General features: G+C 45.2%; 1 protein-coding gene across 1 annotated transcript; it reads left to right on the top strand.

Annotated features, from left to right (window-relative positions):
- The first annotated feature begins 14,140 nt into the window (after positions 1-14,140).
- Positions 14,141-59,884, top strand: LOC140120981 (calpain-8-like). The gene is made up of 21 exons (XM_072140068.1): positions 14,141-14,456; positions 24,954-25,023; positions 28,398-28,516; positions 35,528-35,661; positions 36,088-36,256; positions 36,998-37,081; positions 37,352-37,437; positions 38,779-38,853; positions 39,364-39,524; positions 51,063-51,238; positions 52,027-52,038; positions 52,573-52,784; positions 53,600-53,636; positions 53,866-53,931; positions 54,097-54,154; positions 54,275-54,339; positions 55,174-55,242; positions 55,441-55,519; positions 56,367-56,483; positions 58,843-58,901; positions 59,277-59,884. Exons 1-21 carry the CDS (start codon positions 14,220-14,222, stop codon positions 59,298-59,300), a joined length of 2,109 nt encoding a protein of 702 aa, XP_071996169.1. The 5' UTR covers positions 14,141-14,219; the 3' UTR covers positions 59,301-59,884.
- Positions 59,885-62,006: the final 2,122 nt, after the last annotated feature.

The raw sequence follows: 62,006 nt of genomic DNA, 5'->3' as shown, positions 1-62,006 counted from the left end.
TGGTGAGTTATAGGCTGCGGGTGATATATATGTGATGACCTCACCCTCCCGCTATATACTCTGAGCTTAGGATGTAAAGAAAACCAGAAGTGAGGCTTGTGTTACCGATGATCCTCTGTGTGGATGGGGGATTATAGATTTATAATATTATATATTCTGTATAAGGATGAAGCATTAGGGGTGTAAGTTATGGGGGGCTGGGTCTTACGTGTGGGAGTCCGAGGTCAGATATTCCATCTCCTCCTACCTCCTGCTCCAGATCTCCTATCATGGATCTGCCAACTATTGCCAATATATCATAGACTCACAGGGGGTTACTTATCACACGTCGGCGCTTTCCCGTGTGACAGCCCCGCCCAGTATCTGGCACAGCCGGCCCAATCCCCACTGGCCGCACCCCCACCACGCCCCTCCATGGCCCCCTGGTGGAAAGGGGAAAATAATAATAAGCTACAATTTGTGATTATTTCATAGATACCCCCCATATAGTGGAAGATCCATAATAGAAAAAGTGAGAAAAGATCAAAAAACGGTGCTCAATCTTCTACGTCCCTTGAGCATGATGCGCCAGAGTATGAATTATCTCCCTCCAAAATATTATTATGACAAGGAACAGCAATCTGGCACCACCCATTTAACACTGGGGGGCACATGTATGCGCCCCCACACCCTGGCACCCACTGGATCTATCAGGGGGCTCTGGTGTCTGACCTGGCATAGAATGGCACCATAGCCTGCGTCTCGCTACAGGAAGTGTATAGCTTAGGAACTTCCTGTGCTGGATCTCTGCACAAACCTGGCACCACCCCCTCCCCCACCCAACCAGAGTCGAGGACGCAGCTTATTCGCCCCCCCCCAAAAAAGCAAATATATCGGCAATTATTGCTTGGGAATGGTGAGGACTAGAGAGAAAATTCCAACTGATCTAGAACTGGTGGAGCAACCCCGACTCAAAGATGGAAAGAGATGGGGCAACACTTATACAGTATCCACTGGTGCCCATCTATAACTACTGCAACATTCACATTGGGACCCCTATTCTTGTGATTGCTGGTGGTCCCAACCACACTGATGCCCCATCCATCCTGTGGGTAGGGGATAAGGGATGTTCATGAGACGATCCCCTTGAAGTCCATCTCCATGTTTTGGTGTACTCACATATAATAACTCTTTAATTATCCAAATGTATAAAAAAATTTACCAAAATTTTGGTAAAACGTTTGTCCCGTACAAGACGAATTTCAATATTGAATGTAGTATTATCCATCAATATAGACCACCGAAGGTGGATCTATCAGGGGGCTCTGGTGTCTGACCTTTCGTAGAATGGCACCATAGCCTGTCCCGAGCTACAGGAAGTGTATAAGTTAGGAACTTCCTGTGCCGGATCTCTGCTCAAACCTGGCACCACCCCCTCCACCACCCAACCAGAGCCGAGGACGCAGCTTATTCGCCCCCCAAAATCCGTGGCAATGGTGTGGACTGCAAAGACAGAACAAAAGCGAAATCTAGTGCAAATATATCGGCAATCATTGCTTGGGAATGGTGAGGACTAGAGAGAAAATTCCAACTGATCCAGAAGTGGTGGAGCAACCCCGACTCAAAGATGGAAAGAGATGGGGCAACACCTATACAGTATCCAGTGGTGCCCATCCATAACTACTGCAACGTTCACACAGACGCCTCCGGGACCCCTATTCTTGTGATTGCTGGTGGTCGCAACCACACGGATGCCCCATTCATCCTCTGGGTAGGGGATAAGGGTTGTTCATGAGAAGATCCCCTTGAAGTCCATCTCCATGTTTTGGTGTTCCCACATGTAATAACTCTTTAATTATCCAAATGCATAAAAAATGTCAACTTCCACCATAAAAAGATTCAAAATTTTGGTAAAATGTTTGTCCCATGCAACATTTAATGTAGGATTATCCATCAATGTGGACCACCGGAGCCATCGAGAGGCCATAGAAGGCTGGAGATGAGGTTCCATCAGCCGCAACCATTAAAAGAAGTACAAAAATATCCAAAAAATGCAAATTGTCAAAACCGTCACCACCCATCAAAGTGATCCCCAGCTGTCATATGTGGCGTGTTTTAGGTGGACCTCTACCTCAGCTGCTGCTCTCTGCTTTCATCTGACGAGGAGGACTCTATCCAGAGACTGTTAATCCGTAGTTTTCTACAGATATGAAACCTGAGGCTCGGAGGGATTAACCTACGGCATCTGATCCATAACCTATGAGGGGCTGCGTCCCGAGAGACTGTCACTACCCACAACCGTTCTGGGAAGGGGAAAATAATTGGCGTCTTGTCATTCCTGACATATTCTGGGAGAGATGTATTTAGGGTCCACTCATTCACATCGCTGCTTGGGGAGTTCGCAATCGAAATTCCATAATATGACCCATTGGTCAATGGCGATAAATTATTTACATTTAAGGTCGACAAAATTTAAAGGGGGTTTCCAGGCTTATCTATATCTCTAGGGTAGGTAGATATAGATACAGATTGATGTGGACCCCAGTGATTAGCTGATACCAACACAGATTATGGCTCCATACGTAGTGGCCAAGATGGCTCCAGGGGGCGTCGATAGCAGAGACAGGGCCCCATAGCTGAATTCTGAATGGGGCCCCCTACACTTTTACACATTTACACAAATCTGTCCCAGTAGATGATGACCACTTTGGGGAAGTAGATGGCAGGAAATAGAGATGAGAGATCCCTAGTCTTGTCGTTCTGCTGTCGCCTCCCTCTCCTGACATTTCTTATCTGAGCTGCCGATTCCTGCTTTTGACTGTGAAAGATGCGCCATCTTATATACATATTATACCATACAATGTGCAGCATAATATGTATCTAACAGTGCACCTCCTGCATTCTTTAGAGTGTTAAGTCGGATTCTGGGGCCCCCTGACACTGCGGGCCCCATAGCAGCCGCCAGTAGTTACGCCCCTGCTTGACTCCCAGTCAGGTACAATGTGAAATGTACTGTGTTAGCCTAGTAATGTGTTTTTGAAGGAAGTGTGAATGTGGACATTGAAAGGGCGGCCTGACCCTCTCGAATTTGATATAAATGACCTAACACGTGGTTAGATCTTCAAATCAGGGTGCTGGAAATCCACCTTAAAGGAAATCTATCAGCAGAATCCATCATGATGGGCACTTACTCATAGACCCAGGCGCCGTGACTGTGGTAATCATCTTATATTTGTTATCCCTGGCCTACTCCCTTCTAAAATTATCTGTTAAAATTATGCTAACGAGCCAGTAGTACATCTTTACAAGCTGTTACACTGTACAGGACTTCCTCCTAACACTGTGAGGTTATAGCAGGCAGACAGAGGAGGAGAATGTTACATCCAGGGAAGTTACAGCACGTAGGGGCTCTGGGGGAGCATTACCTGGCTTATTACCATAATTGTAAAAGTTGATTTTAGAAGGAAGGAGACCATGGATAACACATATAAGAAGATACCACAGTCCTGGTGCCTGGATCTAGGAGTAATGTCCCTGGATGGATCCTGATGCAACAAGAGAGACACCTTCCTGTAGATATGGTCTGAAATCCAAGTCTCCAGCATAAAAATTAAGGTAAAACTATCTTAATTTTTAGAAACCACTAGTCTGATACGTCCATGAAGTAAAGCATCACTTCTGTCCACCATGTGACGTGTATTCTGCAGTGTTTAGCAGTTTTCCCGTCTGCAGGCTCTAACTGTAAGTCTCCGAGCTGGTGGCTGGAGAGCGGCTTACATCATGTCTCCCATACACTGCATCACTTTCTCCAATACTCCTGAGACCTGGACCTTGCAGTCTCGTTATGGTAGTCACATGAGTCTGGAAGGTGTGGCCATGCTTGTTTCTCTCCATTGGGTAGAGGGTCATCAATGGACCCCTCTATGGAATTCCCGATAAAATGTGTATTATAACCTTTGGTTATGTGGACAGTTACGATGTAGGGTCCTAGTGCTCATTGGTATTGTGGATGGAGCTGATCACAGTTATGATATAGGGTCCTAGTGCTCATTGGTATTGTGGATGGAGCTGATCACAGTTATGATGTAGGGTCCTAGTACTCATTGGTATTGTGGATGGAGCTGATCACAGTTATGATGTAGGGTCCTAGTGCTCATTGGTATTGTGGACGGAGCTGATCACAGTTATGATGTAGGGTCCTAGTGCTCATTGGTATTGTGGACGGAGCTGATCACAGTTATGATATAGGGTCCTAGTGCTCATTGGTATTGTGGACGGAGCTGATCACAGTTATGATGTAGGGTCCTAGTGCTCATTGGTATTGTGGACGGAGCTGATCACAGTTATGATGTAGGGTCCTAGTGCTCATTGGTATTGTGGACGGAGCTGATCACAGTTATGATATAGGGTCCTAGTACTCATTGGTATTGTGGATGGAGCTGATCACAGTTATGATGTAGGGTGCTAGCGCTCATTGGTATTGTGGATGGAGCTGATCACAGTTATGATGTAGGGTCCTAGTGCTCATTGGTATTGTGGATGGAGCTGATCACAGTTATGATATAGGGTCCTAGTGCTCATTGGTATTGTGGACGGAGCTGATCACAGTTATGATATAGGGTCCTAGTGCTCATTGGTATTGTGGATGGAGCTGATCACAGTTATGATATAGGGTCCTAGCGCTCATTGGTATTGTGGACGGAGCTGATCACAGTTATGATGTAGGGTCCTAGCGCTCATTGGTATTGTGGACGGAGCTGATCACAGTTATGATGTAGGGTCCTAGTGCTCATTGGTATTGTGGACGGAGCTGATCACAGTTATGATGTAGGGTCCTAGTGCTCATTGGTATTGTGGATGGAGCTGATCACAGTTATGATGTAGGGTCCTAGTGCTCATTGGTATTGTGGATGGAGCTGATCACAGTTATGATGTAGGGTCCTAGTGCTCATTGGTATTGTGGATGGAGCTGATCACAGTTATGATGTAGGGTCCTAGTGCTCATTGGTATTGTGGATGGAGCTGATCACAGTTATGATGTAGGGTCCTAGTGCTCATTGGTATTGTGGACAGAGCTGATCACAGTTATGATGTAGGGTCCTAGTACTCATTGGTATTGTGGACGGAGCTGATCACAGTTATGATGTAGGGTCCTAGTGCTCATTGGTATTGTGGATGGAGCTGATCACAGTTATGATGTAGGGTCCTAGTGCTCATTGGTATTGTGGATGGAGCTGATCACAGTTATGATGTAGGGTCCTAGTGCTCATTGGTATTGTGGACAGAGCTGATCACAGTTATGATGTAGGGTCCTAGTACTCATTGGTATTGTGGACAGAGCTGATCACAGTTATGATGTAGGGTCCTAGTGCTCATTGGTATTGTGGACGGAGCTGATCACAGTTATGATGTAGGGTCCTAGTGCTCATTGGTATTGTGGACGGAGCTGATCACAGTTATGATGTAGGGTCCTAGTGCTCATTGGTATTGTGGACGGAGCTGATCACAGTTATGATATAGGGTCCTAGTGCTCATTGGTATTGTGGACGGAGCTGATCACAGTTATGATGTAGGGTCCTAGTGCTCATTGGTATTGTGGACGGAGCTGATCACAGTTATGATATAGGGTCCTAGTGCTCATTGGTATTGTGGATGGAGCTGATCACAGGTATGATATAGGGTCCTAGTGCTCATTGGTATTGTGGATGGAGCTGATCACAGGTATGATATAGGGTCCTAGTGCTCATTGGTATTGTGGATGGAGCTGATCACAGTTATGATATAGGGTCCTAGTGCTCATTGGTATTGTGGATGGAGCTGATCACAGTTAGGATATAGGGTCCTAGTGCTCATTGGTATTGTGGATGGAGCTGATCACAGTTATGATGTAGGGTCCTAGTGCTCATTGGTATTGTGGACGGAGCTGATCACAGTTATGATGTAGGGTCCTAGTGCTCATTGGTATTGTGGACGGAGCTGATCACAGTTATGATGTAGGGTCCTAGCGCTCATTGGTATTGTGGACGGAGCTGATCACAGTTATGATGTAGGGTCCTAGTGCTCATTGGTATTGTGGATGGAGCTGATCACAGTTATGATGTAGGGTCCTAGTGCTCATTGGTATTGTGGACGGAGCTGATCACAGTTATGATGTAGGGTCCTAGCGCTCATTGGTATTGTGGACGGAGCTGATCACAGTTATGATGTAGGGTCCTAGTGCTCATTGGTATTGTGGACAGAGCTGATCACAGTTATGATGTAGGGTCCTAGTACTCATTGGTATTGTGGACAGAGCTGATCACAGTTATGATGTAGGGTCCTAGTGCTCATTGGTATTGTGGATGGAGCTGATCACAGTTATGATGTAGGGTCCTAGTGCTCATTGGTATTGTGGACGGAGCTGATCACAGTTATGATGTAGGGTCCTAGTGCTCATTGGTATTGTGGATGGAGCTGATCACAGTTATGATATAGGGTCCTAGTGCTCATTGGTATTGTGGATGGAGCTGATCACAGTTATGATGTAGGGTCCTAGTGCTCATTGGTATTGTGGACGGAGCTGATCACAGTTATGATGTAGGGTCCTAGTGCTCATTGGTATTGTGGACGGAGCTGATCACAGTTATGATATAGGGTCCTAGTGCTCATTGGTATTGTGGATGGAGCTGATCACAGTTATGATGTAGGGTCCTAGTGCTCATTGGTATTGTGGATGGAGCTGATCACAGTTATGATATAGGGTCCTAGTGCTCATTGGTATTGTGGATGGAGCTGATCACAGTTATGATGTAGGGTCCTAGTGCTCATTGGTATTGTGGACGGAGCTGATCACAGTTATGATGTAGGGTCCTAGTGCTCATTGGTATTGTGGACGGAGCTGATCACAGTTATGATATAGGGTCCTAGTGCTCATTGGTATTGTGGATGGAGCTGATCACAGTTATGATGTAGGGTCCTAGTGCTCATTGGTATTGTGGATGGAGCTGATCACAGGTATGATATAGGGTCCTAGTGCTCATTGGTATTGTGGATGGAGCTGATCACAGTTATGATGTAGGGTCCTAGTGCTCATTGGTATTGTGGACGGAGCTGATCACAGTTATGATATAGGGTCCTAGTGCTCATTGGTATTGTGGATGGAGCTGATCACAGTTATGATGTAGGGTCCTAGTACTCATTGGTATTGTGGACAGAGCTGATCACAGTTATGATGTATGGTCCTAGTGCTCATTGGTATTGTGGACGGAGCTGATCACAGTTATGATGTAGGGTCCTAGTGCTCATTGGTATTGTGGATGGAGCTGATCACAGTTATGATGTAGGGTCCTAGTGCTCATTGGTATTGTGGACGGAGCTGATCACAGTTATGATATAGGGTCCTAGTACTCATTGGTATTGTGGACATAGCTGATCACAGTTATGATGTAGGGTCCTAGTGCTCATTGGTATTATGGACATAGCTGATCACAGTTATGATGTAGGGTCCTAGTGCTCATTGGTATTGTGGACGGAGCTGATCACAGTTATGATGTAGGGTCCTAGTGCTCATTGGTATTGTGGATGGAGCTGATCACAGTTATGATGTAGGGTCCTAGTGCTCATTGGTATTGTGGACGGAGCTGATCACAGTTATGATGTAGGGTCCTAGTGCTCATTGGTATTGTGGATGGAGCTGATCACAGTTATGATGTAGGGTCCTAGTGCTCATTGGTATTGTGGACGGAGCTGATCACAGTTATGATGTAGGGTCCTAGTGCTCATTGGTATTGTGGATGGAGCTGATCACAGTTATGATATAGGGTCCTAGTACTCATTGGTATTGTGGACGGAGCTGATCACAGTTATGATGTAGGGTCCTAGTGCTCATTGGTATTGTGGACAGAGCTGATCACAGTTATGATATAGGGTCCTAGTGCTCATTGGTATTGTGGATGGAGCTGATCACAGTTATGATGTAGGGTCCTAGTGCTCATTGGTATTGTGGATGGAGCTGATCACAGTTATGATGTAGGGTCCTAGTGCTCATTGGTATTGTGGACATAGCTGATCACAGTTATGATGTAGGGTCCTAGTGCTCATTGGTATTGTGGACGGAGCTGATCACAGTTACGATGTAGGGTCCTAGTGCTCATTGGTATTGTGGACGGAGCTGATCACAGTTATGATATAGGGTCCTAGTGCTCATTGGTATTGTGGATGGAGCTGATCACAGTTATGATGTAGGGTCCTAGTGCTCATTGGTATTGTGGATGGAGCTGATCACAGTTATGATGTAGGGTCCTAGTGCTCATTGGTATTGTGGATGGAGCTGATCACAGTTATGATGTAGGGTCCTAGCGCTCATTGGTATTGTGGACGGAGCTGATCACAGTTATGATGTAGGGTCCTAGTGCTCATTGGTATTGTGGATGGAGCTGATCACAGTTATGATGTAGGGTCCTAGTGCTCATTGGTATTGTGGACGGAGCTGATCACAGTTATGATGTAGGGTCCTAGTGCTCATTGGTATTGTGGACAGAGCTGATCACAGTTATGATGTAGGGTCCTAGTGCTCATTGGTATTGTGGACGGAGCTGATCACAGTTATGATGTAGGGTCCTAGTGCTCATTGGTATTGTGGATGGAGCTGATCACAGTTATGATGTAGGGTCCTAGTGCTCATTGGTATTGTGGACGGAGCTGATCACAGTTATGATGTAGGGTCCTAGTGCTCATTGGTATTGTGGATGGAGCTGATCACAGTTATGATGTAGGGTCCTAGTGCTCATTGGTATTGTGGACATAGCTGATCACAGTTATGATGTAGGGTCCTAGTGCTCATTGGTATTGTGGACGGAGCTGATCACAGTTATGATGTAGGGTCCTAGTGCTCATTGGTATTGTGGATGGAGCTGATCACAGTTATGATGTAGGGTCCTAGTGCTCATTGGTATTGTGGACGGAGCTGATCACAGTTATGATGTAGGGTCCTAGTGCTCATTGGTATTGTGGATGGAGCTGATCACAGTTATGATATAGGGTCCTAGTGCTCATTGGTATTGTGGATGGAGCTGATCACAGTTATGATATAGGGTCCTAGTGCTCATTGGTATTGTGGACGGAGCTGATCACAGTTATGATGTAGGGTCCTAGTGCTCATTGGTATTGTGGATGGAGCTGATCACAGTTATGATGTAGGGTGCTAGCGCTCATTGGTATTGTGGATGGAGCTGATCACAGTTATGATGTAGGGTCCTAGTGCTCATTGGTATTGTGGACGGAGCTGATCACAGTTATGATGTAGGGTCCTAGTGCTCATTGGTATTGTGGATGGAGCTGATCACAGTTATGATGTAGGGTCCTAGTGCTCATTGGTATTGTGGACGGAGCTGATCACAGTTATGATGTAGGGTCCTAGTGCTCATTGGTATTGTGGATGGAGCTGATCACAGTTATGATGTAGGGTGCTAGCGCTCATTGGTATTGTGGACGGAGCTGATCACAGTTATGATGTAGGGTCCTAGTGCTCATTGGTATTGTGGATGGAGCTGATCACAGTTATGATGTAGGGTCCTAGCACTCATTGGTATTGTGGATGGAGCTGATCACAGTTATGATATAGGGTCCTAGTGCTCATTGGTATTGTGGACGGAGCTGATCACAGTTATGATGTAGGGTCCTAGTGCTCATTGGTATTGTGGATGGAGCTGATCACAGTTATGATGTAGGGTGCTAGCGCTCATTGGTATTGTGGATGGAGCTGATCACAGTTATGATGTAGGGTCCTAGTGCTCATTGGTATTGTGGACGGAGCTGATCACAGTTATGATGTAGGGTCCTTGTGCTCATTGGTATTGTGGATGGAGCTGATCACAGTTATGATGTAGGGTCCTAGTGCTCATTGGTATTGTGGATGGAGCTGATCACAGTTATGATGTAGGGTCCTAGTGCTCATTGGTATTGTGGACGGAGCTGATCACAGTTACGATGTAGGGTCCTAGTGCTCATTGGTATTGTGGACATAGCTGATCACAGTTATGATGTAGGGTCCTAGTGCTCATTGGTATTGTGGACAGAGCTGATCACAGTTATGATGTAGGGTCCTAGCGCTCATTGGTATTGTGGATGGAGCTGATCACAGTTATGATGTAGGGTCCTAGTGCTCATTGGTATTGTGGATGGAGCTGATCACAGTTATGATGTAGGGTCCTAGCGCTCATTGGTATTGTGGATGGAGCTGATCACAGTTATGATGTAGGGTCCTAGCGCTCATTGGTATTGTGGATGGAGCTGATCACAGTTATGATGTAGGGTCCTAGTGCTCATTGGTATTGTGGACGGAGCTGATCACAGTTATGATGTAGGGTCCTAGTGCTCATTGGTATTGTGGATGGAGCTGATCACAGTTATGATGTAGGGTCCTAGTGCTCATTGGTATTGTGGACGGAGCTGATCACAGTTATGATGTAGGGTCCTAGTGCTCATTGGTATTGTGGACGGAGCTGATCACAGTTATGATGTAGGGTCCTAGCGCTCATTGGTATTGTGGATGGAGCTGATCACAGTTATGATGTAGGGTCCTAGTGCTCATTGGTATTGTGGACGGAGCTGATCACAGTTATGATGTAGGGTCCTAGTACTCATTGGTATTGTGGACGGAGCTGATCACAGTTATGATGTAGGGTCCTGGTACTCATTGGTATTGTGGACGGAGCTGATCACAGTTATGATGTAGGGTCCTAGTGCTCATTGGTATTGTGGACGGAGCTGATCACAGTTATGATGTAGGGTCCTAGTGCTCATTGGTATTGTGGATGGAGCTGATCACAGTTATGATGTAGGGTCCTAGTGCTCATTGGTATTGTGGATGGAGCTGATCACAGTTATGATGTAGGGTCCTAGCGCTCATTGGTATTGTGGACGGAGCTGATCACAGTTATGATGTAGGGTCCTAGTGCTCATTGGTATTGTGGACGGAGCTGATCACAGTTACGATGTAGGGTCCTAGTGCTCATTGGTATTGTGGACATAGCTGATCACAGTTATGATGTAGGGTCCTAGTGCTCATTGGTATTGTGGACATAGCTGATCACAGTTATGATGTAGGGTCCTAGTGCTCATTGGTATTGTGGACAGAGCTGATCACAGTTATGATGTAGGGTCCTAGTGCTCATTGGTATTGTGGACAGAGCTGATCACAGTTATGATGTAGGGTCCTAGTGCTCATTGGTATTGTGGATGGAGCTGATCACAGTTATGATGTAGGGTCCTAGCGCTCATTGGTATTGTGGATGGAGCTGATCACAGTTATGATGTAGGGTCCTAGTGCTCATTGGTATTGTGGACATAGCTGATCACAGTTATGATGTAGGGTCCTAGTGCTCATTGGTATTGTGGACGGAGCTGATCACAGTTATGATGTAGGGTCCTAGTGCTCATTGGTATTGTGGACATAGCTGATCACAGTTATGATGTAGGGTCCTAGTGCTCATTGGTATTGTGGATGGAGCTGATCACAGTTATGATGTAGGGTCCTAGTGCTCATTGGTATTGTGGATGGAGCTGATCACAGTTATGATGTAGGGTCCTAGTGCTCATTGGTATTGTGGACATAGCTGATCACAGTTATGATGTAGGGTCCTAGTGCTCATTGGTATTGTGGATGGAGCTGATCACAGTTATGATGTAGGGTCCTAGTGCTCATTGGTATTGTGGATGGAGCTGATCACAGTTATGATGTAGGGTCCTAGTGCTCATTGGTATTGTGGACATAGCTGATCACAGTTATGATGTAGGGTCCTAGTGCTCATTGGTATTGTGGATGGAGCTGATCACAGTTATGATGTAGGGTCCTAGTGCTCATTGGTATTGTGGATGGAGCTGATCACAGTTATGATGTAGGGTCCTAGCGCTCATTGGTATTGTGGACGGAGCTGATCACAGTTATGATATAGGGTCCTAGTGCTCATTGGTATTGTGGATGGAGCTGATCACAGTTATGATATAGGGTCCTAGTGCTCATTGATATTGTGGATGGAGCTGATCACAGTTATGATATAGGGTCCTAGTGCTCATTGGTATTGTGGATGGAGCTGATCACAGTTATGATATAGGGTCCTAGTGCTCATTAGTATTGTGGATGGAGCTGATCACAGTAATGATGTAGGGTCCTAGTGCTCATTGGTATTGTGGATGGAGCTGATCACAGTTATGATGTAGGGTCCTAGCGCTCATTGGTATTGTGGATGGAGCTGATCACAGTTATGATGTAGGGTCCTAGTGCTCATTGGTATTGTGGACGGAGCTGATCACAGTTATGATGTAGGGTCCTAGTGCTCATTGGTATTGTGGACGGAGCTGATCACAGTTATGATATAGGGTCCTAGTGCTCATTGGTATTGTGGATGGAGCTGATCACAGTTACGATGTAGGGTCCTAGTGCTCATTGGTATTGTGGACGGAGCTGATCACAGTTATGATGTAGGGTCCTAGTGCTCATTGGTATTGTGTATGGAGCTGATCACAGTTATGATGTAGGGTCCTAGTGCTCATTGGTATTGTGGATGGAGCTGATCACAGTTATGATGTAGGGTCCTAGTACTCATTGGTATTGTGGATGGAGCTGATCACAGTTATGATGTAGGGTCCTAGTGCTCATTGGTATTGTGGATGGAGCTGATCACAGTTATGATGTAGGGTCCTAGTGCTCATTGGTATTGTGGATGGAGCTGATCACAGTTATGATATAGGGTCCTAGTGCTCATTGGTATTGTGGACATAGCTGATCACAGTTATGATGTAGGGTCCTAGTGCTCATTGGTATTGTGGACGGAGCTGATCACAGTTATGATATAGGGTCCTAGTGCTCATTGGTATTGTGGATGGAGCTGATCACAGTTACGATGTAGGGTCCTAGTGCTCATTGGTATTGTGGACGGAGCTGATCACAGTTATGATGTAGGGTCCTAGTGCTCATTGGTATTGTGGATGGAGCTGATCACAGTTATGATGTAGGGTCCTAGTGCTCATTGGTATTGTGGATGGAGCTGATCACAGTTATGATGTAGGGTCCTAGTGCTCATTGGTATTGTGGATGGAGCTGATCACAGTTATGATGTAGGGTCCTAGTGCTCATTGGTATTGTGGATGGAGCTGATCACAGTTATGATGTAGGGTCCTAGTGCTCATTGGTATTGTGGATGGAGCTGATCACAGTTATGATATAGGGTCCTAGTGCTCATTGGTATTGTGGACATAGCTGATCACAGTTATGATATAGGGTCCTAGTGCTCATTGGTATTGTGGATGGAGCTGATCACAGTTATGATATAGGGTCCTAGTGCTCATTGGTATTGTGGATGGAGCTGATCACAGTTATGATATAGGGTCCTAGTGCTCATTGGTATTGTGGATGGAGCTGATCACAGTTATGATGTAGGGTCCTAGTACTCATTGGTATTGTGGATGGAGCTGATCACAGTTATGATGTAGGGTCCTAGTGCTCATTGGTATTGTGGACAGAGCTGATCACAGTTATGATATAGGGTCCTAGTGCTCATTGGTATTGTGGATGGAGCTGATCACAGTTATGATATAGGGTCCTAGTGCTCATTGGTATTGTGGACATAGCTGATCACAGTTATGATATAGGGTCCTAGTGCTCATTGGTATTGTGGATGGAGCTGATCACAGTTATGATGTAGGGTCCTAGTGCTCATTGGTATTGTGGACATAGCTGATCACAGTTATGATATAGGGTCCTAGTGCTCATTGGTATTGTGGACGGAGCTGATCACAGTTATGATGTAGGGTCCTAGTGCTCATTGGTATTGTGGACATAGCTGATCACAGTTATGATGTAGGGTCCTAGTACTCATTGGTATTGTGGATGGAGTTGATCACAGTTATGATATAGGGTCCTAGTGCTCATTGGTATTGTGGACAGAGCTGATCACAGTTATGATGTAGGGTCCTAGTGCTCGTGACCACGTGGTGTAGACTTGGCAGAGTTTGGAGGTCCAGGGAGGTTTCCCATCTCCTTTGTGTATAAATCCCCTGTACCTGCGGCTCAGGATAGTGACTTTCTTTCCACCCCTGTTGTCTTGTGCACATATTTACTCTCGTGTGATTAAGCTCTGAGATTTTCCTGTCTCCTCCCAGCAGTACAGAGCCGGCTGACAGGCACCTGGCCCCTTATTTATACCTCTGCCGACAGCCAGCGAGTCACAGTCTATAGACGGACACTCAGGGGAGCAGGCATCATGTCAGGGGCTGCAGCCAAAGTTGCCAAAGACAGGGCAGTGGCCGATGGTCTGGGTACAAACCAGAACCCGGTGAAGTACCTGAATCAGGACTACGAGGAGTTACGGGCCCAGAACCTGGCAGCCAAGACCCTCTTCAAAGACCCAGAGTTCCCCGCCTGTGTATCTGCCCTGGGTTACAGGGACTTGGGACCAAACTCCGCAAAGACCAAAGGAATTGTGTGGAAGAGACCCTCGGTAAGAGAGCCTGTCCTACTGTTACATACATGTATTAATGTGTTGTATATTTGGGGTAAATTGGGCAGTAGTAGGGTGCTCTGTCCTATCCAAAAGTGGTGGTTTGGAAGATAGGTCACCCACAAATCTGATGATAAGTGACTAAATATCTCTACAAATTTGACTTGAAGTTTAGGGGACAATGTTTTTTGCAACAAAAACAGGGCAAATTTAGCCAAATTTTGCTAGACGTCACACTATGGCACAACCTGCTAGTTACATTTTACGACCTCTTGGCCTATGTGGTTATAGAAACTTTAGTCATAAATACAAAAAGTTTCGGATATCATTAGTAATATTAGGCACATTCTAAGGGGAAATAAGGTACAAATAATTTCCCCTTGGCACAGGCTTCCAAAAACAACCCTAAAAAGTTGCATCAAAGTGCGTCCTGACGACACTGGCCGGAGAGAGCTACTTGGGGCAGAAGTAAAATATCCAGTTTGGTCTTCAAAAAACGTGACCTTACAGACCTCACACCAGAGTCTCGCACCAACCAGAAGCTGAAAAGTCTGGAGTTACATTAAAAATATTGCAACATTGTAAACCTTCAATTTGGCTTTTGCACTTTTTTTATCCAAAAAACCTGACCAATATTGGTATGCAGTCACACGATGAGTTTGGTTCACACCATCAGGGGTTGCTCAGGGCCATCATATGAATAGTACAACATGTGACCATTTCATTGGTGAGAGAACCTATCAGCATCTTTATGCAGCAACAACAGAGGTGTCATACAGGGGAGCTGAGGCGGATATGTAGATGTCACTGCCCATATATACAAAAAAGAGAGAGAGCTCGTCTCCCAATTCTCAGACTTCTCTCCACATTACTGGAGAAATGTCACCACTCCTGTTCATATCTCATTGTTTCTGGTGTGATCATCGTGCTCCTGGTCTCATCTCTCCATTGATGTTCTCATATCCTTGTTTCTGGTCTCCTCTCCTCGCTCCTATTCTCACCTCTCCATTCCTGGTGTCATCTCTCCATTCCTGGTGTCATCTCCTTGTTTCTGGTCTCATCTTTCCATTCCTGGTGTCATCTCCTTGTTCCTGGTCTAATTTCTCCATTGATGTTCTCGTCTCCTTGTTCCTGGTCTCCTCTCCTTGTTCCTAGCCTCACCTCTCCATTTATGGTCTTATCTCTTTGTTCCTGATCTCCTCTCTACATTACTGGTCTCATCACCTTGTTTCTTGTGCTACCTCCTTGTTCCTGGTCTCACCTCCTTGTTCCTAGTCTCATCTCTCCATTCCTGGTGTCATCTCCTTGTTCCTGGTCTCTTCTCCTTGTTCCTATTCTCACTTCTCCATTTCTGGTCATATCTCTTTGTTCCTGATCTCCTGTCTACATTACTGGTCTCATCCCCTTGTTCCTGGTCTCCTCTCCTTGTTACTGGTCTCATCCTCTTGTGCTACCTCCTTGTTACTATGTTCCTGGTCTCATCTCTCCATTAATGTTCTCATCTTCTTGTCTCTAGCCACATCTCCTTGTTTCTGGATCCATCTCCTATTCTCATCTCTCCGCTTCTAGTCTTATCTCCTTGTTTCTGGTCACGTCTCTCCATTCCTGGTCTCATCTCCTTGTTTCTGGTCACGTCTCTCCATTCCTGGTCGCATGTCCTTGTTCTTGGTCTTTTCTCCTTGTTAATGGTCTCATCTCCTTTTTGCTGCTCTCATCTCTATTAATCCTGATCTCATCTCTTCGTTCTCCAGTCTTATCTCCATGTTTCTGGCCTGATCCATTCTGGGGTCATCAAACCCTAGAAAATAAACCCTAGTAGCTCCCAAATATGTTATCTCTTGTAGGACCTGCTCAGCTTCGTGTTAGAGTTTGGGACCTTCTGAGGATTCTATGGTGGTCCAGAGCCTGGACTTCTCCCAATTTCCTAATTCTTTTGGGAAGAGACATTTTTATGCCTCAATGGGTTGTCTACCCTACACCACACAGCAGAGACTCGCCTATTAAATCCTCTCTGGATCTACTCCCTGAGGATTCTGCCTCCTTTCATACTGAAAGCCATCACTTTCACAGTCCACATGACCTCCCTGCCAATCCTAGCCTCAGAATTCCCGCACCATATATGTAACCAATAACACGTTACACAAAATTATAAACTTTAACATTACATTCTAATGATTGCATTTCCATAAGTTTTCACTTCTGCTGCAGTGCCCCCACAGGTGAAATGAAGTATTACACTGTTCTTGCTTAATTCAATGGACTGTCCATGTAACGTACAGATGAACTCGGTCCTCCAGAGTGAGAAAGATTATAAGACAATCACTCACCATGACTTTCTGCTTATTGGTGGATACAGCGTATAGAGTGCGGTATAAATATATGAATACATACTATACAGCTCGTTATAAGGGTGAACTAATGGCTGTTTTTTGGGGTGTGGTTGGTAATGCCAGATTTTTGCATCCAGTGACTTGATAAGGAATGTGTTTTGGCAGCAGCACAAGGTTCATAGGAGGAATTGTGTTATATCGTAGTGTTTAGGCCCTTATGGCGGTATTATATACGGAGCTGTTATATATCGGTATTATTAGAACACATCCTATAACAATAGTTATTATTATTATATGGCTCCGGGACATTCCACAGTACTTTATAATCCAAGTTCTACATGTACTGACCCAATCAGATAAGTTACAAACTAATGTACTATTCAGAGAAGAGGAGGGGAGACCCTGTCCACAGGAGCTTACAATCTATTGGGAAATAAAGAAAGACTTTGGTGTGTCATCTTTTATACAAAACACGGAGGTCCCAGGGTGCATACCCCATCATCTGTCCATATCTTAGGATTTAGGGAATTGAATGCGTTTAGAGGTGCATTCTAGAGAATTGGTGCAGCACAAGAGAAGTTATAGGGCTAAAAGCATAAAAATTAAGGGACATTTTTACATTATTACACCACAGTCATTGTAGGTCTAGTCCCAGTCTTAAAGGGGTAATTCCATGAATTTTATATATCCCCTCTATGGACAAAAGGAGATCGTAAGTCTCCCTGTGAATGAAGTGCTGAAGCTCATTCAGAACACGTAGTTCCCCTTCCCCCATTCCCTATATCTGAGGTCCATGAAGTCCATGTGATACTTCTGGGTTTGTTTTCATGGCCCTTTAAATTGCAAAATGTTCTCATACACCCAATACCTATTAATACCAGCCCGTAACATTCTGGACATGGCCGTGCGCTGTATGGCGGCACTATGTATAGTCGTTTTATGGCAGGTTATTTCCAGCCTGGTACATGGGACAGTTTTATTGGTATAGCCTTGTAATCTCCACCTGGGGTCCGGTGTCCACTATACTACAGGATGCAGGGATCCGAGGGGGGGGGGGGGATCAAAGACAATGGGAGGAGGGGGGGTTACTGCAGTAAAAGTGATAACTACTAGTGGGGACAAATAAAGTGAAGATATTTATCAGCTTCATGTCAAGGATTATATAGGAATGTGGTAGTTATAGGGTTAACTACACTGAACCTCCAGAGGAAACTTTACATTGCACCTAACAGGGTCCCCCATACAGTGCATAGAAGACCCCCCACTGCTGAGAGGGGACCCACAGGTATCACATGACCTGTAATCTCCATAATAACAGGGCAGGATTTTTTAGACATTACTTAGGTATTATAGGGAAGTATTATTAACACACTGTATTGCAGTATTATTTCTACCTTGTATGATGGTATTATTCACACACAGCCGGGTGATATTATTTACTATCCTAGAAGGGCAGAATTATTTACACACTTTGCTGCAGTAGTTTATAAACTTTGTATGGAAGTACTACTCAGACATTTCCTGGCAACATTGTTAGGTATTGTATAGCAGTGAAGGGCAGTATTATTTAGACAATGTACTGCTAAATTATTTGGACACTACCTGGCAATATTATTCATTGTATGGTAGTATTATTTATACATTGTATGTCAGTATTATAAAGCTATCGTCTGCCAGTATTATTTAGTAACGTTTGACAGTATTATGAATACCTTGTATGGCAGTATTATTTATACTCTGTAGGGTAGTATTGTTTAAACATCAGGCAGTATTCGTTACGTAGTATCACTGGGCAGTATTATTATTAGACATTGTCAGGCTGTATTATTTAATATTGTGTAGCAGTATTTTTTAGTATTGTGTGACAGTATTATTGATACCTTGTATGTCAGTATTATTTAGTATTGTGTGACAGTATTATTGAAACCTTGTATGTCAGTATTATTTAGTATTGTGTGACAGTATTATTGATACCTTGTATGTCAGTATTATTGAGTATTGTGTGACAGTATTATTGATACCTTGTATGTCAGTATTATTTAGTATTGTGTGACAGTATTATTGATACCTTGTATGTCAGTATTATTTAGTATTGTGTGACAGTATTATTGATACCTTGTATGTCAGTATTATTTAGTATTGTGTGACAGTATTATTTAGTATTACACGGCAGTATTATTACTACCTTGTATGGCACTGTAGGGCATTATTATTTATTTTATTGATATTTAGACATTGCATGGCAGTATTATTTAGACATCTTATGGCAGTATTATTTAGACATTGCATGGCAGTATTATTTAGACATCTTATGGCAGTATTATTTAGACATTGCATGGCAGTATTATTTAGACATTGCATGGCAGTATTATTTAGACATCTTATGGCAGTATTATTTAGACATTGCATGGCAGTATTATTTAGACATCTTATGGCAGTATTATTTAGACATTGCATGGCAGTATTATTTAGACATCTTATGGCACTATTATTTAGACATCTTATGGCAGTATTATTTAGACATTGCATGGCAGTATTATTTAGACATTGCATGGCAGTATTCTTAGTAATATGTGACAGAATTTCTTAGACATTGTGGAGCTGTATTATTTAATATTGTAAATGTGCCCCATTGTCATACAGTACTACTTAGTATTATTTGGACATTGTATGACAGTATTGTTTATCATTGCGTGACAGTAATGTTTACAGATTGTAAATAAAACATTAAAAGATGTTAACACATACAATGGGAATTAGATGGCTGCAGTTTTTCCCCTCTCCCCTAACAAATGTATAAATGATGGATATCAAACAGGGCTCTTATACATTGGGGCAGATTTACTCACCCGGTCCGTTCGCGATCCAGCGGCGCGTTCTCTGCGCTGGATTCGGGTCCGGCCGGGATTTATGAAGGTAGTTCCTCCGCCGTCCACCAGGTGGCGCTGCTGCGCTGAAAAGCATCTGAACGCGCTGGAGTTCACCGGCTCGGGCCGAGTGCAGGTAAGAGCGCCCTGAGCGACACATTTTCCGTTCTTAAATGCGGCATTTTTTCCGAATACGTCGGGTTTTCGTTCGGCCACGCCCCCCGATTTCCGTCGCGTGCATGCCAGCGCCGATGCGCCACAATCCGATCGCGTGCGCCAAAATCCTGGGGCAATTCAGGGGAAATCGGCGCAAATCGGAAATATTCGGGTAACACGTCGGGAAAACGTGAATCGGGCCCTTAGTAAATGACCCCCATTGTCCCAAGCCCATGTATATTTATACTCTATATATACACATATAGAGCAGCCAGTGATGAAAAAAATTACCAAAAAAATTGCATAGGCCAGTTCACAAGGGGTTAAAACCCCCTTTGTTGTCCGGAGCCATATAAAACAAATAAGCGCAGGTGAAGCGGCTTCCAGTGTCAGGTCACTTTCGGTGGTCACATGACCCGTGTTTAATGGCTGTAGCGGCGTGGTGTGTGTACACTGCCCGAGTCACGTGACATCACACAGAGAGACATATGATATGTGCAGGGAAAATCACAATAATCCTGGAAAGCTCCTTTAATCCCCCCCCCCCTCCCATTCTGTCCATGTGATTATTATCCCAGTGTCCATATCTTATCTCCAGAGCCTCCTCGTTATCTCTAATTGTTCTGTCTCTTTAAGTCATTTGTTTTTTTCTTTTGATCCTAAAGACCCGTCCACCCAAAGCGGCAATTATTAACATCAGAACAATTACCCGAAATTATAACAACCCCATCTCATCTAAGACAAAAAGTAATTGGAAAAATTTGTCATTTATACTTAAAGGGAACCTGTCAGCAGGTGTGACCATAGAGACTGCAGCCAGTGTTATGTAATGTCCCTGGAGAGAGGTGTAATTAGACCTTTGTGTATGTTTTAGTAGCAGCAGGACTGTGATATATGGATTTATATTCCATTATTGTACTAGAGGCAATTCCTAACACAGCTGTGCTCTGTGCTCTCTGCAGCCAGTGTGAGATATTGTCCCTGGAGAGATGTACAATCAGACCTCACACTGCTGTGCTCTGTGCTCTCTGCAGCCAGTGTTATGTATTGTCCCTGGAGAGATGTGTAATCAGACCTTACACTGCTGTGCTCTGTGCTCTCTGCAGCCAGTGTTATGTACTGTCCCTGGAGAGATGTGTAATCAGACCTCACACTGCTGTGCTCTCTGCAGCCAGTGTTATATATTGTCCCTGGAGAGATGTGTAATCATACCTCACACTGCTGTGTTCTGTGCTCTCTGCAGCCAGTGTTATGTACTGTCCCTGGAGAGATGTGTAATCAGACCTCACACTGCTGTGCTCTGTGCTCTCTGCAGCCAGTGTTATGTATTGTCCCTGGAGAGATGTGTAATCAGACCTCACACTGCTGTGCTATGGTCTCTCTGCAGCCAGTGTTATGTATTGTCCCTGGAGAGATGTACAATCAGACCTCACACTGCTGTGCTCTGTGCTCTGTGCTCTCTGCAGCCAGTGTTATATATTGTCCCTGGAGAGATGTGTAATCAGACCTCACACTGCTGTGCTCTGTGCTCTCTGCAGCCAGTGTTATGTACTGTCCCTGGAGAGATGTATAATCATACCTCACACTGCTGTGCTCTGTGCTCTCTGCAGCCAGTGTAAGGTATTGTCCCTTGAGAGACATGTCATCATACATTTGTGTATGTTGTTAGTAGCAGCAGGACTATGAAATATGGAGTCATATCGTTTAATATTGTTGTGCATGTTGTTAGTAGCAACAAGATATGAAAAAGGAAATGAAATAATTTATGTGAAATATGGATTAATATTCCAGGATTGTACTGGGGGTGTGTCCTCACACTTCTGTGTTCTGTGCTCTCTGCAGCCAGTGTTGAGTCCCTGGATAGCCTTGTGAATAAACCTTTGTGTATGTTGTTAGTAGCAACAGGACTGTGAAATATGGATTTATATTCCAGGATTTCCAAGAGCACTGGGGGCGTGTCCTCACACTGCTGTGCTCTGTGCTAATTGCATTGTGCTGCTCCCCTCTCCCCTCTGAGAAAAAATTGTAGCATACATCTAGATAAATGCTACATTAATTACTAAAAGTGTGTGTGAGGGTAAGTTGTTTTATGCACAGAGCAAAGTGCACAGCAGTGTGAGGACATGCCCCTAGTACATCCCTGGAATATAAATCCATTCCTCATAGTCTTGCTGCTACTAATGGCATAAACAATGTCCTGCAGTAGATGGCAGCTGTTCCTTCTGACCCCCACCAGAGCATGCATGTCTTCTCCATGAGAGGAGGGGAGTAGCTGGACACCTCTACTGGTGACGGATCTCACAAATAGGATTGGGCATGTAAAATTCAACATGTCTGATCCACGTGATCCATTATATAGAGACATTCCCAATATACCTTTGCAATTTTCCAGCAATCTATTGTTTTATTCACTATTCAATTTCTATCTTTATAAATCCGGTGCACAGTGGGCGGGGCTAGTCCTGCTGGTGCACCTGTTTTTTTCTTTCTTCATCTTATTAGCATAGCAGATATCAACCATAGTAAAGAGCTGGCGCTGGGGAATCATGGGTAGCACAGAAAGAAGAAAAGGGATGCACCAGCAGGTGTGGCCCCGCCCCCAGTGCACCAAAGAGCTAATTTGCTTGAAGATAAAAATTGATTTCCCTCTGAAACAACAGATCAATGAGAGACAGAAGAGGGGTGACTCAGAAGCTGATTGGGGTGACTTGGGAGCTGGCAGAGCTTTAAAGCGAACCTGTCACCAGGTTTTACCCCACAAACTATTAGCCCCCTCAGGTAGAGGATGAAATGTCCTTTCTAGGATTCCCTCTTTTATATGAAATCTCATCCATCTCCCTATAAAAAAATATCCTCTTAAGTCAGGCAAATATGACTCTTCTCTCCTCATTTTCATATGAGATGAGTCAAGTTTAGCGCAGAGGTAAAGTCACTTCAAATGCCCGTATATTCTGTTCTATAGCACCTAGAAACAGGCTGCTGGTGTCAAATTAAAGATAAGAATCTCATCTTTTAGATCACACCAGGCTTGTTTTGTGAGCTACAGAATCGGAAATACAGTAGACATAGCTGGAAAAGTAAGCTGCAGGTAAAGATCCAGTTCTCGCCTATTTTTTTAACTGCCTGTGGGTCCAGTTCTGTAGCTCACAGAACCATCAGCCTGATGTCATCTGAAAGACGAGATCACATTTCTAGGTGCTATAGAAGAGAAGATAGGGGCTGTACCCCTGTAACCACTAAACTTGACTCATCTCATGTGAGAATGGGATGAGAAGAGTCATATTTGCCTGACTTTGGTGACAGATTTATTTACAGGTAAAATATGAGGTTTCTCCTAAAAGAGGGAATTCTAAAAAAAGACATTGAGGGGACTGGGAGTTCAGTGGTTAAACCTGCTGACAGGTTCCCTTTAAGGGTTAATACAGTACAATGTGACACATAATGGGCCGGAGAGTCGCCGTCGCTTTACTGTAAGTGCACAAAGTCCAAAGGTTGCAAATAATTCACCGGAAACAGACGGGAGATTTACCACTTAGATACAGACGGCAGCGACTGAAAAAGATTCAGTGACTTCATATTCAAGACAAAACAAGATTGAGAAATTGAAATTTTTTGAATTTTTAAAATTTTTCTAAATTCTTTTTACACATTTTTTTATATCCGAATGGATTGGCCTAGTGCGTCGACAGAAGTATTAGCCCCACCCCTTCATGACATCATCACAGTCACTCCGATGAACTGATGATGTCACTACGATAAACTGATGATGTCAGGCCAAAACCTGATGATGTCACTCTAATAAACTGATGATGTCACTCCTATAAACCGATGATGTCACTACGATAAACTGATAATGTCACTGTAATAAACTGATGATGTCACACCAAAACATGATGACGTCACTACGATAAACTGATGATGTCACTCCTATAAACTGATGATGTCTCTCCAATAAACTGATGATGTCACGCCAATAAACTGATGACGTCACTCCTATAAACTGATGATGTCACACCAAAACATGATGATGTCACTCTAATAAACTGATGATGTCACTGTAATAAACTGATGATGTCACACCAAAACCTGATGATGTCACTCTAATAAACTGATGATGTCACGCCAAAACCTGATCATGTCACTCTAATCAACTGATGATGTCACTCCTATAAACTGATGATGTCACTACGATAAACTGATTATGTCACTCTAATAAACTGATGATGTCACTCCTATAAACTGATAATGTCACTGTAATAAACTGATGATGTCACACCAAAACTTGATGATGTCACTATAATAAACTGATGATGTCACTACGATAAACTGATGATGTCACTCCTATAAATTGATGATGTTACTCCTAGAAACTGATGATGTCACACCAAAACATGATGATGTCACTCTAATAAACTGATGATGTCACTCCTATAAACTAATGATGTCACGCCAAAACCTGATGATGTAACTCCTATGAACTGATGATGTCACTGTAATAAACTGATGATGTCACTCATCGCCTCCCATTCATGAATCAGTGTGGGCAGTGAAACAAACACAAGGGATAACCTTTACCTTCATTCAGAGCACTAAGACACCCAGAGATAATAAGGTTACCGCCCCCTTGACTAGTATGAGCAAATGTACATATTAAAAATCCCGGAGGCCACATCTTTTGATTTGGTTTATGGATATTTGATGAGGGGAACAGCAGTGATGTATTTTATTCAGCATTTTGCACTTGTTGTAACTTTTTACCTGGCAGAAATATAAATATGTCAGGATAGAACCTAAATGTCTGAAAGGTGGATGTATTGTGTATACAGTCACCTTTTAGGAGAAGGAAGGTCTCCTGATATTACCATACAAGAACTCTGAATTAACTTTACCCCTGCAGCCTCTAAAATTGACTCATCTCAGGTAAATATGACTCTTCTCTGACCATTGTCACTTGATGTTTGGAGATTTTTTTTTTATAGGTGAACAGGTGAGAAGTCACATAAAAGAGGGAATTCTAGAAAGGATATTTCATACCCGTCCTGGAGTTGGACTGAGTTAGCTACTGTCTTACAGGATATCCTGTCCCCAAAATTCTGTTCCGCCTCACAATGTCCATAATACTGACAGACCTATTTATTTTATAGGAAATATGTGAGAAGCCTCATTTCATCGTAGACGGAGCGACGCGTGGAGATATCCGGCAAGGGGCTCTCGGTAAGAATCCAAAATGGCTGCTCATTGATATTCATTAATTAGAGGAATATGTATGAACTGTCCACTACTCCCCAGCCCAAATGGTTCCGTATAAAGTGTAGTAAAGGGTCATTCAGTCTTAATTTGCTGGGCCTTTAAAAGGGACAATGTTTATTCAAGTCCTGCCAAAAGTAGATGCAGTTCTAAATTGGATCACTGCTTAAAGGGGTTGGCCACACTTTTACATAAATTCCCACGTGTCTTTACTGCCTAAATAATAATCCCTGAATGTTCTTCAAGTGATGCAGCAGTCCTGCTACTTACATTTGTGCTGTGTGCAGACTCTCCGTGATTCTTTCTCTACGCGGCTGAGCTCTGATGAATAGGAGGAGCTGCAGCAGGAGATTACGACACATCTTGGTCCCTCCCCTCTTCTTGTCTCTATCATTGAGGACGGACTGGGAGAAAGAGATACTCTTTCTATCCCAGGACCTGTAGTATTGCAGGCAGAAACACTAACAATGGTCGCAGGCTGCACTGCAGTCTATGAGATGATTGTCTCCACCTAGATATAATATTATTTTTCTTCTTAGAGACATAAATTTATGTTTTTATATATAATAGTAAAGTATTCCACAAGAAATAACAGCAAAAGTGTCATTGATGCTATTATGTTGGATAATAAACAGGAGCTTGGAGCCCCTGAGGCCATTGTGTGAGCCAGCGCCGTGTGCCATTCATTGTATGGGCCGTGCTGCTGATAATCTACATTATCTCTCTTACTACTTTCAGAAAAAAAGGGCCAAGGGCCAAGTTAGTCACAAATCAAACACTGGGGAAGGAAGGTGGAGAGTCTTGTTTAATAAAGGTGGATGTGGAGAATACAGTCCAGGAGATTAGCGGCCGTGTAATTCCTTACCTGATGATCTGTGACACAGAGAACATTTGGACTATGCGGCTACTACAGCCGGGACTGGGAGAATATTATATGATTATTATGATAAGAAAAGGCCTTAGCATAAATTTATATCCCAGACCAAACCACAAAAAAAAAAAAATCTAGAATCCCACACTGAGCCCCTAAATAAATTCATAACTAACATTAAAGGACATCTACCACCAGGATGAAGGATTGTAAACCCATGCACAATGACATACTGGTCTGTGCTCCTTCTAGCAGGGTCCGCTCTTTTTTAAACTTCCTATGATCTTGTTTTTAAGAAAACACAGCTTTAAAAATTATGCAAATGAGCTTGAGGGGCTCCAGGCTCCATAAACACTTATGTAGCCCGGAGCCTCTCCGACTCATTTGCATAATTCAAAAGCCTTTAAAAAAAAACAGGGCAAAAGAAGTTAAAAGAAGAGCAGATCCTGCCATAGGGGGCGCACAGCAGTATGTCATTGTGCTTGGTTTACAATCCTTCATCCTGGTGGTAGATGTCCTTTGATTCAGACCCCTAAATACATTCATGTTCCAACTCAGGTCCCCACACTAAACCACAGATAAATGAAACCTCGTAGTTAACCCATAAATAATTCAGGCCTCAGATCAGACTCCAATATTATTTCATATTCCACACCAGGACCCTAAATTAATTTTGGTGTATTAAGACCCTCAAAGTTGCACTCCCTGTAGTAACTCAGATCATAGTACCAATGCCCTAAAGGAATCCAGGTCTCGGACCAGACCCTAAAAATAAATCAGACCCCACACCAAAGCCCTAAACTTGTCAAACCTCGACATCAGAACTCAATAGTAATCACTGAACTGAACCCCTAAATTAACTGAAGACCTAAAAATGTATCTACAGACTACCCCAACCCCCATGTGATATGGTCCAGAGTCCAGTATTTAGATGTTTAATCATAGCACCCCCTGTGTTCAGTGTTTAACTTCTTATGTACCGTATTTTTTGGACTATAAGGCGCACCAGATTATAAGGCGCACCATCAATAAATGCCTGCTAAAATGTCTAGGTTCCTATATAAGGCACACTGGACTATAAGGCGCACCAGATTATAAGGATGAATGACCAGCAGGTGGGAGACCTGTGCACAGTTCAATCCAGCTGTTGTCTGTAAGTGCGGTTCATATATAAGGCGCACTGGACTATAAGGCGCACTGGACTATAAGGTGCACCTGATTATAATGATGAATGGCCAGCAGGTGGCAGACCTGTGCACAGTTCCAGGCAGCTGTTGTCTGTAAGTACGGTTCATATATAAGGCGCACCAGATTATAAGGCGCACCTGATTATAATGATGAATGACCAGCAGGTGGGAGACCTGTGCACAGTTCCAGGCAGCTGTTGTCTGTAAGTATGGTTCATATATAAGGTGCACTGGACTATAAGGCGCACCTGATTATAGGGATGAATGACCAGCAGGTGGCAGACCTGTGCACAGTTCAAGGCAGCTGTTGTCTGTAAGTACGGTTCATATATAAGGCGCACTGGACTATAAGGCGCACCTGATTATAAGGATGGATGACCAGCAGGTGGCAGACCTGTGCACAGTACAAGGCAGCTGTTGTCTGTAAGAACGATTCATATATAAGGTGCACTGGACTATAAGGCGCACCTTTGATTTATGAGAAAATCAAAGGATTTTTTGTGCGCCTTATAATCCGAAAAATACGGTATGATCTTTTTTTTTACATTTCTGTCTCCATCTGAGTTTAGTTTTTGCTGTGATTTGATACTGGAGGCAGAATCAGGAACAGTGACACCGGCGTCACTGCTGTCTATGAGAGAATTTACTACAATTCCAGCAGCTTCTCTTTACAAGGAGAATATCCTGGGATACAGAGATGTCATTCTACATTTCAGTACATTAAACTTCTGAACAATCTTAGATATTAATCATAATTAATAATACTAATTACCAATAATAAATGAATACATTTTGAAATAGACTTTTTAGCACAGTGGGGGTCATTTACTAAGGGCCCGATTCGCGTTTTCCTGACGTGTTACCCGAATATTTCCCATTTGCGCCGATTTTCCCTGTATTGCCCCGGGATTTTGGCGCATGCGATCGGATTGTGGCGCATCGGCGCCAGCATGCGCGCGACGGAAATCGGGGGGCGTGGCCGAACGAAAACCCGACGTATTCGGAAAAACCGCCGCATTTAAAAACGGAAAATGTGTCGCGGAGCTTGCACTTACCTTCACTCAGCCTGGCTCGGTGAACTCCAGCGCGTTCCGATGCTCTGCAGCGCAGCAGCACCACCTGGTGGACGGCGGAGGAACTGCCTTAGTGAATCCCGGCCGGACCCGAATCCAGTACAGAGAAGGCGCCGCTGGATCGCGAATGGACCGGGTAAGTAAATCTGCCCCAGTGTGTATGCAGCTTTGTGCACCCGCCTGGCATTGAGAATGTCCTCCCTCTAACAGGTGACTGCTGGCTCCTGGCTGCTGTAGCGTCTCTCACGTTGGACCAGGACATCTTGGCTCGAGTTGTCCCTGAGAACCAAAGCTTTGAGAAGGATTATGCCGGCATCTTCCACTTCCAGGTAACAGGATCAGAATTCTGTATTTTGTCTTGTTCTCTAGACAGCGACATAATTACAATTCTGCCACCACTGTCCTGTGTATTCTGCTGGATCGCCCACGACCACCCATGATTGCCCGCGACATGCTGCTGCACCAGGCGCCACCTGACGCCTCTCCTGAGCCTTCAACCTTCGGGAATTTCGGAACAGAATTTAGGACAATCAACATAATCATGTCGTCTGCTAGATGTATACAATGAAGTGGATACCCTGCACTACCCCTTGAGGACAATTCTCTCCTTAGTGCCCTTCTCCAGTCAGGGATAAAGGTTGCACTCAGGTGGTGCTCAGCTGGTCAATAGAATACACCAATAATATCACTATAGTGAAGAAAGCAAGAAGCGGCACTCACCGGACTCGTGCAGAAGATTTATTCAAAACCACAGAGTTCAGACGTTGGACATGGTGCAGACCGCGGCAAGCGACGGGCCGTTTCGCGCCTGTGTGGCGCTTTCTCAAGCCTACAAAGTCGCGTCTCCGGAGCTGTCCCTCTTAAAGTCGACTTCCGGTGGCGTGCCGGTCATGTGACGCAGCACTTCCGGGAGTCGGGAGGAGGTGAACGCCCCCGGTGACGCCACGTTGCTCAGCAACACAACAACATAGAAAACATTAAAGCAGTATTCATGGGAATGCCCTTGCGGTAACGAGATCGCCGTAATTATGCTAAGTCTGTCAAACAAGACCGGACTAATCGATCGATAAAGGCATAATCACTAAGGGGATATAGGAAATACTTATGCCTATATAGTATATATGTCCTAGCATAATGGGGTATAGAAAAAGACCACCTGAGATAGTGAAAAAGAAAAAACAGTGTAAAGAAAAATAGTGAATAGGCGATCTCGGTGAGCAAAGGGTAAACCCAGGAGACAGTCAAACCAGATGCACAGATAAAATGTACAAGTATACGGCATTATGACTTTTTTCTATTGATCTTCTTGGTTATACGGGCATATGTTTATCTATCTAAATAATGGCACAAGTGGGGAGCTGTAAGTCGTAGCACACAAAGGTACTGCAGTCTCGTTTTTTCAAAGGAGATGCAGTCATCTCATTTAATATTCCTTTTTATGTTACATTTTATTTTTTATTTTTTTGCTCCTAATCGTCTTATGACCCTCCGATAATAGTACTTAGAATAGAGGATGTTCTATTGTATATATTACACTTCTGCTCAACCTGTGCCCAAGAAGACACTAAGGTCATTTCTATCATTAAGGCCCAGCCTCCCCATGGCATCAAACCGTATAATGTGTTTTGCCTCACGGCGTAACAATTCTTTTTCCTTGTTACCTCCCCTCGGATCCTTTTCGACCCTTTCGAGGCCAGCAAATTGGAGTACCTCTGGGTTACTTCCATGTTGTTCCCTTATGTGTTCAATGATTCTGGGGCAGCCATTGCCCGTCACTATAGATCTACAGTGTTCCCTAAAGCGTACAAAGAGACTACGAATAGTTTTTCCTATGTAGAAACGTCTACACGGACACCAGATTATATATACCACATGTGTGGTTCGACACGTTATGAAGGAGTTGACTTTCCATTTAATGCCACCCATATCGATACACTTAGCCTGGCTGTTAAATTTGCAAAAACTACAGGATCCGCATCTAAAATTCCCACTAGGGATGCTGCGCTCTAGCCATGTATTTTTTGTGTTTTTTTGAGAAGAGAACTGGCTACTAACTAGATGGTTCCTGATAGTTTTACTCCTTCTAAATGAGATAACAGGTCTCTGCATAGTAATTTCATTTAGTTGGGGATCGTTTTTCAGAAGGTCCCAATTTTTGTGTATGGCCGTTCGAATAGCATCCCCATGTGGGCTGTATCCAAAGGAGAACGCAAATCTCTCGCTCTCCTTCGGGCGTGCCCCTTTAGAATTCTCTGAGGTTCTAACTGTGTCATGCCTTTGGGGGGAGTCTATGGCTTTTTTTAAAGCTGTCTCGATGACTTGTGTAGGATACCCCCGCTCTAATAATCTAATCTTTAAGTCATGTGCTTGTGATCTGAAGCCTGTCTCAGTGTTGTTAAGTCTCTTTATTCGTAAAAACTGGCTATAAGGTAAACTGTCACGGGTGTGCTTTGGGTGAAAACTGTCGTATCGTAATAGGGAATTAGTGGCTGTGGGTTTTCTGAAGGTGGTCGTAATGAGGGTTTCCCTTTCTATATTGACTCGTACATCCAAGAAGTCCAGCCTCTTTCCCCCAAATACAGAGGTAAATCTCATATTCATATCATTGACAGTATTCAAATACCCCACGAACCGTGAGAATTCATCCTCTGGGCCATCCCAAACTAAAAACACATCATCTACAAATCGCAGGTAAGTTTTGATATATTTAGTAAATGGGTTGTCAAGAGAGAACACAAATCTGCTCTCAAATACTGCCAAAAAAATGTTGGCGAACGTGCAGGCCACGGGAGTACCCATGGCCGTACCGGTCTTTTGAATATACCATTTCTCATCGAATATAAAGGCGTTATGTGTGAGCACGAAAAGTAGACCTTCACAGACGAACCTGATGTACTTTTCCTCTTTTTTTGCATTTTCTAATACCGTACGGACACTCTCCACCCCCGCCTGATGCGGGATACGCGTATAGAGGCTCTCTACGTCGATAGAGGCCAGATGAAAAGTATCTTGCCATTCAATATCTCGTATGGCCTTCAAAAATTCACCCGTATCCTTCAAGTATGAAGGGATATTTTCCAAAATGGGCCGCAGAAGCCAATCGAGATATTGAGAAATAGGTTCAGTGAGTGACCCAATACCCGCCACAATGGGGCGCCCAGGGGGGTTGGAGAGTGTCTTATGTACCTTAGGTAAAAAATACCAGTTAGGGTATTTTGGGGAGGTGGGGAGGAGTTTTTTTGCTGTTTTTTCAGAGAGTATCTCATTTTCGACACACCATCTAAGAAAAGAACGTAGTTGTGTCTGGAACTTCGTTGTAGGGTTTGAACTTAGCATACTATACGTATCTGCGTCTCCCAGTTGTCTATGCGCTTCCTGCGCATAATAGATTCTGGTCATGACCACGACATTGCCCCCCTTGTCGGCCGGTTTAACCACGAGGTCATGGCGGGATTGGAGCCAAGAGAGGGCTCTTCTCTCAGCGCCAGTTAAGTTATCCTTGACCTGTGGATAGAGAAGAGCTTTAACGTCTTCTTTTACTCTAGTGGAAAATAGCTCGATCGGTGAGCCGGCAGACAAGGGGGGACAAAAGGTGGATTCAAGGCCGCCTCTAAAGCGGGTTTTTTGCTCGGGAGTGTTTTCTGAACATGGGTGTCTATAGTCGTCGTTAATCTCTAATAGAAGCTGTATATCGGCCTCATCTATCTGGGGTTCCAGGCCAGGTGCTATGAAACCCAGAGGACTTATATGTGTTGGTACTTCCCCCTCTCTTACTTTCTCATCTCCTGTGGTGTTTTTATCACAAAAAAATTTTTTTAAACATAATTTTCGTGTAGCTTTAAATAGATCAATCTCGAATTCAGAGGCGGCCTTGAATCCACCTTTTGTCCCCCCTTGTCTGCCGGCTCACCGATCGAGCTATTTTCCACTAGAGTAAAAGAAGACGTTAAAGCTCTTCTCTATCCACAGGTCAAGGATAACTTAACTGGCGCTGAGAGAAGAGCCCTCTCTTGGCTCCAATCCCGCCATGACCTCGTGGTTAAACCGGCCGACAAGGGGGGCAATGTCGTGGTCATGACCAGAATCTATTATGCGCAGGAAGCGCATAGACAACTGGGAGACGCAGATACGTATAGTATGCTAAGTTCAAACCCTACAACGAAGTTCCAGACACAACTACGTTCTTTTCTTAGATGGTGTGTCGAAAATGAGATACTCTCTGAAAAAACAGCAAAAAAACTCCTCCCCACCTCCCCAAAATACCCTAACTGGTATTTTTTACCTAAGGTACATAAGACACTCTCCAACCCCCCTGGGCGCCCCATTGTGGCGGGTATTGGGTCACTCACTGAACCTATTTCTCAATATCTCGATTGGCTTCTGCGGCCCATTTTGGAAAATATCCCTTCATACTTGAAGGATACGGGTGAATTTTTGAAGGCCATACGAGATATTGAATGGCAAGATACTTTTCATCTGGCCTCTATCGACGTAGAGAGCCTCTATACGCGTATCCCGCATCAGGCGGGGGTGGAGAGTGTCCGTACGGTATTAGAAAATGCAAAAAAAGAGGAAAAGTACATCAGGTTCGTCTGTGAAGGTCTACTTTTCGTGCTCACACATAACGCCTTTATATTCGATGAGAAATGGTATATTCAAAAGACCGGTACGGCCATGGGTACTCCCGTGGCCTGCACGTTCGCCAACATTTTTTTGGCAGTATTTGAGAGCAGATTTGTGTTCTCTCTTGACAACCCATTTACTAAATATATCAAAACTTACCTGCGATTTGTAGATGATGTGTTTTTAGTTTGGGATGGCCCAGAGGATGAATTCTCACGGTTCGTGGGGTATTTGAATACTGTCAATGATATGAATATGAGATTTACCTCTGTATTTGGGGGAAAGAGGCTGGACTTCTTGGATGTACGAGTCAATATAGAAAGGGAAACCCTCATTACGACCACCTTCAGAAAACCCACAGCCACTAATTCCCTATTACGATACGACAGTTTTCACCCAAAGCACACCCGTGACAGTTTACCTTATAGCCAGTTTTTACGAATAAAGAGACTTAACAACACTGAGACAGGCTTCAGATCACAAGCACATGACTTAAAGATTAGATTATTAGAGCGGGGGTATCCTACACAAGTCATCGAGACAGCTTTAAAAAAAGCCATAGACTCCCCCCAAAGGCATGACACAGTTAGAACCTCAGAGAATTCTAAAGGGGCACGCCCGAAGGAGAGCGAGAGATTTGCGTTCTCCTTTGGATACAGCCCACATGGGGATGCTATTCGAACGGCCATACACAAAAATTGGGACCTTCTGAAAAACGATCCCCAACTAAATGAAATTACTATGCAGAGACCTGTTATCTCATTTAGAAGGAGTAAAACTATCAGGAACCATCTAGTTAGTAGCCAGTTCTCTTCTCAAAAAAACACAAAAAATACATGGCTAGAGCGCAGCATCCCTAGTGGGAATTTTAGATGCGGATCCTGTAGTTTTTGCAAATTTAACAGCCAGGCTAAGTGTATCGATATGGGTGGCATTAAATGGAAAGTCAACTCCTTCATAACGTGTCGAACCACACATGTGGTATATATAATCTGGTGTCCGTGTAGACGTTTCTACATAGGAAAAACTATTCGTAGTCTCTTTGTACGCTTTAGGGAACACTGTAGATCTATAGTGACGGGCAATGGCTGCCCCAGAATCATTGAACACATAAGGGAACAACATGGAAGTAACCCAGAGGTACTCCAATTTGCTGGCCTCGAAAGGGTCGAAAAGGATCCGAGGGGAGGTAACAAGGAAAAAGAATTGTTACGCCGTGAGGCAAAACACATTATACGGTTTGATGCCATGGGGAGGCTGGGCCTTAATGATAGAAATGACCTTAGTGTCTTCTTGGGCACAGGTTGAGCAGAAGTGTAATATATACAATAGAACATCCTCTATTCTAAGTACTATTATCGGAGGGTCATAAGACGATTAGGAGCAAAAAAATAAAAAATAAAATGTAACATAAAAAGGAATATTAAATGAGATGACTGCATCTCCTTTGAAAAAACGAGACTGCAGTACCTTTGTGTGCTACGACTTACAGCTCCCCACTTGTGCCATTATTTAGATAGATAAACATATGCCCGTATAACCAAGAAGATCAATAGAAAAAAGTCATAATGCCGTATACTTGTACATTTTATCTGTGCATCTGGTTTGACTGTCTCCTGGGTTTACCCTTTGCTCACCGAGATCGCCTATTCACTATTTTTCTTTACACTGTTTTTTCTTTTTCACTATCTCAGGTGGTCTTTTTCTATACCCCATTATGCTAGGACATATATACTATATAGGCATAAGTATTTCCTATATCCCCTTAGTGATTATGCCTTTATCGATCGATTAGTCCGGTCTTGTTTGACAGACTTAGCATAATTACGGCGATCTCGTTACCGCAAGGGCATTCCCATGAATACTGCTTTAATGTTTTCTATGTTGTTGTGTTGCTGAGCAACGTGGCGTCACCGGGGGCGTTCACCTCCTCCCGACTCCCGGAAGTGCTGCGTCACATGACCGGCACGCCACCGGAAGTCGACTTTAAGAGGGACAGCTCCGGAGACGCGACTTTGTAGGCTTGAGAAAGCGCCACACAGGCGCGAAACGGCCCGTCGCTTGCCGCGGTCTGCACCATGTCCAACGTCTGAACTCTGTGGTTTTGAATAAATCTTCTGCACGAGTCCGGTGAGTGCCGCTTCTTGCTTTCTTCACTATAGTGATCGTCTGCTAGATGTGATCGGGCCGCGTCTGGGCAAGGCATGCTGGGAAATACTGTATACGAAACATAATAGAATTCATGTGAGATGCAGCTATCAGGGGGTGTAACTACAGTGATATCAGACATAGCAGCTGCGATGGGGCCCGGAGTGTCAGGGGGCCCGGCACCCCACACTAATGAATGGAGGAGGTGCATTGTTATATACAGGGTATATGGCACTGTATGTCAGTGTGTAAATGCTGTATGTATATATATATATATATGTATATACTGTATGTATGTATACTGTATAATATGATGTATTTACTATATGTGTGTATTTGATTTGTATATAATTTATGCATAAATGAGTGTATTAATGTATGTGATTGAACAAAGTCAGAAATTTATATATTTTTTTACGGGTAAGGGGGGCCCCATTCAGTAGTCTGCTATGGGCCCAGCCTCTTCTAGTTACGCCCCCGGCAGCTCTGGATGTGAATGGAGTAGAAGACATGATGAAGAGTAACCAAACTTATTCAACACCTATGAATTTATGTTTTTTTTGTCACAGTTCTGGCAGTACGGGGAGTGGGTGGACGTTGTCGTGGATGATCGGCTGCCGACCAGAGACGGACACCTGATGTTTGTCCATTCAGCAGAGGGTGATGAGTTCTGGAGCGCGTTGCTGGAGAAGGCCTATGCCAAGTAAGTCATCCTGCTGCTACCTACAACCAGGGTAGGTACGGGACATGAAATGTCACTAGGCATCCAGACGTCATTGAATAACACTAAAATAGTCACCAAGGTCAAATTGTGTCTTTATAAAGCTCCATTTCTCATATATTTAGTAAGTAAGAGTGAAAATCTTGAACTTTGCCTTCCACCACTAGGGGGAGCTGATCTGGACATGGATTTATTTGCTTATTGGCTTTTGTATATTTCTATATAAAGTCAGCTCCCCCTAGTGGTGACTAGAGGTGGACAGAATTTTACAATTTCACTTAATGGTGACATCTAGTGGTGAACTGACAGTACTACACCCTGTAGATCACAGTGTGAACATGACAAAGTTGGAAAAAAATCTTTAAAACTGTAATTTTCGTTAATCCCATCCATGTCTCATGCTGTCAGGTTGAATGGATCCTATGAAGCCCTAACAGGAGGAAGTGCAATCGAGGCGATGGAGGACTTCACCGGAGGGATCTCCGAGCAGTACGAGTTGAAGAAGGCACCGGCTGATCTCTTCCAGATTATACAGAAGGCTCTGAAGGCGGAGTCACTGCTCGGATGTTCGATTGATGTAAGAAGGAATTATATCTCGTATAATGATGGGATGTCATCCAGACAACTACGTGGAACGTGAAGCCCCATGTATAGTGATAACTGATGGTAACATATACAGGGCCATGTATGGTCAGGGAAGTTATGTGAATAATAGGTTTCAATGATCTCCAGCAGGGGGCGCCCCAAGTATACAGAAAAACCATGATCTAAATACAATATACAATGTATAGGTTTTTCAAGTGTCTCCCTCAAGTGGAAAAGTTATGAACTGCAGCCTTGATACAAGTGGAATATCTGTGGAATAGCCTGCCTCTGGCGCTACCACAGCAGGGACAGCAGAGAGCTTCAAGAAGGGTCTAGATGCCTTTTTACACCTAAATAACATTGATGCTAATGTTATATAGAATTGTTTCCCCTAAATCCCTTCCTCATTGAACCATTCCTTGGTTGAACTTGATGGACCTGTGTCTTTTTTCAACCCGTATAAACTATGTTACTATGATAGTGAGAATAAACTTGTCTCTACTGGGCAAACTAGGAACTACACCCATCATCCATCATATAACATTATGATCATCATACAACTACATCCACAGAATCTAGACTGTTGCTTGTCTCCCTCTAGTGGTCAAAGAATAAACTGCAGCCCCCATATATAATAATTGCCAATGGACAGACCGTGAACTGCAATTCAGGACTGTGGAAAAAATAAATTTTTGTATTATTTAATTTTTAAGCTCTTTTTTTTTTTCTATAGATTACAAATGCTTATGAAACTGAAGACATCACAAGCCGGAAACTGGTGAAAGGACATGCCTACTCCGTCACCGGTGCCGAGGAGGTAACATGAACATTGATTATATAACATTTGGTAATATTCCATGTAATTTTTTTATCCCTTTCTTCCTTTATGATCCTTAATTGACATTTCTGATGTATTTGGGCTCATATATTTGCTCATGATATGTGCATGGACCCGCTATGGCGGCACAAGGAGCCCCTATATGGCGGTATTATATAATGACAGCATTGGATTATAAGTCCTGTAGTCCAGTGTCACATATGAATTTGGGGGATAGTAGTAACTCACACTTCCCCCTCTCCACCCCAGGTGCTCTACCGAGGGAAGACGGTGCAGCTCATCAGAGTGAGGAATCCCTGGGGAGAAGTGGAGTGGACCGGACCCTGGAGTGATGAGTAAGGACTCAATTCATATAAACTCCATCTCTTATATCAGTCATAGGGGTCGTGGGAGGTGTGACTGCCCCCTGCTGCTTCATTGTAGTAGATTTGTCATAAATATTTTTCCATATAGAAAAATCCACAAAAAAAAAATATTTATGCAAAAATAATTGTGACATTAACTTCTGGATCATCATCAGAACTCTCCACATGCTGAATACCATTGCACATTTCTTGTGACGCCTTTATAATCATTGGGCCCAATTTCTTATGTCCAGATATGGCATCTTCCCTTACAAGATTGCTCCCTCCTCCCCGCAGCTCCCTCCTACTTGCAGCTCCCTCCTCCCCGCAGCTCCCTCCTACTTGCAGCTCCCTCCTCCCCGCAGCTCCCTCCTACTTGCAGCTCCCTCCTCCCTGCAGCTCCCACCTCCATGCAGATCCCTCCTCCCCGCAGCTCCCTCCTACTTGCAGCTCCCTCCTCCCCGCAGCTCCCTCCTACTTGCAGCTCCCTCCTCCCCGCGGCTCCCTCCTCCCTGCGGCTACCTCTTCCCTGCGGCTCCCTCTTACCTGCGGCTCCCTCCTCCCTGCGGCTCCCTCCTCCCTGTGGCTCCCTGCGGCTCCTCCCTGCAGCTCCCTCCTCCCTGCGGCTCCCTACAGCTCCCTCCTCCCTTCGGCTCCCTGCGGCTCCTCCCTGCAGCTTCCTTTTCCCTGCAGCTCCCTCCTCCTTGCAGCTCCCTCTTCCCTTCGGCTCCCTGCGGCTCCTCCCTGTGGCTCCTCCCTGCAGCTCCCTCCTCCATGCAGATCCCTCCTCCCTGCAGCTCCCTCGTCCTGCTCCCATGGATAAATTTTAACTCTCTGCAACTTGAGGCGAGCTATAGAATGGTGCCCCCTCTATCCAATCCAGAAGTAATATATCTGGTTATTTATTTTATTAAGCCATTCTCCATGAAGTCTCGCACCCAGACTGGCATCGGGAGTCAAGAGAGACTATTTTTAGCACTTCTGATACCGCCCCCCATGTTACTGGAGGTTGCGCTGCTTGATGTTTATCAACTTGCCTCATGTATGTTGCGCCTCCTTCCTGCCTCCTTCTATTGGCTGCCCTAAGCTGCCATGTTGCAGTGTAGAAGAGAGGAAGAAAACTCCTAAAAGAAGTAATGACCTATATTATATCCCAACGCCCCTATGGACATGCACACCTGGCTGATACAGGTGTATTCAGTATACACAGCCTCTGCACTGGCACCGCTTATCCCATGGGCCGGGACACCGTGACCATAACTATAGGAATAGCAGCAGAGACATAGGAGAACATTCCAGATATCCAAACATTTCCATTGTTCTTTATTCCAGTGCTCCGGAGTGGAATTACATTGATCCGAAAGTCAGGGCGGAGCTGGACAAGAAGGCGGACGATGGGGAATTCTGGTAAGTGGGGATCATCTGTAGGGAGGCCTGAGGGTACAGGGTGGGTACAGGGGGGACAGCTGCTATGGCATTATAATAATCAGTTCTGAAGTTTTGGAATAAACTTTACATTTTAATTTATTACTTTAGTCAAGATCTCTGTTTGCTGTCAGTGAATGAGAACAATCTTATATAGATCCAGAGGCTGAAAATCGATCTAGACATAAAACTTACCACAGCTCTAGGTTTACTACTTTGTATCCAGTCTGGATAATCCATGGGACTCACAGCTGATACATTGTAACAACAATCAGAACAAAAGAGTTGTGATGCAATACACAGAGGATGCGCTAGACTTGGTGTAATTGTGACAAACCCTCAGCTGTGAGATATATTATATATAGTGTATAATTTTTAATAATATAAGCAGAATTTCTTTCAGTCACTGACATTAAAGGAGGATGACAGATTAGAAGGAGACGCAGGATGTTCTGTATATCTGGGCGTCACTCTGTCATGTACTGGTTGCAGGATGGCGTTTACAGATTGGGTGACGGAATATTCCCGCCTGGAGATTTGTAATCTGACACCCGACACCCTGACAAGCAAAGAGGCGCACAAGTGGAATATAACTCTATTCAATGGCAGCTGGATCCGAGGCTCTACAGCAGGAGGGTGCCAGAACTACCCAGGTAACATCTGTAATATATATAATGACTGTATGTACACAGTGACTGCCTCAGCAGCAGAATAGTGAGTGCAGCTCTGGAGTATAATACAGGATGTAACTCAGGATCAGTACAGGATAAGTAATGTCATGTATGTACACAGTGACTGCACCAGCAGCAGAATAGTGAGTGCAGCTCTGGGGTATAATACAGGATGTAACTCAGGATCAGTACAGGATCAGTAATGTCATGTATGTACACAGTGACTGCACCAGCAGCAGAATAGTGAGTGCAGCTCTGGGGTATAATACAGGATGTAACTCAGGATCAGTACAGGATAAGTAATGTCATGTATGTACACAGTGACTGCAGTAGAATAGTGAGTGCAGCTCTGGAGTATAATACAGGATGTAACTCAGGATCAGTACAGGATAAGTAATGTCATGTATGTACACAGTGACTGCACCAGCAGCAGAATAGTGAGTGCAGCTCTGGGGTATAATACAGGATGTAACTCAGGATCAGTACAGGATAAGTAATGTCATGTATGTACACAGTGACTGCACCAGCAGCAGAATAGTGAGTGCAGCTCTGGAGTATAATACAGGATGTAACTCAGGATCAGTACAGGATAAGTAATGTCATGTATGTACACAGTGACTGCACCAGCAGCAGAATAGTGAGTGCAGCTCTGGGGTATAATACAGGATGTAACTCAGGATCAGTACAGGATCAGTAATGTCATGTATGTACACAGTGACTGCACCAGCAGCAGAATAGTGAGTGCAGCTCTGGGGTATAATACAGGATGTAACTCAGGATCAGTACAGGATAAGTAATGTCATGTATGTACACAGTGACTGCACCAGCAGCAGAATAGTGAGTGCAGCTCTGGGGTATAATACAGGATGTAACTCAGGATCAGTACAGGATAAGTAATGTCATGTATGTACACAGTGACTGCAGTAGAATAGTGAGTGCAGCTCTGGAGTATAATACAGGATGTAACTCAGGATCAGTACAGGATAAGTAATGTCATGTATGTACACAGTGACTGCACCAGCAGCAGAATAGTGAGTGCAGCTCTGGGGTATAATACAGGATGTAACTCAGGATCAGTACAGGATAAGTAATGTCATGTATGTACACAGTGACTGCACCAGCAGCAGAATAGTGAGTGCAGCTCTGGGGTATAATACAGGATGTAACTCAGGATCAGTACAGGATAAGTAATGTCATGTATATACACAGTGACTGCACCAGCAGCAGAATAGTGAGTGCAGCTCTGGAGTATAATACAGGATGTAACTCAGGATCAGTACAGGATAAGTAATGTCATGTATGTACACAGTGACTGCACCAGCAGCAGAATAGTGAGTGCAGCTCTGGAGTATAATACAGGATGTAACTCAGGATCAGTACAGGATAAATAATGTCATGTATGTACACAGTGACTGCACCAGCAGCAGAATAGTGAGTGCAGCTCTGGGGTATAATACAGGATGTAACTCAGGATCAGTACAGGATAAGAAATGTCATGTATGTACACAGTGACTGCACCAGCAGCAGAATAGTGAGTGCAGCTCTGGGGTATAATACAGGATGTAACTCAGGATCAGTACAGGATAAGTGATGTCATGTATGTACACAGTGACTGCACCAGCAGCAGAATAGTGAGTGCAGCTCTGGAGTATAATACAGGATGTAACTCAGGATCAGTACAGGATAAGTAATGTCATGTATGTACACAGTGACTGCACCAGCAGCAGAATAGTGAGTGCAGCTCTGGAGTATAATACAGGATGTAACTCAGGATCAGTACAGGATAAGTAATGTCATGTATGTACACAGTGACTGCACCAGCAGCAGAATAGTGAGTGCAGCTCTGGAGTATAATACAGGATGTAACTCAGGATCAGTACAGGATAAATAATGTCATGTATGTACACAGTGACTGCACCAGCAGCAGAATAGTGAGTGCAGCTCTGGGGTATAATACAGGATGTAACTCAGGATCAGTACAGGATAAGAAATGTCATGTATGTACACAGTGACTGCACCAGCAGCAGAATAGTGAGTGCAGCTCTGGGGTATAATACAGGATGTAACTCAGGATCAGTACAGGATAAGTGATGTCATGTATGTACACAGTGACTGCACCAGCAGCAGAATAGTGAGTGCAGCTCTGGAGTATAATACAGGATGTAACTCAGGATCAGTACAGGATAAGTAATGTCATGTATGTACACAGTGACTGCACCAGCAGCAGAATAGTGAGTGCAGCTCTGGAGTATAATACAGGATGTAACTCAGGATCAGTACAGGATAAGTAATGTCATGTATGTACACAGTGACTGCACCAGCAGCAGAATAGTGAGTGCAGCTCTGGGGTATAATACAGGATTAACTCAGGATCAGTACAGGATAAGTAATGTCATGTATGTACACAGTGATTGCACCAGCAGCAGAATAGTGAGTGCAGCTCTGGGGTATAATACAAGATGTAACTCAGGATCAGTACAGGATAAGTAATGTCATGTATGTACACAGTGACTGCACCAGCAGCAGAATAGTGAGTGCAGCTCTGGGGTATAATACAGGATTAACTCAGGATCAGTACAGGATAAGTAATGTCATGTATGTACACAGTGATTGCACCAGCAGCAGAATAGTGAGTGCAGCTCTGGGGTATAATACAAGATGTAACTCAGGATCAGTACAGGATAAGTAATGTCATGTATGTACACAGTGACTGCACCAGCAGCAGAATAGTGAGTGCAGCTCTGGGGTATAATACAGGATGTAACTCAGGATCAGTACAGGATAAGTAATGTCATGTATGTACACAGTGACTGCACCAGCAGCAGAATAGTTCGTGCTGACTCATTTTGCTGTGAGCTACTGACGGGTGTGGTTGTGTGCTGCTGAGCTCCTGCACCACCTGGAGCAATCTCCATCCACCCAGGCCTGCTCTCTCCTCCCCAGGGAGGGAGTGGGTTCTGTGGGATGAATCCTGCAGGAAAGTCCCAGGCTCCTGTCTCCCGGACCAGGCCGGCGGGGGGCAGGAGAAGCCAGTTACCGGCCAAATCGGAGGGTGTAAGAAGATCTGCCCGGAGCCAAGGACGCAGCGATGTGACCTCGGCTGCCACCCCCAAGACCCAGGGAAGCCGCAAGGTCTCCGGAACACAGAAGATCAAGGCAAGTGACATCAGCCTGAGTGCTCCTCCTGGAAAGCTGGATGTATGTGCGGGAAAGCTGGGTGGTTCAGCTGGAAAGCTGGGTGCTCACGGAGGTGTGCAAAAAGCATGGGGTGATCTTAAGGCCCGGGAGTCTGCTTCCATCTATGGCTCCCGGATTGCTGAGCACCTCCGTGAGTACGAGGAAGCTGGAAAAGCGCTGAGGAGGCTCCAGGAGGAGATACGGGAGACCTTGGCCCTAGCGGGGGTGGCTACGCAGAGAAAGAAAAAGTCTGATCTACTTACCACCATAGACAGACTAAAAGCCAAGGTCACCGCTCTGCAGGAGAAGCGACATCTAATCCGCGAGCACAGCGGTCCGTTCCGTGAAAAGTTGGAGAATGACGCCCGGTTTGATGACATGCGCCAGGAGCAGTTAAGAAAACTGAAGGGGCTTCAGATCCAGGCGGATGATGGCGATGATGAGGAGGATGAGGAAGACCAGCCGTGTCCGTCTGGTGGCCTGCACCAACACCAGCAGGCCTCGCACGACAGGCTGCCTGCGGAGCAAGCGCCATTACCATCAGGCTGCGGCTCTGCCAACCTGGAGGAGGAAAGTGATGACAGCGGCCAGGGGGGGGGCGCTAATGGCTCAGATCCGTCAGCTTGAGTCCCCAGTTCACCTCCAGAACTTTTCCTTTGGTGATGATATCCCGAGTGACGACCAAAAGAGGAAGAAGACGAGACCCAAGAAGACCAAGGCGTCTCAGGAGGTGAATCTGGTGTTTCGTCCCCTCCCTGTTTCCTCCGGGCGGGCAGCAGTGTCAGCCTGTCGTGTAGGCCCCGTAACCCAGCCCAGCACGAATCCTGCAGTGGACTCGGTGCCAGGGTGCGGGGAGAGTGCAAAGCCACGTTCCATCATGGCGCAGAGCACCAGCCTTGTTTGCAGTAGCAAGGATGGTGCAGGGAAGGCATCGGCCGAAAGGCCGGACAGTGAGGGCGATCCAGCAGGTCCTGGTACTGTGCGCTGCCCCCCAGTGGGAGGGGGGGGTGGCCCGGTGCCAGGGGCAGTGGCGGTGGCTCCTGTGGCCCCTAGCACTGTGGCTGCATCTAGCTCCGGTGAGCAGCGGCAGTGTGATGGGGCTGCTGGGGCTTGTGGTGCGGCGCCTCCCAAGCATCCCGAACAGCCTGCAGAGAAAGGCGCAGGAAAAGTGTTGTTTTGCATTGGATCATCAGACCCTGGAGAGGGCACAAAAAGACTGTCCGGAGTCTGCAAGGGCAAGTGGCCTCTTGCATCCAGCGAGCAGCAGAGCAGAAATATTAAAAAAACTACTGGACAACAAGGGGTTAATGCCAATGAGGCAGAGGGCACCTTTAAGATCGGGGTTGGAGCTGCCTCTTCTCAGGCTGTATCAGCTATGGAGGTGGCTCTACCCCCAGTGCCCAGTGACGCCGAGGCAACCCCAGGTCCTCCTGGCCCAGCTGGTGTGAGTGATGCAAGGAAGCGAGGCAGTAATGCACATAGTGTGGTGAATGTGGGGGTGGTGAATGGTGCTGAGGGGGGTGATCCTGTTGTGCGTGCTGGACCTTCTGCACCCCCAGTGGTGGCCGCTCCCATAAGGAGCTATGCGAGTGTCACTGCTGGGGCAAGTGGGGTTAACTCCTTGTCTCCTGGCTCTGGGAACAGCGTTTTGCAAAGGCGTCTTCTGGAGGCTCTCAGGAGAGGGGAAAAGTCAATCACTGTAGAGGGGAGAGATGTTGATCTGTCCTTCTGGACAGACAGGCATGGCCTGGCAGCCTTCCAAGAGAAAAGGGGGGGAGAGACTGTATGGTCTTTACCCACAACTGGGCCCGGAGCTTCCCGTAGGAATGTGGTTCGTCTTCGCTGGAGGGGCAGTGACGCATGCCCACCCAGGTCAAGGGTGGTGGAGCTCCTCCTGAAGATGAACTTCAGGGCTAGTGACATCTTTGCCCTGATACATCCTTATGGTACTCCGGAGTTCGATGTCAGCTTTGTTCGGCCGGAGGGCTTAGAGCTCTTCTGGTCGAATTATGAGCTGGCAAAGAACGAGCCCGCATGGCGAGACTTTGCTGTGCAAGCAGTGTCTCGCCAAAACGCAGTCAAGAAGGTGACCGTTTTGACCCGTAACGAGTCACTTTCTTGCATGGACATCATGACTTGGCTAAGTCGTTATGGCGAAGTAGTTCAGGTACCTCAGAAAAACCGCGATGAATTTGGCATTTGGTCTGGGGCCTGGACCTTCATGATGAAGTTGAAGTGTTCAGGCGGCACAGTCGCCCACATTCCTTCTTCAGCCTTTCTTGGACGGGACAGAATCCTGATTTTCTACCAGGGGCAGCCGAAGGTCTGTCACAGGTGCGGTGACCCCACACACTTTAGCGCCAGCTGCCAAGTGCAGAAGTGCGCTTTGTGTGGTGGGCTAGGTCATCTCGCTGCATCCTGTAAGGACATTAGGTGTAACCTGTGTGGTGAGCTCGGTCACCCTTTCAGCCGTTGTCCTCGCTCCTTTGCCAATGCGGTTGTGACCCCAGTGGAGGAGAGCCATGAGGTTGCTTCTGCTGGGGAAGGTACCAGCAGAGGTGGAGGAGCTGAGGGGCCTGTGAAGAAAAGCAAGAATAAGTCACCTTCTCAGTTGAGGCGGCTTGAAGCCAGACAAAAAGGGAGAGAACTGGGGAAGCCTCAGGTTGCTGGGGTGACCCTGGGTCCTTCCTCAGAGGCTGGTCTTGCTACTGAGGCCCTGAGGGATGATGAGTTGAATGAGGAGGTCAGGAGGATGGAGCGCGAGAAAGGTGCCATGTCCTCCACGTCCTCCCATTATGAGAGTATGGATGAGGATAACAGGATTTGGCTAGAAAATAAGCGCAAGCAGAAAAAGAAAAAGCGCGGCGCATCTAAGGTACCTAAGGAAGGGAAAACTTCCTCCCCTCTGGTTGAGCTTTCCAACCGGTTCCTCACCCTCGATGAGATCGCCTCCTCGGAAGGAGAAGCTGAGGGTGGGGTTCTGGAGGTGGCGGCGGAGCAGCCTGTAGGGGGCGCCGAGTCTCTATCCTCTGGGGAAGCTGGGTCCTCAGAGTGGGAGACTGACTCAGAGTCAGGAGACAAGGACGAAGGAGAGGGTGGTCCGGGTGGGTCCTTGGGGTCCAATAATAACATGGACACCACAATTTCATTAAAAAGAAGTTGCCCTAAATCTGATGGGAAAAAAGAAAGGGGATCATCGTCAGAGGAGAGTCGGGGGAGGGGAAGCAATAAGAAAAAAGCCGTCTAACTCAATCACTCATGATGGCGGCACCCACTCCGTTGACGCTGGCGTCCATTAATGTCGCCAGCATTAAGTCTGATGCGGCTAGATTTGCGGCCTTTGATTTTCTCGGCCGTGTTGAAGCCGACATTTTATTTTTGCAGGAGACCAGGTTGCCAGATTTGGCGGCCGTGTTTAAAGCTAAGAGGGAATGGAGACACGGGCCTTCCTATTGGTCTCTTGCGGCCGAGCCGTATAGCGGAGTGGCGGTCCTTTTTACCGCACCGGTAGAATGCCGACGAGTTATTGAGTTAGAAATGGGGAGGTGCCTGATCCTGGATGTCCTCATGAAGGGACAAGAACTTCGCCTAATTAATATCTATGGTCCCCAGTCCAAGTGGGACAGGAAGTGTCTCTTTATGAGGATCAAGCCCTACCTTTTTACTAGTCGGCAGGTGGTCTTTGGAGGGGACTTCAATGCTGTCACGAGGTCCCAGGATAGGGGAGGTTCCAGAGACAAGCTGACTTATGATAGCGTCGCTCTTAATAGCATAGCTAGTGAGGCTCGCCTGGTGGATGTCCACATCCGGCACACCCCAGGCCACGCGGGGTTCACCTATTATAGGGGTAGCTGCAGGTCTAGAATAGACAGGTTTTATTTAAAGGAGGAAGCCATTTCTTCAGCAGTGTCCGTTGTTGAGGTGGAGTTCTCCGACCACTGTCTAATTTTGTTTTCTCTGAATGTTACAGAGACCCCCCGGATGGGAAGAGGCTACTGGAAGCTCAATTCGTCTCTCCTGGAAGAAGCGGAGATAAGACAATCCTTTGAGGACTTTCTTCAGAGCCAGGTACCATTGCTGGGCCTTTGTAGCAGTAAGTCAGAGTGGTGGGAGATGCTCAAGAAGAGGGTGGCGAGATTCTTCCGCCAGCTCTCGAGCCTCAGGAGCCTGGACAGGTACCGCCTGTATCAGGGCCTGAGGAGGAAACTCGAGCATCTCGTCTCGACTGGAGGTAGTCGTGAGGATATCTCCAGAGTGAAATCCTTGCTGAAGAGGTGTCAGTACGATAGACACGCATCTTTGGTTTTTGAGAGGGATTACGGGAAATACCGCTCGCCCGACCCTTACAGAAACTGCAAGATGTCAGTGAATGGTAAAGTTGTCACAGGACTGGTTGACAGTACGGGATCCCTGAAAAGGTCCAGATCAGGGATTCTGGAGGTCGTCAGATCCTTCTACTCGCACCTCTTGGGCAGGAAGGATCTAGATCGGGATGTGATGTCGGCTTTCCTGGCTGAAACTGTCCCTGAGCCAGGAGTAGACCCCTCTCTTGATGTTTTGACAGAGATGATTAGGGAAGAGGAAGTCAGCCGGGCGATTGAAGGGCTCGCCCTCAAGAAATCGCCAGGTCCAGATGGCTTAACATCTGAGTTTTATAAGACCTTTAAGGACGCCTTGGTTCCCCTCTTGACTGAGGTATTCAATGAGTGTCTTTCCTCGGGCGCTCTGCCGAAGTCAATGAGGAGGTCTGCCCTGATCATCCTGTCAAAGGGTAAGGACCGATCTCGTATTGAGAACTGGCGTCCCATAGCGCTTCTCAATACGGACAGAAAGGTTTTGGCAAAGGTGCTGTTTAATCGGCTGGTGCAGTTTGCGCCCCGGCTCCTTTCGGGGACCCAGCACTGCTCTGTTCCAGGCCGCAGTACATTTAGTGCTGTGCTCTGTGTTCGGGAGGCAGTGGAGCAGGGCAGGGCTGGTAACTGGAAGGGGTACTTGCTGTCCTTGGATCAGGCAAAAGCGTTTGATCGGGTTGACCACGAGTACCTCTGGTCTGTCCTTCTGAGGTATGGCCTGCCGGGGGAGTTTGTCAATTGGCTAAAGGTTTTGTACGCAGGGGCAGAGAGTTTCCCGCTTGTGAACGGTTGGATTGGCCGCTCTTTTGAGGTTGGGTCTGGTGTTCGCCAGGGTTGTCCTCTGAGCCCACTCTTATACGTGTTCGCGATTGACCCATTCCTTAGGAGGGTTGATCGTGGGCCGTTGGTGGGAGTCGGGATGGACCAGGCGGCACCGGAAGCCACTCTAAGGGTGGTAGCGTATGCCGATGATGTCACCGTTTTTGTGTCCTCGAGAGGGGAGGCGCAATGGGTGATGTCAGAGGTTGACCGCTACTCAGAGGCTTCTGGGTCCAAGATCAACCGGGATAAGTGTGAGAGTCTCTGGCTGGGAGAGGGGGATCCAGGCTTTGATCTCCCGGACACTCTTCCAGGGCCCCAAGACTCTGCCAAAGTTCTCGGCATCGAATTTGGCCAGGGGGATTACCCCATGCAAAACTGGGATGGCAGGCTTAAGATCGCCGCCCAGAAGGTGGACCAGTGGAAGGGATGGTCTTTGACCCTCAGGGAAAGGGTGAACTTGATTAAAACTTACCTGCTCCCATTGCTGATATATCTGGGCAGTGTGTGCATGTTGCCAGAACCCCTCTGGACTCGGGTCTACAGTCTGTTCTTCCAGCTGTTATGGGGGAATAGGCTGAACCTAATCAAGAGGGAGGTTACTTACCGCACGAGGAGACAAGGAGGGTTGTGTATGGTCAACCCTGTGGTGTTCCTAGTGAATACCTTTCTTAAGATCAATGTAGCAAACCTCTGGAAAGAGAGGGCTCCTCCGTGGGTATACTCCTGCAGGGGATGGTTTCGGCCTTTCTTCCAGGAATGGGAGACAGGAGGGCGAGTGAAGGATCTCCGTACACCACATGGGCATCTTCCGGCTTACGCTACCCCGGTTCTGAAGGTGATTCGCCGGTGGGGTCTGGGAATGTGGGAGATCAGGACCATGTCGAGGAAACTCCTTGACAAGAGGGTTCTGTTGACCCATTTCCAGAAGCCTCTGGCCCTCAGGGATTGCCCAAGTCGGGATCTGGGGGTGGGTTTGAGTTTATTGAATTCTATCCGGATCCCCTTGAAGTTTTGGGACTTGACTTGGCGCTGCTTCCATGGAAAGCTGTGTGTGAGGGACAATCTGAAGTGTAGGAGCTCTGAGGAAAGGGGTTGTCCCCGGGAGGAGTGCGGTGGCCTGCTGGAGAGCATGGACCACTTCCTGCTTCAGTGCCCCTTTAACACAGAGGTGTACAACCGGGTGGGCGCTTCCATCCATTGGCCCGGGTTGGCCGGTCTCTCCTATGCGGAGTGGGCCTATGGAGCATTCAGAGGCCTGGGTGGCCGGGACCGCTGCACGTTATTTCTAGTCAGTCTAGTGGTCAGGTACCACACGTGGAACGCACGGTGTTTAGTGTCGACGCAGCGTAAAATCCTCGCGGTGGATGATGTGGTTAGGAACATTCTGGGTGACCTGGTGAAGGTGCGCTCTCTGGAGTATGAGAGGCTGGGCACGGGGAGGGCCTCTCTCCTTTGGAGGGGGTTCTCCTTTAGTGTCCCTTAGTCTGTCATCTCCGCTCCTGGTGTTGGGCTGAAGCTGACACTGTAGATTTTTGTTTTGTGTTCTGAGGTTATAGTGATGTTGGGCTTGCAGGCGCCGAACCTGGGCTTTATGTGGTTGGTTTGTTATATGTTGATATGTTTAATGTGTTTGTATCTTGTGTTATATGTAGTTATAGTTCTTGTGTGTATATAGGTTGTTGGTTTTGGGGTTTTGGTGTTAGGGTGTTAGGTTGGGAGGGGGGTGGACGGGACTTGGACTATACGATCCTGGGCACTGGTCTGGACTATATAGCGTGAACTTTGGACGTTAGACCAGTGTCTGGGTGGGAGGGTGATGGGCGTGGGATTTAGTTAGTTATATTTATTGTTATTTAATGTTAATGTTATTTCCGTTATATTCATTGTTATTTCTGTGTTTATTTATTGTTTATTTATTTATGTGTATTTTGCTGTGTATTTCGATATAAAAAAAAAAAAAAAAAAAAAAAAAAAAATTAGGTGGTGGGACTGGGTGAAGGTTTTGTTTGTTTTCATGCTGAGTGTGTGGTGTGTGTGTGGCTGGGCCAGGAGGTTTTGTAAGTTTATTTTCGTTTATATTTGTTCTTTTGTAATTTTTTTGCCAGAAGTTATGGCTTTATTTATGTTTATTATTGTTATGTTTTTCACTTTTATATAAAATAAAAGATTTACAGGATGTAACTCAGGATCAGTACAGGATAAGTAATGTCATGTATGTACACAGTGACTGCACCAGCAGCAGAATAGTGAGTGCAGCTCTGGGGTATAATACAGGATGTAACTCAGGATCAGTACAGGATAAGTAATGTCATGTATGTACACAGTGACTGCACCAGCAGCAGAATAGTGAGTGCAGCTCTGGAGTATAATACAGGATGTAACTCAGGATCAGTACAGGATAAGTAATGTCATGTATGTACACAGTGACTGCACCAGCAGCAGAATAGTGAGTGCAGCTCTGGAGTATAATACAGGATGTAACTCAGGATCAGTACAGGATAAGTAATGTCATGTATGTACACAGTGACTGCACCAGCAGCAGAATAGTGAGTGCAGCTCTGGAGTATAATACAGGATGTAACTCAGGATCAGTACAGGATAAATAATGTCATGTATGTACACAGTGACTGCACCAGCAGCAGAATAGTGAGTGCAGCTCTGGGGTATAATACAGGATGTAACTCAGGATCAGTACAGGATAAGTAATGTCATGTATGTACACAGTGACTGCACCAGCAGCAGAATAGTGAGTGCAGCTCTGGGGTATAATACAGGATGTAACTCAGGATCAGTACAGGATAAGTAATGTCATGTATGTACACAGTGACTGCACCAGCAGCAGAATAGTGAGTGCAGCTCTGGGGTATAATACAGGATGTAACTCAGGATCAGTACAGGATAAGTAATGTCATGTATGTACACAGTGACTGCACCAGCAGCAGAATAGTGAGTGCAGCTCTGGGGTATAATACAGGATGTAACTCAGGATCAGTACAGGATAAGTAATGTCATGTATGTACACAGTGACTGCACCAGCAGCAGAATAGTGAGTGCAGCTCTGGTGTATTTGAAATTGCTATTAAAGTTATAAAAATTTAAATTTCTAAGAATAAAATTTAAAAACAAAAAAAAAATATTATTTCATACTTCACACTTTCCTTACATGCAGCGACGTTCTGGACTAACCCCCAGTTCCGGATTCGTCTGGAGGAACCAGATGATGATCATGATGGGGCCTCGCATGAACCTTGTTGTACGGCCATTGTGGGGCTGATGCAGAAGAACCGGAGACGGCAGAAAAAATTAGGGGAGGACTTGCTGACTATCGGCTTTGCCATATACGGGGTAGGTCACAGCTGCAGCATTTATGTTCATGTATGTTCTGTTTTCTTTTCTGACTGGGTGTGATGAGTGGGTGTGGCTTAGAAAGAAAGGGGTGTGGTTAACAGAAAATGGGGTGTGGCTATATAGTTTGTTATACAGTAGAATACTCATTCCGGATCAGACAAAATCTATATTTTTAGGGTGCGTTCACACTTTCTATATGGATTGTGTTTAGAAACTATCTAACCGGAAGAGGGAGGAGCTTAGCCCGAGCTTAAACAGGGAGGAGCTTAGCCCGAGCTTAGACAGGGAGGAGCTTAGCCCGAGCTTAGACAGGAAGGAGCTTAGCCCGAGCTTAGACAGGGAGGAGCTTAGCCCGAGCTTAGACAGGGAGGAACTTAGCCCGAGCTTAGACAGGGAGGAGCTTAGCCCGAGCTTAGACAGGAAGGAGCTTAGCCCGAGCTTAGACAGGGAGGAGCTTAAACCGATCACATGTGTTTCATCTGCAATGCATGCAATCGGTAATAAACTCCATGCTTTTCGCATTGTTTACATGCAAAACACATGGTTCTTGTTAGGACATGTGGGAGGAGCATAGCAAGGAAATGTCTGTTGGTGCTTCAGCCAATCAGAATCACCCAGTGATTTTGATTGGCTGAAATAGAGACCAGCTGACAATCCTCTTCCTGTGTGCTCCAGGATGTCCCACCCTTCAAGCTTTATTGACTCTTTCTCAAACATTAAAGTATTGAACAAATGTGATGGATTAGTGACAATAATATTCTAAACATTGTATTTCTTTTTTGCAGATTCCCAAAGAGGTACGACAGAGGATTTCTGATATCTCTCTGGTGACGGACATTTTCCCAGATTACTATTAGACCTTCTTTAAAATTCTAGAATTCAGATATTGGTGACCTACCTTCACTTAAGGTGCAATACCCAATCATGGCCACTATACAGTGAACGGCACTGTCTGCTTTGCCTTAGTACACTGCTGCTATCCACTCTTTGTTGGATGTCAATACCCGGCAAATCTGGTATGGATGATTGATCATAGAGATTGGCCATTAGTTTTTGAATCCTTGAAGACCCCCACGTGTAGGGTAAAATCTCTGGGCTGATTAACCCCATTATATTTAATTGAGGTTCAGTTTTCCTGACACAGAGCCTCAAATCCTCTTCTTCTTTTCACATGTTAAAATTATTGCTACCAGCTGCCACCACTAGGGGGAGCTCAAAAATAACATTTGAATTCTAATATTGTAAATGATGAGCTCCCCTAGTGGTAGCACCAGGAATTACAACCACTCTCACCCCATAGACTTGGTTGCTGATTTTCTCCCTCCTTACAGATGCAGGACCAAACAGACGTCCACGTCAACAGAGAGTTTTTCCAGAGGACTCCGTCGGCCGCGCGTTCGGACACCTTCACCAACATGCGGGAAGTGTCTAAACGCGTAAAGTTACCGGTGGGGGACTATCTGATTGTGCCGTCCACCTTCGAGCCACTGAAACCTGGAGACTTCTGTTTGCGCATCTTCTCTGAGAAAGCAGCTGAATCTCTGTACGTACGGAGTCCTGTGTGTAGGAAGATACTTACTACGGGCTCTTTACAACATACAAATAAGTGTCAGCTTCTTCCACTAACAGCGCCGCCCCTGTATACAGGTTGTGTGTGGTATTGCAGCTCAGCTCTGTTAAAGTTTTAGGCGCTGCAATACCACACACAACCTGTGGCCAAGTGGGGCGCTATTAGATGGAGAGAAGTAGATGGTGCCTCTTAAGGAGAATTGTAATAACTACAAGTCCCCTATGAAGGGGTTGGGGGTAGTGATTGGGGTCCCTATCGATCAGGAGGACTTTAGTTTTGGGGTACCCAGGACTATTAAGACTGGGCTGTATGGATATTATAGCCCTTACAAGTCACTTCCTACATCTGGTACTAGAAGCTTCTTAGGGAATGGAGGATATGTCCCTTCTACCTGCCTCCAATTTGCAGTTTCAGGACCTTTGGTGGACCTTCAAAGGTCCTGAAATGGTTCTTGTGCACATGTGTATTGAGAGCAGGAATAGATGTACAAGGATTTCTTGTGTGAAGGTCCTTCTCAGTGTAAAATTTGGTGGTTGGTTTAGGTGGTCATGGGCCCCCTAGAAGTCTTGGGCCCCGTGCTACCTCCCAAACCACCCATATTATAATCCACTACTGCCCAGGACTGCTATTCTTGTGAATACAAGACATATAACTTGTGTATAGGAGATAACTTGTATCAACAAGAAAACCCCTTTAAATTGGATGAGGACCCTTTATTCCAGGGATCCACACGCCCCTTAAAGAACTTAGAATGACTTTCGTAATCTTCTTTTGTATTTTCCCACCAGGGAGGTCGGTGATGTGGCCAAAGCTGATCCTTATGAGGTGAGATATGGATTTGATGTGCAGGGAAAAAAGCGACCAATCAAAATAAAGACAAGGCGGGGCTCCAGACTGTGGACCCACCCCTGAGGCTCTATAGCGGTTCTCTCAGACTATGACCTTATATATGATTTTCAGACACTCAATGTGTTGTCATAGGGGGCCACATGCAGCGCCTACTGGTCCAGACAGAACTGCGGGGGCTTATATATTTTTTTCTTTTTGTTCCCAGCCTAAAATATCAGACAAAGATGTGAAAAACGACTTCAAGAACATCTTCCAGAAACTGGCCGGAGACGTAAGACATTGCTTGTATCTAGACTCCAAGGAACATGTTCTGCCATATATAGGTTGACATTAGCCACGCCCTCCTGTTTCTCTAGTCGCCGCCCACATTAGGCGCACCGCCCCTTTAAGACTAAAACCTTTTCTAAAACTAACAAATTAAAAAAATTTTTTGCAGAAAGGTGAAGTCACAGCGAAGGACATTCAGACTATCCTGAACAAACTTCTGTCTAAGAGTAAGTAAAGTAGAAAAAAAGAACCCAGAAGGGGCGGAGTTTTCATAAATTTGCATAAATTGGGGAGCTGGATTAGGTGGGGCTGTTTCTGAAAGTTTTGGGTGTTTACTTATGTTTTAGGAACGGACTTGAAATCTAATGGCTTCGCATTGGCCACATGCAGAGAAATGGTCTCACTTATGGACGTATCCTTTAAATGGCAGCAAAGCATCATGGGAATATGGCATCTAATGTTTAGGAGAAAGTTATCACATATATATATATATAAAACCAAACTTTCTATGGTGTATATCATGTGCTCTAAACCTTGTCTTCAAAATAGCCAATAAAAATGACTGTCGTATAGTGTATGCAGCTTCCATGCAGATTGATGTGTTTTCATGGGTCCAGGCACCTATGTCACCATCACAACCAATTTTTTTTACTGTCAAGTGGGTTGATCATGTTCTTAACTTATGTGACTTTAGTAACAAAACAAAAAAACTAGTAGCTACACTAAGCTCCTGGTGGCTATCGCTACATTATGAAGCAAAACCAGACAGTAGGGGGCACAATTGTACACAGCAGATAGCAGTGAGGAGGTGAAAGAATTATGCTAATGACCTTGAAGGGCTCCTGCAGGTGTTAACAGAGCCCCTCCATGCTGTAGTTCAACAGGCTGTTACACTGTGCAGGAGAACTTCCCCCTTACCATTGTGTTAGATTACAGCATAGAGGGAGGGAGGGGAGGGGAGTGCTGAGAGAGCAGGAGGAGGAGACAGTGTAGCAGCCTGTGAAGCTACACCACAGAGGAGCTCTGGTAACACTCCCAGAGCCCTACTGGTTCATTAGCATAATTCTAAAAGTTGATTTTAGAAGGAAGGAGGCCATGGATAACAAATATAATTTGCTATACAAAATATGGATTTTGATGGTACCTTTTAAAGGTCATCAGTTGTGTGAACCCTCTAAGATGTATAAAACGTCTATTAGGCCCAAATTACTGAAAAAAAAAAAATTCTTAACTCATTTCTGACCAGATGGATGGGACCGGGACTCTGAGTCTTATAGAATTCAAAACGCTATGGATGAAGATACAGAAATACATGGTATGGCCCACACATCCATTGTGGATAATGGGGAGGGGTGATGACAATTGGGTGACCATGTAATTTGGGCACTTGGCCTCTAAAAGGTTCACCATCACTGGTTTAGGGTCATGGATAGTAATCTGGCGCATAGTTTACCCCCTGGCTATTATGACTATTGTTGAAGTCTAAACACTTCTTATTATTTGTATGCTATAGGAAATCTTCATGAAGTCTGATAAGGACAAGTCAGGGACCATGGACGCACATGAAATGAGGGCCGCCTTGCAGGATGCAGGTCTTTTATTATTATTTTTTTTTTACTATTTATTATATCATAAAATTACAGGCGGTCCCCTACTTAAGGACACCCGACTTACAGACGACCCCTAGTTACAGACAGACCCCTCTGACCTCTGGTGACCTCTCTGGATGTTACTATAGTCCCAGGCTGCAATGATCAGCTGTAAGGTGTCTGTAATGAAGCTTTATTGATAATCCTTGGTCCCATTACAGCAAAAAAATGTTTAAACTACAATTGTCACCGGGGCCAAAAATTTTTTTGTCTGGATCTACAATTATAAAATATACAGTTTCGACTTACATACAAATTCAACTTAAGAACAAACCTCCGGACCCTATCTTGTACGTAACCCGGGGACTGCCTGTATAAAATTGATTTTTCAAGACCAGAAGATGAGAGTAAAATGACCCGAGAGGACCAGTCCCATGGATTCCATATACAACTCCAGCATCTGGAAGCATCGAGTCACACATGTAATACCACATTTCTCCTGTAGTGGCCGCTGCAAGCAATATGAGCTCTGATGAGATGACCCTCTTGTCGAAGGCCTCCAGGAACTTCACTTTCTTACACCTATGACGTAAACTTAAAGGGAATGGTTAAAATATTGTATTGTATAAAAGGCCATCAATACATGATCAGACTGGGTGACAACCAACCCCGGAACAATTCCATGTTTATACTGTATAAACATAGGGATACGGAGATGGAAGTAGTTGGCTCCATATCCCTACACCTTCTAAAATCCATAACTGAAGTTGATAGAGGTTTCAGTTACCAGAACACCAATGGTTAACAAAATCTACAGAACGGTAAATTTACTTTACTTCCGTCTTGACAGGATTCACTCTGAACAACACCATCCAGCAGAGCATTGCCCAGCGCTATGCCGACAATGAACTGACCATCAACTTTGACGCTTTTATTTCCTGCATGATACGTTTGGAGACCTTATTCAGTAAGTGTAAAACTGATACTTAGTCTCAATAAATTTCCCCCACACTCAGTCCTATAGAACCTTCACTGGAAACCATAGACACCAATTGTCTCTCCCAATAGACTTCCCAATTGTCTCACCCTAAAGACACCCAATCAACTTATAGACTTATTAGACTCCCCAATAGTCTCACCCAAGAGACACCCAATTGTCTGACCCAAGAGACACCCAATTGTCTCATCCAATAGACTCCCCAATCGTCTCACCCAATAGACTCCCCAATTGTCTCACCCAATAGACTCCCCAATTGTCTCACCCAATAGACTCCCCAATTGTCTCACCCAATAGACTCCCCAATTGTCTCACCCAATAGACTCCCCAATTGTCTCACCCAATAGACTCCCCAATTGTCTCACCCAATAGACCCTACAATCGTCTCACCCAATAGACCCTATAATCGTCTCACCCAATAGACCCTATAATCGTCTCACCCAACAGACCCTACAATCGTCTCACCCAATAGACCCTACAATCGTCTCACCCAATAGACTCCCCAATCGTCTCACCCAATAGAGTCCCCAATCGTCTCACCCAATAGACTCCCCAATAGACTCCCCAATTGTCTCACCCAATAGACTCCCCAATTGTCTCACCCAATAGAGTCCCCAATAGACTCCCCAATTGTCTCACCCAATAGACTCCCCAATTGTCTCACCCAATAGACTTCCCAATTGTCTCACCCAATAGACTTCCCAATTGTCTCACCCAATAGACTCCCCAATTGTCTCACCCAATAGACTCCCCAATTGTCTCACCCAATAGACTCCCCAATTGTCTCACCCAATAGACTCCCCAATTGTCTCACCCAATAGACTCCCCAATTGTCTCACCCAATAGACTCCCCAATCGTCTCACCCAATAGACTCCACAATCGTCTCTCTCACCCAATAGACTCCCCAATAGTCTCACCCAATAGACTCCCCAATAGTCTCACCCAATAGACTCCCCAATAGTCTCACCCAATAGACTCCCCAATCGTCTCTCTCACCCAATAGACTCCCCAATCGTCTCTCTCACCCAATAGACTCCCCAATCGTCTCTCTCACCCAATAGACTCCCCAATCGTCTCACCCAATAGACTCCCCAATCGTCTCACCCAATAGACTCCCCAATCGTCTCACCCAATAGACTCCCCAATCGTCTCACCCAATAGACTCCCCAATCGTCTCACCCAATAGACTCCCCAATCGTCTCACCCAATAGACTCCCCAATCGTCTCTCTCACCCAATAGACTCCCCAATCGTCTCACCCAATAGACTCCACAATTGTCTCACCCAATAGACTCCCCAATCGTCTCTCTCACCCAATAGACTCCCCAATCGTCTCTCTCACCCAATAGACTCCCCAATCGTCTCTCTCACCCAATAGACTCCCCAATAGTCTCACCCGATAGACTCCCCAATAGTCTCACCCAATAGACTCCACAATTGTCTCACCCAATAGACTCCACAATAGTCTCACCCAATAGACTCCCCAATAGACTCACCCAATAGACTCCCCAATCGTCTCACCCAATAGACTCCCCAATCGTCTCACCTAATAGACTCCCCAATCGTCTCTCTCACCCAATAGACTCCCCAATAGTCTCACCCAATAGACTCCCCAATAGTCTCACCCAATAGACTCCCCAATCGTCTCTCACCCAATAGACTCCCCAATCGTCTCACCCAATAGACTCCACAATTGTCTCACCCAATAGACTCCCCAATAGTCTCACCCAATAGACTCCCCAATCGTCTCACCCAATAGACTCCCCAATCGTCTCACCCAATAGACTCCCCAATCGTCTCACCCAATAGACTCCCCAATCGTCTCACCCAATAGACTCCCCAATCGTCTCACCCAATAGACTCCCCAATCGTCTCACCCAATAGACTCCCCAATCGTCTCACTCAATAGACTCCCCAATCGTCTCACCCAATAGACTCCCCAATCGTCTCACCCAATAGACTCCCCAATCGTCTCACCCAATAGACTCCCCAATCGTCTCACCCAATAGACTCCCCAATCGTCTCACCCAATAGACTCCCAAATCGTCTCACCCAATAGACTCCCCAATCGTCTCACCCAATAGAGTCCCCAATTGTCTCACCCAATAGATGCCCCAATCGTCTCAACCATTAAACTCCCCAATAGACCCCACAATATAGACCTAAAACCACAGATTTCTGGACACACAAAATCTTTACTGATTATTCACAACTAGGATATTGAACCTCTTAGATGTTGTGGTCAATAGAGACCTCAGTACTTAAGGTGGACTAAGTATTTTTGAATTATTTACCTATAATTACTTTTTTTTACTATTATTATTTACAGAAATGTTTAAACTTTTGGACAAGAATAACAGTGGAAGAATCGATTTCTCCTTACCAGAGGTACATCCATGATGACTTTACTCAAAAAATAAGCTAAACAAAAACCAGTAGTAACTCTGAAAACCATAGAAATGACCGAATGATGGAGTTTTACCATAAATTCTATTATCTACCTGCCCTGATCACTACCGATCCCTGGGATGCATGAAAACTGCTGCAAAAAGGAAGTAAAGCACTTGGCTGTTTACGGCAACTGTATGAAGGGAACGACAGCCGATCCTATTACACATATTCTCATTACATGCAACGCGGAGTAATGTGAGACTTGGGACCCCCCATTATTGTGATTGTTGGGGGGGTGACATATAAATGGGATAATAGGTGATAAGGAAACCCCTTAGTGTTCTTCTAATATGACTCTTTTCTTCTTTTCAGTGGCTCTGCGCTACATTGATCTAGAAGAGGACGCCCCCCCGATGGCAAAGACTCATCACGTTAAATTTTATATATATATTAATATATCTTTGTGTAGGGTTTTTCGAGATAATTTAAGTTGTTATATATCTGTGCAGCACCAATGGAGTCCCAAGGTCCATAGAATGGTCTCAGATGATTTGCTAATTTTTCCATTGACCAATGATGAATTTTTAGGGTGTGATAAATAAAGCTTTTACAAACAATAGTAGCCATAGAGTGTAAAAAAAAATTCGGGAGATTTACCCTAGAAATAAATGATTTATTTCATAGGCTTAGGTGCGTCCGCACATGATTTCTATGAAACGTTATTGTGATGGGAGGGGCTTAGCTGACGGTGGGCATGGTTTCGCGCTATCCGACAGAATTTGAATAATTCTAGAAAGTGGTAGAAATCATCACTGAAATGTTCTTGATACATCTCCTCCGGAATGTGGGGGAGGGACTTTGAATAAAATTGATGAATTATTCCACTTATCAACATTCCTCACCTCTGTTTTTCGGGAAGATCTTATATACTAAAGACTATTAAACAGGGTCAACTTGGCCAAAAAAAATTAAAAAAAATGGTGGAATATTTTGACCAGATTGGATACAATTAGATTAGGACTTCTATGGAGTAAGAACATCGAAGGAGGAGCTTCAGTCCTTTCTCTCCTCCCGTCACATTCACCGCACGATGGAATGTAACTAATAAACCTTGTCAATGGGCTACAAGAGATAAGTAGTTCTTATTGCGTCCCATTTGCCTTTTTGGGCGGTCTCTTCTTCTTCATGTCCCTAAAAGGGTTGTCCCATGTGTTGTGGTTTTGCGGTGACGTCAACCATCAACTGATTATCATGGGAGCAGAAACTAAATCTTATGGAGTAATGTGATATCAGATTATATTCTACCCTCTACTAATCCTATAAGAGGGGCGAGGTGGAATTAATGAACTGCCTTCGATACGCTTTTCATGTGCCCCACAAGGGCACAATTGGTTTTCCTGGGCTTTTTTGGTGTTTTGGGGACTTTTCATTGTAAAAGTCTCACGGGACTATTTGCACCTCTTGATTAATTTGGTGTAAACATAGAACGGCTGTTAGTGCATCACTGTGCTCAGCCAGATTCATGACTTTTGGAAAAAGTCCCATAAAAAGTCACAGTTACGCCAGTCCCCCTGGTGGGTGTGCTGGGACTTTTTATGCATTTTGAGACTTTGTGAAAAAAAAAAAATCCCAGACACTAAATAGACCATAAGAACACTTATTAAAGGGCCAAAGTCACTTTAATTATTCTGATGGGCAGTGGAGCTCCAAAAACAGATCTAGAACTGTCGCAAGGAGCACAATGATAAATAACCCTCTTTGTATACAAAAGGAAAAAGCCACCAAGAGGCAATCTTAAATGATGAAAATATGTTAGAGGTGATCTAGTGTCAATAGATAATGGGGCAGATTTACTTACCAGGTCCTGTCGCGATCCCGCGTTGCGTTGTCCGACGAGGATTCGGGTCCAGCGCGATTCACGCAACTTCTGCGCACGGGTTTCCTGCATCCGTTGCTTCTGCGCCGAGGTCCACCTGCTTCTTCCCGGTGCTGTTAAATCCCGCGCGTTATCCGAATCTGCGCGGTTGTCCGACGGCCCGATTTCTGTTGCGTGCAAGCCATCGCTGATGCGCCAAAATCCGATGGCGTGCGGCAAAATCCTGCGGCAATTCAGCACAAAATGGAAATCATTGGGGAACCCGACGAAAATGCATCAGACAGACCCTTAGTAAATGAGCCCTAATGGGTCCGACAGTCCACACAAATTAGAGTGGAAAATGAGAACACAAAATGCCCCGTACTCTGGAGGACCCGGTTGTTGATGTCAATAGGCAGAGTAATGGGTCATTGAGCTGAAGAACCCATATTATTTTTCCTCTTCATTAGTGATGAACGGACTTGTTGAGATGCAAACACTCCCGATCTATGCCGGCACGTCATATACTGAGCAGACTATGCCTCCGTCTGCCGGTGTATGTCAATGCGTACGCTCAAGACAAACGTCGGGAACTTTCCCAATGTAAGCGTTTACAAAAAAACAGATGTGAACCCGGCCTCAGCGACAGGTTTGTGTCAGTCACGACTTTGCTACTTGTGTTTGCCTCTAGTCTCCAGGGGTTTGGGCAGTGCAATAAAAAACATCAGACTTTAATAAGTCATCTAATGTCAATAGAAGAAGCCTAAATATCCTTCAGGTATATCATCAACTGACAGCCACATGTGACGCCCGGAGGAACGAATAGAATACTATAATACTATAGAACAAAAACAGCTTAAAGGAAATCAACCAATTAAAAGAAAAAAAAAACTCACCTCCGCTCCTCTTCATCTTGATCCCGACGCGGTCCCCTGCTAGTCTTGACACGACGGGATCAAGATCAAGATATGAAGAGGAGCGGAGGTGAGTATTTCTAGATTTTTTTTGTTTTTTACAAGGTTGATTTCCTTTAAAAGTGAGAAAGCCTCTCCATGAGCATCTAAATTCTCCCTATCAAGCAATGGGCACATCAATGGGCAAACAGACTCTGTAGACCTCAAAGGGGCAAACAAAGGTTTTCGCTTCCCAAATGAAAAAATTCCCTCTAAGCAACATAAAAAATACTTCTGCTCAGTTTTAAAATGTAAAATTCCTCCAGTAACGACTTCATCATTGTCTATGGGATC

The sequence above is a fragment of the Engystomops pustulosus genome, chromosome 3 (assembly GCF_040894005.1).
Source record: "Engystomops pustulosus chromosome 3, aEngPut4.maternal, whole genome shotgun sequence".
Lineage (NCBI taxonomy): Eukaryota > Metazoa > Chordata > Amphibia > Anura > Leptodactylidae > Engystomops > Engystomops pustulosus.
This window is presented reverse-complemented; position numbering and strand designations above follow the sequence as displayed.

What these genes read in the sequence shown, in the direction of transcription:
- LOC140120981 (XM_072140068.1), top strand. Translation starts at nt 14,220, where the DNA reads ATGTCAGGGGCTGCAGCCAAAGTTGCCAAAGACAGGGCAGTGGCCGAT. An exon ending in AAATGGTCTCACTTATGGAC is followed by an intron (nt 54,340 to 55,173) that starts GTATCCTTTAAA and finishes ATTTCTGACCAG; the next exon opens with ATGGATGGGACCGGGACTCT. An exon ending in ACGTTTGGAGACCTTATTCA is followed by an intron (nt 56,484 to 58,842) that starts GTAAGTGTAAAA and finishes TATTATTTACAG; the next exon opens with AAATGTTTAAACTTTTGGAC.